Source organism: Thermobia domestica, chromosome 9, assembly GCF_964235325.1.
Source record: "Thermobia domestica chromosome 9, izTheDome1.hap1.1, whole genome shotgun sequence".
NCBI lineage: Eukaryota > Metazoa > Arthropoda > Insecta > Zygentoma > Lepismatidae > Thermobia > Thermobia domestica.
Genome location: NC_137462.1, coordinates 167,079,093 through 167,151,181, shown reverse-complemented (window position 1 = coordinate 167,151,181; position 72,089 = coordinate 167,079,093). Strand labels below are relative to the sequence as shown.

At 35.7% G+C, this 72,089-nt stretch overlaps 2 protein-coding genes across 2 annotated transcripts in view; one reads left to right on the top strand and one right to left on the bottom strand.

Moving 5' to 3' along the window:
• Nucleotides 1–34,484, top strand: part of Hsl (hormone-sensitive lipase) — a 75,010-nt gene extending 40,526 nt beyond the window's left edge. The window contains exons 6-11 of the mRNA XM_081772149.1: nucleotides 9,788–10,064; nucleotides 11,084–11,272; nucleotides 16,926–17,580; nucleotides 20,897–21,059; nucleotides 22,942–23,067; nucleotides 27,450–34,484. Coding sequence (XP_081628275.1) covers nucleotides 9,788–10,064; nucleotides 11,084–11,272; nucleotides 16,926–17,580; nucleotides 20,897–21,059; nucleotides 22,942–23,067; nucleotides 27,450–27,527 — 1,488 coding nt within the window. The 3' untranslated portion in view covers nucleotides 27,528–34,484. The remainder of the gene's footprint in view (nucleotides 1–9,787; nucleotides 10,065–11,083; nucleotides 11,273–16,925; nucleotides 17,581–20,896; nucleotides 21,060–22,941; nucleotides 23,068–27,449) is intronic.
• Nucleotides 34,485–40,317: 5,833 nt separating this feature from the next.
• On the bottom strand, nucleotides 40,318–65,618 carry san (Probable N-acetyltransferase san). The gene is made up of 5 exons (XM_081772147.1): nucleotides 65,460–65,618; nucleotides 65,104–65,251; nucleotides 51,253–51,389; nucleotides 47,612–47,798; nucleotides 40,318–40,629 (listed from the first exon to the last, which is right to left on the bottom strand). Exons 2-5 carry the CDS (start codon nucleotides 65,109–65,111, stop codon nucleotides 40,440–40,442), a joined length of 522 nt encoding a protein of 173 aa, XP_081628273.1. The 5' UTR covers nucleotides 65,112–65,251; nucleotides 65,460–65,618; the 3' UTR covers nucleotides 40,318–40,439.
• Nucleotides 65,619–72,089: the final 6,471 nt, after the last annotated feature.

The window sequence follows — 72,089 nt, the reverse complement described above, 5'->3', positions numbered from 1 at the left end:
CTTCAGGACCAGCTACCATTCATCGCCTCAAAACGTCTGGGTTTTCTGTTAATCTCACTGCACCTCCATCCCCCTTAATGTAAGCATTGCACTGTTCATGCGCCTAGTCCAATGTCATTGCAGAAAATAATCTCCCACTAATGTTGGCAGTAAACTTCCCAGCTAAAAATTCCTCATGAATTCTCGGGTGTATCTCTGGCACATTTTCCATGTCACGCTAATGCACTGGAATCCATGTGGCATAGTTTTGATGGTTAAATAAAAAGAGCCAAAGAGCGCATCTTGTCAGAGAGTTCACAAAGTGTTCAAAGTTGGAGCTTCAGATTAATGTCAAAAATTTCAGAAGCGAATTCTCTAGTTCCATTACTGTACGCCCATATGCGAAACTTGGAATTCTTTCACAATTGTCTTTACACCATTACTTAAACGGAAGAGGCTCACAAGTACAATGTTTTTCTTCATGATCATTAATATATTGTTTTGACAAGATAAACAGGGCACATAATGTCACCTGATGTGCATACCTTGCCCTTGAAATATGATGCACTTTGATTTAAGACTGAGCTCTACCCGAAGATGATAACCCAACCTCAATGATGCATTCAACTCATCCACTGCCATCTAAAAGAACTCCGTGTACACTCATGATAGCTTTCTCCAAATGTAGGGCCCCGAAACTCTTCAGGACATGTCCACTGAATACGTTTTGCAATTGCATACAGGGGAACATGACAAGTAATACCGGGTGATTGTCCTTCATTGGGATAATTTACAGCATCTGCTACTATTGATATTGAATATCTAATCATAGCAGGTAGATGCGCAACGTCTGGAAACATAGGCAGTAATCCACAATGAGTTAAGTGTTTTTCTCTACTTAACGTCAGAATTAACTCTTATGAAGTACTTCTAAAAAGTGATATTTTGTTTTAGCAAACAATATTAGGAAATTATTTTCACAACATCACTATGAATGATATCGGTATGGCAGTTGGCAGAAACATTACTAATACTCCAATATATTTTTCAGGGTACATCAAGGAAACGTGACTTCACCCGGGATCATTCTAGGAGCAAGAAACGTTAAAAAAACGTTTCCTTATGTATTTCACGATTTTCTCCAAATTTCCCTTTTTTCATACCTCACAGGAGCATGGACAGTAATGCAATTGATAAATTGTATCATTTTAAAGAAAATGAAGTATTAGCCATAAAATTCGTTGGAATATTAATTTATCCAGAATTTTAGATCGCAATTTTCCCTCTTAGTGTAAATTTCCTACTTTCAAACAGGATTAGGGAATAATTTTTTCTCAGGTCATTATGTACGATGTCCCAATGTTATTTGACAAAGAGATATCGTAACCCCTTTATATTATTTCAGGGCACATTGGGTCGCGTACTCTCACCTGGGGTGGCTGTAGGAGGGCTCAAACTTCCAAAAGCGACATTTTTAAAGAAAATTTCCCGATTTCCCCCAAATTTCCCTTGTATGTCATACGGACATGTGCCATGTTGCATTTAAAAGCCTGTTTTATTCTGAAGAGAATGACGTATCAACCATGAAATTCGGATGAATAGTGTTGAAGCAGTAGCTACTTAAAATAGATATTCTGAAAAATAGCCCTATTTTTCAAGATGGTGGTCATTTTCCAATATGGAGGCCAAAAACTTTGGGCCATACCTCTAGATTTCTTCTGTCGAGTGTAAACAAGTATTCCTGGAAGTTTCACCTTTTTTCCAGAAGTGCACAATTCTTATAAAATTGCCCACTTAACCTCCGCACTAAAAAGAGGTCGATTTGCCTACTGACAGGTTAGAGTGAAGGACCACCTTGGAAGGTTCTTCCCCCTCCTTCGCAGTGCGAGGTTTTGCGCCATATTAGGTATTTCACTCTTTAAAACCCGTACTTTTTCTTGTATACCCCATTAATGAAATATATAATGCTTCGTTTCAAGGTTAGTAATTGGAATGTTTTACAAGTAAACATTATTATAGGATGTTCGTTATGAGAAACTTCACAAAATGGATGCCTCGTAGTAGTACATGTACAGAGAAAATTAATTTAAGTTATCGGAACGAACTTCTAAACTTAAATTCCACTTCATGGTTACATTCCTTGTAGAATATTTCAGTGGCGCTTGTTATCTTTTATAGTGGACTAAAGAAATCAACATGACAAACGCATCTCAGAAGTGTGGCATTTTCGGTAACAGGTTCCTTTTCTGACAATTGATCGGACAAAAACATTAGGAATTCTCTTCTGTGTTCACATCTACCAAGAAAATAGTGCCTGTTGTTCAAAAATAGCCATTCATTATCAAAAGTAGCCACAAAATATAAATAGAATCTCATTTTTTTCTTGTAAAAACATACCAACGTCCTATCTAAAAGAACCTTATCGACAACTTAGAAATGTATTAATTACTTGTCCTACTTGAACATTATCTCATGATACAAATAAAACATTTTAAATAAGGAGCTTTTAATACAGTCTACATTAACACTTAAATATTCTCGTGCTATTTTCCGAAGAGACGGAGAAGAAATATTGTCGTATTTGATTGATAGAGATAACTTTTAAAAAATTCCATTTTTATAAATGCTAATGCAATAAAATATATTACATAAATGAATAATTTTGGAAAAATAATATCAACGACACATTAAAGTCCGATAGTCTTTTTTTCCCTGAAATATTGTATATTAAGAAGCAAACGAATACAAAATGTTGGGAAGGCCATCGAAATGTATGATCATATCTTATAAACGGTGTTGAGTAATTACACCATCTTTATTTATCTTAGCATTCATTTGCCTGGAGAATTATTTGTCTGTTTTCTTTGAAATGAGCTGGAATTTTAATTATGTGCTTTTACTCATTTCTTTAAATCTAGTTAAATATCTACTTAATAGAAGCTGTAGGACACATATTCATAAGAAAAATAGCATATCTTGTGTCTCTGTGTTTGTTACTTTGAGTATTTCCTTCCTCCCTGGGGGAAGGGGTGCGTAGTGGCTCAGTGGTAGAGCGTTCACTTTTGGTGCATGGGCTCTTTGGTTCAATTCCAGCTCGCGCCAAGTGAGCTTTGTAGTGGACAGACACCATGTGCATGGGTTTCCTCAGGGTTCTTCTGTTTCCCTCACTTTCTTCATTCCACCATTTCATTCATTTCTCATAATCACCGTCTCCTTTAGACTAGCCGGCAAAACTGTAGGACGTAAAATTTAAAGATTACATGTCATTTCCTTCCTCTCCGGGAACGTCATCAGTACCATTTTTATTACTGTATCATCAGATTCTTACTTTCATATCTCCTATTGTAAGTTTTGTTTTCTTTATAAAGAACAGTAGGGGGCTGCGGTGACTCAGTAATAGAGTTTTCACCTCTGGTACGTGGGGTTCCTGATTCGATTCCAGTTTGCACCAAGTGGGCTTTGTGGTGGGCAAATACCGTGTGCGTGGGTTCTCTTGGTTATCCCATTTCATTTACTTTCTTCGTTCCACCATGTCATTCTTCTCTCATCATCATCGTTCCTTTTCGCCTAGCCGGTATAACTGTGGGACGTAAAACTAAAAGATTTTCAAAGAACAATGAGATTAGATGATACAATAAAAAAATGGTGCTGATGACGTTCCGAGACGAAGCAAAATTCAATTAAAGTAGAAAACACGGAGGCGGCACAAGTAAGGCCACTTTCCTAGTTAAATATTCTTTGCCTGTTTCCAAACAAGTTTGTGTTATTTAAAGTAAATGCGATTGTTAAATATTAGAATTATATATAACAAAATTTAATTTTTATAACACAAGGAGCTAAAATAAATTTGAAAAAAAAAAATATATCAGTAAAATCAACCATTAAGCTTCCAGTTGATTGGCAAAACAACACAAAAAAATCTCCATACAAATCAGTGGGCTTATAGAAGAACGATGGTACAGGTGCGCACCATTAAACACATCGCTTATTTGCATTATATACATTTATTTTTACGACATCAAATTGAATGTCATTTCTCACATCTTTGCTCACATACTTTAAAACTTCGTCCTTACTTTGTAAACAAGGTTCTTAAGGTCAGCCGAAATATCGGAGAAATATTTTTTACAAATAAAAGGATCATTGCTATTATTTTATATTCTTGTGCAACTAAGGAATTACTTCGTTTCATTTATTTAAATAATAAGACAAATTAAAATTTGTTGAGTGTAGTGGATGATACGAATTTCGAAGCAAATCATTCTATAGGAGTTCGTTTCTATTACTGTTTCCATGTACCTGAAGTTGATGAAAGCTTGAGTGAATGTTTATTATTGTTAAAAAGTATTGGGAGAGACTGCAATTGTTTCAATTTATCCTATAAAATAATTCTTGTATACGGTGGTTGTATAATTTCTGTATTTTCGGGTAAAATTTTAATACGATAGTTTTGGGGAGATATTTAATTCATAATGTTTCGACCATTATTTTCAACCATTTGTCTCCGTCTATTAGGAAGCTTGTTAACCCCTGATGCAAAAATGTTTTACATTTTGATGCAAAACATTAGACACTGCACTGTCCATGTGATGTCTGTTTCCAGATTCATTCCCATTTGAAAAGTTATGTAGGGAGGGCGCCACTTCATACTCTATTTCTTCAATATTTGTTTCTTCTGAAGTGCACTGTGTGACCTGAGCATTGTCATGTTGTGGAAAGATAGTCCTTTTTGGGTTATGTAGTGCAAGTTCGTTCGTTCTTTCTTTCTTTCTTTCGTGTTTTCTTTCTTTCTTGCTTTCTTGCTTTCTTTTTTTTTCTTACTTTCATTCTTCCTTGCTTGCTTTCATTCTTCCTTGTTTTCTTTCTTTCTTGTTATCTTTCTTTTCTTTCTTTTTCTTTCTTTCTTTCTTTCTTTCTTGCTTTCTTTCTTTCTTTCTGCGGCCAACCGCAACAATTGCTCACAATACACACCAGCTCTGATGGTCTTACCACTTGACAGTAGTTCATAATTTAGACGCTCTTGCCAATCTCACCAGAAACACAGTTGATGCACACTGGGCTTAGGGATAGCTGGAGTCTTTTCAATAGGCAAATATTTTTCTCTATTGCGCATTGCATTTAATATGAAATCCATTTTCCGTGGCCTGTTAATAAACTGTGAAATATGGCTCAAAATTTTACCTTGCCAACAAAGAAGAAAATATGAAGACTTGATTAATCAAGTTCGCTTCGATGGGCTTACGGGTAGACACCTTTCTAACTTTTGAACGTACTCTTATGTATTGATATGCCAGGATGCAGTTATGTAATCGAAACTCATTCTTCACTAAATCTCTCTACTTGCTGAAAAAGGATCTTCGGTCACTAGGACTTTAAGAGTATCATCATTAAAATCATAAAGATATCCTGAATATGACTTACCTTTCATATTGAAATCTCCTGTACGGAATTCAGCGAACTCGATGAACTGTTGGAGGGTCAACATTTTATCTCAGTGTTTCTCATAAAGATTTCGTAGCAACATTTGCATTATTGCTACTGTGAAATTCGTATAATATCGAGTGTCTCTAATAATGTTTCAACGCCCGTCGTCTTACGCGCAATTGTCCGCCTGGATTATGTAGTGCAAATCTTTTCCTTTATTTGTGCATCTGATAAGAAATAACAGCAGAAATTTTAAAATAAAGTAAGATTATGGTACAATATCTTACAATAAACAAACAGTTGAACAGAAATTCTGTTTGAGTTATTCATCGACTTTCACAAAATGATAAAAATGTTAATAAGAAATACGATAAAAATGATACAACGATAATATAATAAAACATTTTGTCAGTATTCTTTCTACCGCTTAATTTTTACATTTCACAGAAGATTTGAATAAACTTTTATTTTTTTAATTATTTTTTTTAAATGGCGAAAGTCATTATAGTTTTGACCCTTTATAGAGAAAAAATCAAAATTGGTCGTATTAATACGTTAAATTTTTGGTTCTTGATATTTTTAACTAGCTTGTAACGTTGAGAAAGGCAAAGAATATTTTGTTGAACATTATGCGAGAATGATAGTGAAAATTAAAGGTAGCAATATAATAATAATAATAATAATAATAATAATAATAATAATAATAATAATAATAATAATAATTCCGTTAAATTGCCTCCGTTGTGTTATAATTAGTTTGTCTGGTCTCCAGCTTCAGATTTATTACTAAGGAACTTGCGTGCGGAAAGACGAAAAGCAACTTGAAATATAACTAGTTACTCGAGATCTGGAACGGAATTGTCACAATTCCTCAGAATGGTATAGGAATATGATCTTCCACAGGATACCATATGTCTATACTATTTCATAGAAAATGTATCATCATTTGTGTTCGCACTAGGAGCGGCTCGACTGTGCTAATGGAATAAATTAGGCTTGCTAGCGACCTGGAGACCCTGAAAAACCTGGAAATGTCAAGGAAATTGATTTGTGTCAGAGAAATCCTAGAATACCTGGAAATGTCAGGGAATTTTGTATACTGATGATTTTAATTTTTGTTAGAGAACTTATTACCTCTTTGAGTGGGTGTGTGTTATCTGTTTTAAATTGGATTGAAAGCAGTTTCCAGTGATGACTTTTGTGGATAACTGGTCTCTAGGTACCCAACATAAGCTGAAGAAATTTGGTACTCTGAAGTTATTTTTGCGAATTGTGTGAACCTTATATTGTAATATAGTTTTCTTTTCAAGTTCGGTGCCGATTTATTGTACCTAAAACAAACCAAAAAGAAAAATGTCAAGGGAAGCAGTTTTTAACGTTGACTAGATTTATGTAAATATTCATCTTGAGTGGGTATCTTGGCTCAGGAGTGTTAATAAAAATCCCTGTAAGGCTAATTGTGTACTCTACAGGAAAACGTTTGCACTTTGTAATGTAGGATAGTAAGCAGTCATGTCATTCTAAGAGTATCGCTCCTATGAATATAAAGGTTTGAAGAAGCATGCAATTCAGACACAGTACTTAAAAAGGACAGACTGTAGTGAAGCTTCGGCAAGCATTCAATATGTAGTGCGTACGATACTTCGGGAGCAGGTGGTGAAAGTTCAAGTGAGAAAATGCACAGTACTTCTGATAACCAGTGTAATTTAAATGCCTATGTAGTGAGAGGTAATGTTACCAAAGGAGAAGTGACATGAACTATGAAGGTTGTAAGTGGACACTCCTCATTTAATCCATGTAGTGGATTACCTTCAATGTTCAAAATATGTTTCCCGACAGCAGCATTGCTAAACAATTTTCGTTGGAAAAAAACCAAAGTATCATATGTTATTGTATTTTTTAGCACCTTACATGAAAGCAAAATTGCTGGACCATATTTTGTAGACTGATTTGATGAATCTTTAAGTAACATTATGCACAAAATCAGATGGATTTGACAGTCAGGTTCTGAGATGAAAACTTAAGTATCAACCAGATATATTAAATCAGTGTTTCTTGGACACTCAACAGCAAAAGATTTACTCACGAAATTTAAGGAGGGTTTGTGTGGGTTGTCATTATCAAAAATCATTCAGATATCAATGGACGATCCCAACGTGAATTGGAAAATTTTAGTGGATCTGATTTGTGAGCTGAAAGGAGATGAACAGTGCCCTGAACCATTGAACTTACGATCTTGTAGACTTCATGTCGTTCATGGAGTATTTCATACTGGTCATAAGAGACTAAGTGGAATTTAAGTGGGCTTTTGAAAGATTTATACAAACTCTTCACGTCGAGTAGAGTTTTCGTCATGTACTGGAAAACAATTTTTTCCTAAGAAGTTTTGTCAAACTAGATGGACTGAAAATGCTATTGTTGCAAAGTGTACAATAGATTTGTTTCCTGATATTAAGAAATGTATGCAGCAGTACAAAGAGAATCTTCCTAAACATCTTGAGATTGGTTCTACTCAAAAGGCAATCGATGATCCCTTAACACTAGCTAAGTTAGAATTTTTTTGTTTCCCTTGTAGAAGATCTAGAACCTTTTTTGAGATTCCAATCAGATTAACCTTTAGCATCACTTTGGTGATCCGAGTGTGAAGAATTAATCCGAAGAATCATGAACAGATTTGTTAAGAAAGAGACTTAGCAGAAAGCATGCTCTGTTTTGAAATTGCTCCGAGTGGATGTTAATAATGTGGATCAGTTAGTTGTTTGTTCCAAGGTCGAGCAAGGTTTGGTTTCACTGCGAAGAAAATTTTAGAGTACAGTGAAGTTAATGAGCGTTGTAAACTAGAGTTTCTGTCAGGCTTAATTTTAAAAAAATATTAAAAAATGCCTATTAAAATACAAAATAGTGCGAAATCTTTCATGTCTCATTCCAAATAAAATTGTACTAACCAAAGTGTAAGCGAAGGGAAAATGTATAATGTTCTTGAGGAACTTCATAACAAGAATATAGTTGTAGCTGCAAAAGCTGAAAAACTAAAACATCAATTTTCCAATTATTATGTTTCAGGGGGAAAAAAGTGAAGGAATTAGAATCATTTAATGCATACATAGATAGGTTAGATGTCTTTTACTGCAATCTACTTGATAATAGTAAATTCGTTGATTTGTGATACATAATTAAAATGTTACTTGTCCTTTCCCATGGAAATGGTTCCGTTGAGAAGGGAGTCGACGGGAATCAACTAAGTTAACAGTTAACTAAGACATGTTGGTGGAAAATATGCATAAAGAATCTTTGGTGTTCATGATACTATCCAATGTGGTGGAGGACCCCTTGGTATTGATATGGACTCAAAAATACTTCAGTACGTACGCGGATCATATGCACGTTATAAAGTAGCCATGCAAAAGGAAAGGACGTTCTGAAGTATTCGTGAACCATTGCAGACGGATTAAAGGAAAAGGAAAACAAGCACAAAGCTGATCAGATTACCATTTTAGTAAAGAAAGAAAGCAAAACTTTCATTAGAGACTTCCATCGAATGAAAAATTTGGAACGTGAAATTGAGACCTTGAAAGCATCTCTAAGGTAGAAACTGCCGTAATAATTTGTTTAGTTTTAAGTTCCATAAACAGAAATTATTTATGTAGACTGCAATCATAAGTATGGTACTGTAATTTTATTGTAATGAAAGAGATGTATGATAGATTTAAATCTTGTGAATTGTGTATTTAGAAAAAGAAAAAAAGAATAAATGGAAGGCAGTGGGTGAATGTTGTGGAGGGTTTTCCATTCATTGTTCTTTAGAGGAAGGAATTATGTCTGGAAAATAATAGATCTTGTCTGAAAAACCTTGAATTGTCAGGGAAAATGGATTTGAAAAATACCTGGCAACCCTGATAATAATATTAATATCCAATGTTTTGCTCTATTAATTATCAGTTACCAAGTGTATAATTTAACCACACAAATTTTAGTGTTTTAAAATTAAGTGATGCTCCACATTATGTTTTTGTTTGTTTGTTTGTTTGCTTGTTGAAGTTTAACATCCCTTTTCAGTACCAAGGCTATGTGAGTTGTTGACCTATAGTTCAATGTTCTTCTATCGGGAATCGAACCCGGAATCCCGTGCATCAATGCACCAAAGGCGCACGCTGTAAGTCGGATATAGAGACGAGTAGTATTTGATACTTTTTCAATGCCTTCTAAATTACAGGAGATGTTTTAAATGTCTATAAGGAAATTAGAGCAAAATTATTAACCTGAGTAATATTTTGTAACAGTTGATAAACATTTTTTCTTTAATTTTGTACTATATTTATTGTTTACCAGTACTTATGATTATAATTTAATTTATTATAATTTTAATAAACTGTTTTGGTTTCAGGTAGGTGATGAAAACGCAACGTCCCTGGCACCTTCCTCGCCAAGTCTTATTGTACACTGCCATGGGGGAGGTTTTGTAGCTCAGAGTTCAAAATCTCATGAAATGTATTTAAGAGACTGGGCTTGTCATTTAGGCGTACCAGTATTTTCTGTTGATTATTCCTTGGCTCCTCAAGCACCCTTTCCAAGGGCACTAGAGGAAGTGTTTTATGCCTACTGCTGGGCTTTGAAAAATGCTCATATATTGGGATCAACTGCAGAACGTGTTGTTCTGGCCGGTAAGTACGAAGCTAAATCTTTTTAAAACATTAGTTTAATGAGCGTTTTTAGTATCTGGAGTCGAGTCTCTCTCTCTTATGTAGGTTGTAGGATTAGAATTAATTTAGTAAGTGGAAAGTGTGCTAAATTATGACTAAACCGTGGAAATAAAGAGATAGAAGCTGTTATACAAATAACGGACAATTAAGCTGTTGTTAATGCCAGAATTAAAAAGATGAATATGTGGAAATGTAGTTGAGTGCGATTCGATTATAATTACGTAATAAGATGATATAGATGTTCGTTTAAAGGTATAATTTAAAGTATACGAGTTGTATCTTTGTGGTAAACATTCTACGTATGCTATACGAATTATGTGGAACAAATAGTGTCACTGACAAGAATGGTCATTGATATTGTAATTAATGATATCGGTTCGTAGTATTGACTTTTAGTAAGTAATATGTGTTTGTAAAATACGGGAATCGAACAATAGGTGATGAAAAAATCCTAAATGAACTCATAAAGGAAAGAAATACTCGGTACTAAGGTTGGTTTAGTTTTATATTGAAATGTATCCTATAGCATCTGTTTTAGTCCTTAATAGAAGACGAACTCGAATAGGTGGTTAGTGAACTGACACATATAACTACTGTTTTGATGATGCTTCAACTTGTATATTTCTTTATCCAACCTGAGGCATGGGTCTTGTTTGTATTTAGTATTTGTAATAATCACTTGTGGCATCTGGTGTAACTGAAACGGATGTAATCGTTGAGGGCATGCATTGCAGTTAAATCTTAAACTTCCTGCATGTAAGTCAAAATCTTGCTATGTCGTAGTAAACATAACATTTTCTTTTAGAACACTGTTTCTCATACTTTTCCCATGGCGGGCGTTTAAGAATTTTATATCTTAATTAAATTTATCTTCTGTCGTTTTCAGGTAATTTTTGTGTATTAATTGACAGTATTATGTTACTACCTAACAGTATGTTGGAGCAATGTGAGGTTTTGTAATATCTCCTTTCTCTTTGCAGGAGACTCTGCTGGTGCTAACTTGTGCCTTGGAGTAGCAATGAAATGCATTGAGTTAGGAGTCACGCCACCATCTGGCCTTTTTCTTGCGTATGTCCCTGTTTTAGTAGCATTTATTCCATCTCCTGCGCGTCTTTTATGTTTAATGGATCCTTTATTGCCATTTGGATTTATGATGAGATGTTTAAAAGGTACATTATAAATCATAGTATACGGTATAGATACCGTATTTACTTTTGTATATTATACACTTCTTGTTTCTTCCGTTTCTTTCTTTCTTCAAAAAAATAGTTGTAAAATAGAGATAAGCCTACCTAATACATGCGAGAAATGTACTTTCTTAGAATAAGCAGACTAGTTATATAAGCTTACTTGTAATTGACATTCTGAAAGTGTAAACACTGTGGTTATGACTTATTTTATTGCAGATACGGAACTGGTGTTTTCACCCTTTCGTACCGGTAATTTCATTAATGCCGATATCGTTAAATTTATGTCTGCCGGTACGAGTGTTTCCAATTTGAAACTGTTGGAAATACAGTACAACACGTTGAATACAAACTCAAATAGGGATTTACATCCTACTTCAATACTAGGTTCCATCCTTTATAACTTCGCTATTCTATAAACACATTTCAGATCCAGGAGACATTCTTCCAATGTCAACTACGAAATGCTCTTTTTCTAAGATCTGTACTGTGCAACTAAATAGTTATATTTTTAGGAATACATTTAAAACATATTGCATTTGTTAGAAAAACAAGAGTAACAAGAGTTATTCAAACGATATAAACAATTTCTTGTTTGTTACTGATAGTTGTCGTTGTCTAAACCTGAAAGAATATCAATAAATATATTCGACTTTAGAAAAACATGGTTTACAAGTTTCGTGTAAAGTACTCGTTGTGAGTACAATTAGACTCTAGTACCTCCATCATGTAGCGGATCAATATCGTCGGAAAAGGGAGCTTCATTTATCATGCATATATTACGCTTTCATCTGTACATTCTCGCATACCCTCTCAGCTACGAATACCGCTACCGGACTCGTAGATGGTTGGTGGATGACCTGATCGAGATTGAACAGTGAACATCTTTCTCTGACAGAGGTGGATGTGCACCATTCATCCTTTCGTATGAGTTTGTGTATATTTTGTGAGAGTGTTTTGTGTATATTTTGTATTAAAGTTTAAAGAAAAAAGTATATAAAGTTAAAAATCCACCCATTTTAATTGTTATGATCCTGTATTGTGATTTATTAACTCAGGTTTTTATTATTTTTGTGTTATTATTATCATTACTATTCCGGGGCCGGATGGGAATGATGGCTTGATGGTCCACCTCACTCTCCTTGACCATGTTGGCTGCACGCTGATCTTTTAGTGAGGGTGTGCCTAGGATTGCCAGGGGAGTAGCGTTAGTTCTCCATATAAACGACTTGGTGTAATGTTTGGGCGACCACACACAGTTTTCATTTATAAAGTTAAAAGTGAAATACTTATATGGGTAAAATTTCATTTATTTCGGGTCTGGACTCATCTCTAGAAATATGTCAGTCTGACATGAGCGACACAGAAAATCACTCCAGTGTACAGAATGTGGAAAAGACAAGTGTCGCGATTCCTGTAGTTCGATACCTTGTGATACAAGAAAACAATGCTAACAATGCGAGTGTTGAATCCGACTATTATTAATAGAGATCCTTTTTTCATAAACAAAGTTATCAGTTACACAGATGGACAAACTAAAGACATCCGAAAATTGCGAAATGGCACTTTGATAGTAGAAACGATCATTAATGGCAAACTGCAAAGCTACGTACATTGTATATCAATGGACCGGTTTCTGTATCAGTAAAACCTCATCGTCTACTGAATGTCATTCGGGGAGTGATTTCATGTTGGGATTTCTTGGGCACTGGGCACTGTTGAAGAGGAAATCAAATACGAGTTAGCTGACCAACATGGTGTAGAAGTAGCTTGAATTAAAAGTAAGAAGTCAATTGAACTGCTTCCAACTCAGTTACTTATTCATACTTTCAGTTTGCTTACACTTCCTGAATTTGTAAAAGCTGAATTTTATAGACTGATAATTCGACCCTATATTCGCAGTCCTCGTCGTTGTTTTAAATGTTTTAAATTAAGAAAAAGTTCGTCTTAAACGTTAATCTTTCCAACTATGGCGCTTCTGCAGTGGTATCTTAACGGTTTCATCGGTAGTCATCTGCAGGAATTGAAGTAGTTGGTATCTGACAACTCACTATCTGTTATTTGCTTAGTCATCTGTTCTATTTCATTACACAATTTATAGATGTGATAAATATACTAATGGTCGCGCTATTGGCGGCGTACCCATTGCTGTACTCTCTGACTTTCATTCTCCGTCTGTTAACTTAAACTCCCTTTTGTAAACAGTTGCGGTTCATGCGTTCTTCCCTTGCCCGATCGCCACCTGTTCGTTGTAGATTCATCGCTTATTCAAACTGAGGATTGTGGCCGCCAAGTGACGGAATTCCTCGATGAGAATGTTGGTGGTCGTCCTTAATGATGGTAGTCCTACTCACTTTTCTCCTGGATCCGGTACATACTCATGTATTGACCTCTCCCTGTGTAGTATTTCCTTCCTTACGTGGAGAGTACAGCCTGATCTCTGTAGTAGTGATCACTTTCCAGTGATCACAGAGTGTCTTCCTAGTACTAATTTATGCCATCTTCGACGCTTCAACATCAAGCGTGCTGATTGGCCAACATTTTGCGAGCTCAGTGAGTTTCACTCCATGAAGACTCCATGAGCAGACATGTGATTAAACCTTCGAAGCGCCAAAGTTGGGAAGATTATGTAATGGCTGTTAGTTAGTGAACCCGTATGACTGCTGTTTGGCATCGAGTTCTCTCCATAAATGGCCACTGTTCGTATTCTAGTGTGTCCGCTTGATCAATAAACGAAGTTCTGGAGATTAACCCTACAGAGATGGCCAACATATTAGACCGACACTTTCGTCTATTTCTGACTGTGGACACTATTCGGTTGAGTTTAATCACTTCCGTACTCATATCGAGAGAAACTTTTTAAATTTCCGTAGCACTAATTCGTAGAATTGCAACGTGCCCTTCGTACCTCTCGAATTCAACTCTACCTTAAGTGAGTCATCAAATACTGCTCCAGGGATATTCGTGTATCTTACGGTACGTCACTCAGTATCTCCCGCGATACTCAGTTCGTATTATTGCAGCTGTTCAATCGTGTCTGGGAAGAGAAGGCTTTCCCACGTCAGTGTCATAAGGCTCTAGTTCTTTCGATCTTAAAACTAGGCAAAGACGCAACGACTGCCACCAGCTACAGATCTGTTGCTCTGAAGAGTTGTGTCTCTAAGATGTTGGAACGTATGGTGAACAAGCAACTGGTGTGATACTTGGAATCAAACTTTGTTTTAAGCAAATTTCCGTATGGCTTTCGCTCTTTTCGTTCCACTACTGACAATCTTGCTAATCTTGAAATCCAGATTCATGAAGCCTTCTTTCGTCTTGAGCACCTTGTTGCCAATTTTTCAATTTGAAAAAGGCTAATGACAAAACATGGCGTTACGGAATTTTAAAACAACTTCGTGACAGGGGTCTTCGTGGCCGTACATCTATATTTTTAAGTAGTTTCATTGACGAACGTTATTTTAGAGTTCTTATCGGTTCGAATCTCAAGTTATTTATTGCCTTTCCAGATATCTTCGCAATATTGCTCGACAGTTTCAGCTTACATTAAATCTTGCACTTGCACTGGTCGAACAAGACAAGACATTTAGTTTTCTGGTCAAAAACTCAGTGTGTATACTTCTATAGCCAGTGAACATGCTTTGTTGATCCGGACTTGTACCTCAGTCATGTCATTTGTTGAAACAGGCCGAGGGTTTGAGTTCCGAGCACCGCTAACTATGCAGTGCATGTGCGTAGTACTTCTGATCACCCCTGTAGCTTTCATTTGCATGGTGTCCAAATATACGACTGATATGCAGCACATTCTTGCATCATATAGTATATTCCGAGAGTACAGTACTTACGAGTGTCTCAGCACAATCGAATTTGTGTGGCCATCTCTTTGTTTGCAGCATGTTTATGTTTTTCCACCATGGTTGACTTTGTCAAGGCTTGATCTTCAGTTGTCGTCACATAAAAAACACCGCACAAGTACTCAGGAGTTCCAACAAGAGTTTTGAGCGATGCGTAAACAGCACTCCGATTTTTATGAGGTATCAAGGGGTGTTCAAAAGGAGATTATTTTGTTGGTTCTGCCTTCGTCTCGGACAAGGATAGTTCAAAATTTAGTCTACCGCGTGTGTTCAGTATTTACCGCTGAACTAATATCAGTTAAGCTTGCCCTCGACCATGCCTTTAATCTTTCGCTACATCATATGCTTATCTGCACGGACTCACAAAGTAATATTTGAACATTCAGAATGTCTTTAACAAACACGCTCTCGTGCAGGATATTCTTCTGAGATACCATCTATAGCAACAGGGCTATGTCAGCGTTTTCTACTGAGTACCTGGACATATCGGAATTCGGGGAAATGGGCATGCCAACGCAGCAGCCAAGAACGCCGCATTGTCAGGTGTTGCACTGGAATATCTTCCTCGTTCACAGATATCTTAGATTTTCCTCAATCGGATACACTCTCACTGGCAAGCAGTTTGGAATCAGGCAGATGACAATAAGCTTCACCCAGTAAAACATCTTTGGAGCAATTGGCAAACGTCGTCGCTTACTAGGGCCGCTGTGATGAAGTGATCCTAACTCACTTGCGTATCAGACACTTTTCTTATTTAGTGTGTAGCGTTAACTGTATGTATTGCGAAGAGATCGTCCCACCGAGTATTCGGCTCATCCTTGTAGAATGTCCATAATAAACAGACCTCAGAGAACACTTAGGAATGCCTGAAAGCCTTAAGTCATTTTTTGGGTGATAATATGGTCTTTAATGACCGTATTCTTAGTTTTTCCGTTTTACATGTTATTGTTATTACTATTTTACTATTTTAAATAATTGTTTTTGTTATATATGTTATATTTTGTTCTTTCAATCCATTCATAACATCCGTTTTAATTTTTATATTTTCTGAGGGTTTTAATGTCTTAGTTTGTAGTACTTTGATTTGAAATACACATTCTAAAGAAGTTTTATTATGAATATATAATATACAATATGTGTCGGCCATTGACCTTATCGTGACAGGGACAAGTAGCCTTGCTGCTGACACATACACATTAAATAATATTCATTCATTCAATTAGACTCAAGTATTCTACAAAAATGCGATATTCGAAAAATTATTTAATGTAGAAAACTTAATTTCATCTCTTTCAAAATTATTTATTTTATTTTATTTTGTTCATTCAACGCGTTATATCAATAAGGTCAAAATGATGAAAATGAGTGAAGTTTGCTGATGAAAATATAGTTCCCTGAAATGAAGATGAAAATTAAATTTTGAACTAAATTTCCCTTGATTATTTCTTTTTAGGCTGGAAAAAACAATGATCAATTCATAATAAAATAATTTATAACACGATAAACTTACAAGAAACGAGAATACCCTGGGAAAACCAGCAGTGTTTGTTCACCAACGTGAGGCCAATAGGTTCGAACAATCGAACCTGGACATCAAAATGTGCTATCGTTAACCTCAAATACTACTTTGTTACCATCATGGAAATAAGTGATGTTCAGCTTACGTAAATTTTAAAATAATAGTTATTTATGGCAAAGCATGTTTCAAGTTACGGTAGAAGATGGATGTAGATAGGTAAACCGAAGGTGAGATCTCATTTCTAATAATTTTGTTTATTTTACAGCTTATGCGGGATTGCCAGATGACGATGCATATAGGAAGGAAGGATTTAAAGAAACTCAAGAGAAAACTATCGAGGAGTCGGTGGCTGAAGGAAGCAGTCTAGTCCAGAAAGGAGCATCTTTGGAAAGAAGCGATAGTGCGCAAGCGGTCAGCGACACCGAATCATTTGAAGATATCACGGAGAGTGATATGACAGAAGTTGCGCATAAAAGTCCGTCAAAATTGTCTGATGTTGGGTCAGATACATTGACGACTATATCACTTACTTCACAGCAGTCAAAGCCAGAAGTTGATCAGGCTTTTCAAGTGGGAAGGGAAGAAAATAGCGCGAAAGACGAACAAGAACAATATGTTGCAGAATTTATTGAGAAATATGTGTTAGACTCGGATACCGATTCTGAAGGGCACAAAGTGCCTGTGTTGCAAAAAATACCAGTCCTAAGAACAGAATCTTCTGGAAGTGAGAATGACGAACAAGTTCTCTTTGAAGTTCCTCAAGATATAAGTTTGGGAATATCAGGAAAATTAACGCGAGCCGCAAGCAATGTTGCGAGTAGAATTACGAACACTTTCTCAGGCTTTAGTTCTAAAAAATCGGTTGATAGTGAATCACCACCACCACCACCAGAAGATGTTGTTATTGAAGAAAATAAAAGGTAATTTTTTACAATGTATGAAATTATTTTGTAAATAATGTAATCATAAGCATGGATTTTAGTTGTTAAGCTGAGAAATCTTCTTTGACACGCCATTCAGATATAAAAGTTTACTAACGTAAGTTTTAGAACACATCGGATAATAATTTTAGGTGGAAAGATTAAGTTGATGGTTAAAATCATTGGGAAAAACATAAAGGATATTAAAGGAACGATAATTTTAATTTGTGCATTTGAAGATAGGGCCCGAAGTATGTTGAAACGTCGTGTAGTAGAGCCTATGAATTTGAATGGTGAATCATATTTCTTAATTTGATATTTTGTAAAAATTATATTCATTTGAATAGAACATATAAACAATAGGTATAGTGTTCAGTAAAATGAAGATATGCATCTCAAATAAGAATATAAAAAGACGGTTATTTTTGTTTTACTAAATTGAATTGTTTCAACTGGAAATTCTGCTTTAATTTGCCACTTCTTTCACATAGTAGCTGTACAATAAACAACATGCGTACATTGATGATTGTGGTGTTGAAAACAAATTTATATCAGAAGTTTTGTGTCTTCAGGTGACAACTACTGGTGCGAGAAAGGCACTAATTTAGAAGAGCCAAACGTGTAAAAGAACGATAAACCATTCAGAAAAGTGGAATATACTTTAAAAAGAAACTGAATCAGAAAATCGTAAATTTTCAAGTACATGATTGACTTTTGTGACCTACTAATTTATTGGCTAACGTTTGGTTTTACAATATTTAGAAAAGAGAAATAATCAACAGTCTGTCCATCTGTACATTATGTAACCTCATATACACAAAAGATTTGTGACTCAATGAATGACTATCTATTGAAAAGATAACAAATCATTTTAATTACTGGACAGCTCATTATATTCAGGTGTTGTACATTTATTTCTTGGGATAATGTAAAATATTCAGGGTTTGTCTAGAAGTAATAAAAATTGTTTTGGCGCGCTGGTCAGAGAGATCAGGAGGTGGTAGTACGGACCGCGACGGTTGGTGATGAACTTTAAATATACAGTCATATCCAATTTAGTTGCTTCCAAGACGTGCTAGAATGTGGATCGTTAGCAAAGTGTAAAGTACTGTAAGTAATGCATAACAAACAAACAAAAGTACAGCGTAAGTTGGAACAGTGGTACACGATAAAATTTTGCGTTAAACTGTGCAGATTGGGTACCGAAATGCTGGCAGCGTTACGGAAAGTCTATAGCAGTTAGGCTTTGTCGTCATCGCAGGTATTTAACTAGCATAAGACGTTGAAGGAAGGAAGGGAAGTCGTAGAAAAAGAACATCGCTCAAGACATCCATCAACTTCCAGAACCGATAGCATTACGGCTCGAATGAATTTGTTTTGAACAGGGACCAATGTTTGAGTGACAGATTGATCGCAGAGGATATGAGAAATGAGGTGTTCCTGAATCATTTCCGAGGATTTGTTAAAAATAAATACATAAATAAAAAAGTGCGAAACTGATCCCCAAGATTTTATCGGATGCAAGGGCCGTGTTTGGCGATTTCTCGTAAACATGACAGACTGTTCACAGCATATTATAACCGAGGATGAACACCAAAAACCAAGTTCAAAGTGGCACACACCCCAGCCACCTCGACTAAAGACTGAGCAGATCACAAGTAAAATCCATGGTCATATTCTTTTCTGAACTCATAGGGAGTTGTTCACAAAGAAGTTTGTATCGCCCAGACAGACATTCAACATAGCATTTTACCAACAAGGACTCGACCGCTTAAGAAAGAGTGCAGCGCCTCCGTCTGTCCTTATATTTCGCACACACGGATCCTTCACCACGATAACACGCCGTGTCATATAGCGTTGATAGTAAAAGAATTCCTGGTCTCCCCCACTCCAAATAACATTCTAATGTTTTGCCATCCAACGTGCTACCCTGATGTAGCTCCATGTGACTGCCTTTTTATTTCACAATGTCAGGAAAGCTCAGAAAAGACACCATGCGACTGCGACGAGGATCACAGTTCAAGACATCATCCGCTAGAATCAGTATGTTGACTCACAAGGAGCTTACGTCGAAGAATATCGTTTGTGGTGGACAATATTATGTCCTTGGGTTTTCTTGTAATTTACCTGTTTCCTCCAACATTCTAATTCCACGAGTTGTTTCATAATCATTTTCTTTCATTAATCATCTGTCTTTTGAGTCTTAAAGTGCATAAGAGTGGGACGTTAAAGATTTTTTTAAATAATAAGTGTATGTAATGGTATTTTGAATGAATTCTGTTCACAATCATTTTCATTACTTTTGGGATAAATCTTATACATGAAAAAAGAGTTAGATATTCAATAAATTGTAAATTGTTTTTATCATGAAAATAGTACTATTTTCTTAAGTGAAAATAGTGCTTTTGTGCGTATACTACAGGTTCTTGGCGGTCGACCGGATGCGAAAATTCTGTGAGAATCGCCAAATTTAAAGGCAATATATGAGTTTTTGTTTGTGAATGCGATTCTAAAAGTTTTTTCTCCTCCCTCATTCGTAACTTATTGTGCTACTTCATGCATATTGTCCTATTTCATATTTTTGAAGCACTTTTGCACTTTTGAAGTTGAACTTTTTTATTATTTCATTCATGTACACAGGGTGGTAGACTTATAGACAAAATACAAAGGGCACGGTACGGCACAAACTCAGTAGAGGAACGTAATAGAAAGTTGTACGACTGAGGCACTAGTGTGATGTTCTGCTGGCAAAGTAGTTATGTTGTACGAAATATAATGTCTCCGAAAGTAAATCGATTCTAAAAATATTACATTGAAGCAATGTCCGATGCATACTGCATTTTTTTCAGCATAGTTAAATAGTTAAACATTGCCACGAACACGGATTTACTGTTGGATGCTTCACTGTCAGTGTTTCACACCTTGATGCGCTCTCATTGGCAAGCAGATTGGGACGAGACAAATGAAAATAAACTTCACGCAGTTCAGCTACCCCTTGAAGAATGGCAGACATCCTCTCGACCCAGACACCGAAATGAAGTGCTCGTTGCGCGTTTGCATGTTGGACACTGTTATCTGACGCATAGTTATTTGCAGAATGCTTTGGATCGTTCGTATTGTGCCACTGAGTATTCGGCACATTCTTGTCGAATGTTCTGAATTTTCAAATCTGAGAAAACTTTACGGATTACCTCGTACACTTGATCGTAGACGTATGGAGACGTCAGTCCGAAGACGTATGGAAAGGGATAGCAAAAGTTAGTGCATTTAGTGTCATATGCTCTCTCATGTACAAAATTACATTTTTAAATTTCAGACCCAGTCTCAGTCCCATACCAGTACAGACTTCCGATCTTGATACATTGTTACAACGAAGTCCTACGGAGGAATTTAAGTTTACAGTTCCAAGAGATCCATATTTATCACCATATTGGGCGTCAGATGATGTTCTTAAACAATTACCTCCTGTTAGTATATTGGTAAGTTTACTTTTATAGTGTTTGGTTTTCCAAATATTTGTATTTATCTATCTTTCTATCTATCTCCGTATTTCCATTCATGGTATTTTTTTAAGCAACTTTCTCATTGGAGGTACTTGCCTTCGATACAAGAGCAAGTAGTTTGGATCCTACTTTGAACGATAGGTCCCGACTCATGTAATCTCTGCGCTGAAAAGGGATGTTAAACTTTCCAACTAACAATCAACTTGACAAACTTTCAGAACGAACAAACAAATTTGAAAACGGTTTTCAGCCGCACCACACAAGGGTTAATTATTTATATAGAGTGAGTATGTTATGGTAATTGAACATGTGTAGAAGAAAGTCAGCGAGAGATACATGGTGTGTACTTTTACTTTACATTTTATTAATTAGTTATTTTTTCGTATGTTTGTTTCTTTTTATATGTATCTGTGAATGCACGTAAACATTACTAGTTGATGGCAAACAAAAAAAGTGTGAATAAGTAGGAAGTGTTGCGCTCGTAATTGTGTGTAAAGTAATTTAAGAAGGGCATATTCATGGGACGTAAAACTACAAAATTCATTTAATTTCTTTTACTTTCGTGACTCAACCTAAAATCTTGTACCGAGACCAGATAGTTTCACACTGTTATTATGAGAAGTGACCCCATGAAATTTCGTACACCTTCACCAAAGATATATATTAGAAGCTATCATGTAAAACTTGCCCTGTATTCGACTCCCGATTTACATTCCTAAATGCACGCACTGTTCAGACCCCTATGTTGAAAATTTCTTCAACGCCTTTTTCGACCTCTTCACCAATATTCCTGCAGCTCTTAAATTCCTGATCTACCTGGGGCCTCGGTGGCTCAGTAGCAGAGCGTTCACCTCTGGTGTATGGGGTCCTTGGTTCGATCCCAGCTCGCGTCAAATGAGCTTTGTAGTGGACAAACACCGTGTGCGTGGATTTTCGTGGGGATCTCAGTTTCCTCCCACTGTCTTCATTCCACCATTTCATTCATTTCTCACCATCACTGTTCCCTTTAGCCTAGCCGGCATAATCGTGGGACGAAAAAATTACATTTCATGTTTCCTGATCTGCCTGTCCTAAAACATACAACCGTCACAGTAATACATTTGACAACACCTTTTGTCACGTATTTTCAAAATTCTTCTCCCAGGCTTTTCCACGTCTTCCAGGAGAGAAGTCTCATTACGATCTTATCCACGACCTCTTCCTGGTCCTAACCATCAATTAATATTATTCCATTTCGGAGACACTAACTTCTCTTTGGTTTTCTTTCCTGTTATATTATGTACTTGTATGTATAAATTTCTCTCTTCGTGTTTTTTTCTTTTTCTTCTTCACTCTTAACGTCTTATCCTCTTTCCCCGCTTTCAGCCATACTGTCATGTCACTCTGATTCCAATATGGTGCCCAATGGACGCTTCGCAATTACTTTTATGTTTTTAATTTTTCTTCTTTCCTCTTGCCCTCGCTATCTGATGATGATCTACTTCTTTCAGTTGTATGTAACGAAAGTGTTTAGGACAAAACTTCAGTTACAGTTAGTTGAAACTGTCTTAACTTGAAGAAATGTTTTCTAAATTTGACAATCCTAAATATTTAATTCAGTTCTAAGTGAGGCATGCGTGCATTTCTGAAACGTTATATAAATGTTATAAAAGTTAGAAATAGGTTGAAATGATGTAAACATATTGTTTTACGTTAGAGTAGACATGACATTACTAGCTTATTCTACATAAGAGATGCTCTGTTCAGTGGTTTTGATGCAGCTAGGAGCATTTTAAAAATATAATAAAAAGAACTTTTATTTTGACATTTACAGCGTTTTAAAAGAACACTTCATAATTCGGTATCTCTTCGATTTCAGAGTGTTCAACTAGATCCGTGTCTTGATGATTGTGTAATGTTTGCAAAGAAGCTTAAGAGACTAGGCAACTCAGTTCAGTTGGACGTATTGGATGCCCTTCCTCATGGATTTCTTAATTTTTCTCTTGTATGTATATTGAATTATTAGGTATATAAGATAGATGCTCTAGATTGAATAGAAAACATTGTACTTTATGTATACTTTTTGTCTGTCTGCAATACACAAATCTAAAGTTAATTTGGTAATTTCTAATAATCTGAATTCATCGTAGTTATTGAGTATTTTTAGGTTAATTCTGAAATATTCTAGATTTTTTTTCGGATCTTAGTATTACAGTAAGTCATAACTAAGTGTTGTTGCATTTTTTTCCTTCTTATATCACTTTTTTTTTCTCTCTTAGAAGTACCTATCAATGGTAGACATTGCGAAGTCAAAATTTAAGAAATGTTCTATAGTGTGTTCATTGTCAGTGGAATTCTATTATTCAATGATTATTTTTATTCTATGCACTTAACTAGCTGAAATATCCATTTTCCGTACGGGGAGAGTATGTTTATGTAATATATTTGAACTCCCTTTACCACCATAGAATATACATTTTAATGTAAGTATAATGATAAAAGCTCATAAGTTATTATATTTTTGTCATAAAGTATCCTCTTAAAAATGCACCTTTTAATGAAAATGACAGGATAGAAACCTAGCTCGATGTAGGTATTAACTAGGGATGACCGATTCCGGAATTTTTCGGAATGTAAGATCAAAAAAATCTGAATTTCGGAAACATCCGGAATTTTTCCGAAATCCAGAAAGTGAAATTATTCCCGATACCCAGATTCCGGAAAATTTTGGCCATCCCTAGTATTAAGTATGATCCAAAATTCACTTCAAACTTTTCAGTTATTTCCTCGTGATGCGATCACAAATAACATACTTATGACCGTGTGCACCAACGAAGTTCAACTGTTGAACGAGAATCATAACCCCCAACGGCCGAACTTTGGGGTTTAAACTTCGTTGATCCAAGTCAGTCTGTTTACATTCAATAATGTCTTTGTATTTTTCTACTAATGAAATTACAATACATTTCTCGTGTTCGGAAAAATTTTTTGCTCGTGGTTTCATTATTTTTCCATCACAGCTACGATCACTGAAATTAGACTACTCACCTACTCACAACTCTATGCACCTAATCTCGAAAGTCGAAAAGACCGGCACGCGATATGATTTCCTCATTTGTTACTTTGTTAAATGAAAATTAGAGACAAAAGACGACAGCCAATCAGAGTCGATTTTACAAATTGACCGAAGTTTACTGAAATGAGATGTACTGAACTTCGACTTTCAGTGGTGCAACAAATGTCCTGGAATCACGTTTAAACTTGAAAGTTTAATGTTGAACGCGTTTGAGTGAACGCTCGTTTAAACTTCGTTTAACGGCTAAAAGTCACATTCAATGTGACGAAAAAAATATGCTATTGAAAATGCCCCCCTCCTTCTCTTGAAACGAGAATTTTCACAAACTCCTTGACACGTGTCCGCTTATTTTTAATGAGTTCATATACCATTTCATCTTCCTAACTTGATAGCCTCCTGAGGTACTAAATTTTTCGCATAAATTATGACTCCTGCTCTCCCTTTAAGGATATACATTTCAGTAAAAGTAACATGATAAAACCCATTTCGTAACGTTATGGGGACATTTCATGTCAAATCAACAAGTCATCAGACTTGACCATCTCAGATTTTTGTAAAAATTGGTGCACAGCTTTAGTACAATGAGAGATGAAAAAATCCCAAATATTACCCCTCTCCTCCTGAAAGTGTCCCCATACAGGGTGTTCAAAAATTTCAAAAAAGGCCATTTTTTTTTTCAGTTACGGTGATTATTAAAAATTCTCATAAAATAGTTAATATGTATACTAGAGACATGGAACAAACACCATTGGAAAGCTCAAAGATTGATCTACAAGTTATATTATATTGAAAAAACCTGTACAATAAAAATTAACACTTCAAAAATTCAAATTCAAATTTGAATTTTGAATTTCGCACAGATATGTTCCTCTGAATTTGTTCAAAATAGTCCAGATTGTAGTCTCATGTGTACTAAAACACCACAAAGTTACATTTTGGACACTCAATGGGGTCCGATTCAAAATTCAACATAAAACAAACATTGCAAAGTATTGACCACGTGAATATCTGGGTTCAGATTGATAACAGTTCGTACGTAAGCCATACGTAACACGTCATAGTACATACGTCTGTTTCACTTTTCACTGCCCCTACCATGTCTGCTTTGCGCAATCCCCTTCTTGCTGTATGGACTCCCATTACGCAGTTCCATCTGCTCCATTCAGTTTGCACCATCAGTTCCCTTGAGTATGATTTTCTTTCTCATTTTGTGGACTGACGTCTATCTCAATTCGTTCGGGAGATATTCTACTTTACCCACGGTGTGTGAGCGATCTTTTGCTCGGTTCCTGCTGGAACACGCCGCCTCTTTCGACTTCTGTTCATGACTTGTTTCCTTGTTTCCAGTAGTGGAGTCACCTCCCGAAGTGTATTCACCCACACTTCACATCCACAACTTCATTGTTGGTCACCATCAGTACCTGGTTATGCAGCCACACATACCTAATATGACGCGTCCATCAATTCGTCTCTGTTTGAGATCTTGACATGGTTACAACTAACTGTGGTTACAAGGTGGGAAACCTATCCATTCACGCCTATTTTGACGTATCTTTACCTGACAGTTTATTAGGGAATCCCTACGCTCCTTTGGGGAATCCCTTGTGCACTGATTTCACGATTGCGACATACCCATCTTTGAATAGAGCAGGTTTTGTTCCTTTGAGGTGACCATCCCGACTTGCCTCTATCATTCGAAATAGAGAAGATATAGCGCTCTAAAGCGATCCATACTGACTAACAAGAATAATGACTAGTATTGAGTACTGTTCGGAAACGTAATACCTCTCTAAATAACTGGAAAGATGGATAATGGTGTAAATTGAAATGAATACATCAAGAAACAAATGAAATTGAATATGAATTCCTTTGATGCTGCAGGTAAATAGCTCCAGGCAAATGGTTATCGATCTGAACCCAGATATTTACATGGTCAATATCGTGCAATGTTTGGTTTATGTTGAATTTTGAATCGGATCCCATTGAGTGCCCAAAATGCAACTTTGTGATGTTTTAGTACACATATGAGACTACACCCTGAACAATTTTCAACAAATTCAGAGGGATATTTCTATGCCAAATTCAAAATTCAAATCTTAATTTGAATTTTTGAAATGTTATTTTTTTTATTTTACAGGTTTTCTTAATATAGTACAACTTGTAGAGCAATCTTTAAGCTTTCCAGTGGTGTTTGTTCCACGTCTCTAGTGTACATATTAACAATTTTATAACAATTTTTAATAATCACTGTAACTGAAAAAAATGCATTTTTTAAATATTTTTGAACACCCTGTATGGAGACACTTTCAGGGGGGGAGGTAATATTTGGGATTTTTTCATCTTCCACTGTAATAAAGCTGTACACCAATTTTTACACAAATCTGAGATGCTCAAGTCTGATGACTTGTTGATTTGACATGGAATGTCCCCTTATTCTTTCGCACTGTGCTCTGCTCGTGCGTATTTTAGTATCCTTCATGTTATATTTATTCATTCTGTAGTATGTATTCTTTTATCTACGCCTTTTTCCTCTCAACCATTATTACCCTTGTTACCTTACCACTGAAGACGGAACTAGCTTGCTGTTCTGAAACGTATGAAGAGTTTCTAGTTTCCCCACGGAAGGATTTATTGGAAGTAATCAATTCTTTGTTAAATAATTTGGAAGTTAGTAAGTATATTAGAAGTTACGCTTATATATGCAGTTTGAGCGAATAATTTTAAGTAATGTTAGAGTCAATTAAAATAATATTCCAAAATCGTTATTACACATTCTATGCCATATTCAGTTTATCTTTGTAAAGTGCTACTTCCCTTAATAAGCTTATTGGATTTATTTTCATTGTTGGAAATGCATAATGCTTAAAAGTAATATCTTTGTTATCTGAAAAGATTCCGTTTGCATGTATAACTGAGGCGTTCTGAGTTGTTTCATGCGTAGCTGAAATGAATAGTAAATAAATAAACATAATGATGGAAACATTGCGTTTGCATACCTTACCACCTCCTTCAAACGAAGTTCTGAAAAATAATGAAAATTCTGTGTTGTTGGTACCCTTCCTTGTCGCTAGAGGACTAGGAGTAGGGTGTAATAACAGTGACGAGCATACTACGTGTAATGGCTATTTATTTGACAGGGTCTAATTGCTAACGTCGCCACTGTGCAAGTTATCATTGTATAGATAATAAGAAGCAGAATACGGAAACTGTATTGGCGGTATTTTGAAATTCATCTATGTTTTAATTTTGTGTAGGATTGATATTCATCTCCTGTTCAGCATTTTACTTAATGATTTTAAATTTCTCTTTAGGTTAGTAAGGAAGCATACGAGGGTTCCAAATTGTGTGTTCAGAGGATTGAAGAGTTGCTGAGAGGAAACGATCAATAAAAGTTATTGTAAGCGATTAAGTAAATATGGCAGCAATATTTTTATTGTGTATTATATAACGAGCAGTTATTCACTAATTCTGTTTTTCGTTTTTTCCCTTTTTGTTCATTATGTTTAATATCCGAATTATTTATATATGAAAGCAGTTGCAATAGGGAGTTAGTTATGCGAAACTTCCCTATAACAAGAAAAATGTAATTCGCAAAGTCCAAATATGAGCATAGGGCAGTTTGTTGTGAGATATTATAATTATATAGTATACATAATTCAATACTAGTCATGTTCATTCCAGATTAATTTTTCCTAACTTTGTAAATACATGTTTATGCATTTATATGTGTACTGAATAAATATAATATATACATGAACAAAGAAACTTCAATAATAACTTAAAATAATTTCTCATTTGACGATGGGAGTTGGTTTGTATCTGAAATTTAAAAGACTGGAAACTAAGCCGCTCTCTGTTTCTTTCACTCAATCTGTCCTTTTCTTCATAAATATTTTATTACATGTTTATATTTTCTATATATCTTTGGAATTTTCGATATAACTTATTACGAAGTACATTATTACAAGGAATTTTTTAAAACTCATTTGTTATAATTGTTATGGAAGGTTGCAAGATGAAAATGTTGCTAACAGTGTTAAATTCTTTAGTCAGTTAGTGAAGGTTAATGATATATCATAAAACAGCATGTGAAAGATTCAATATATGTTACGGGTGGTTTAATGTAATATCTGAGAAGTAAGTTAATTACTTCTCTTTTTTTTAAAATTATATTTAGTCAAGTATTTAGTCATTTTAACGTATACATAAAAAAGATAAGCCACATTAATAGGAAACGAGAATGTTCCTTATACCAAGTTCGTTATACGATGAGTGCCATACTTTTGTACATATATTTGCAATTATTGTTTGTAAATCTCCGTAAAATACACATAAAGAAAACAAAAACTGAAGGAACATAGAGGTTCTGGCGTGTTGTTATAACCGTAAAAGTGTAATTCGTATTTGATCAGCGTAAACATTGACTTTCTTTTCTATGATTCTCTTATTTATATAAACACTCTGGCCAAATGACTTGTCTCATAGCACTGGGTGCAGTGAACGTGTTAAGGTAAGTCATTCGGCAAGTTGTTGGGTAGCGATAGATGGCACTAGTGGTATCGCGCTGTGACTCCACTCGGTACATACACTTGAACCACATTGAGCCATAGCAGGCTAGCATCCACGAAAGCAATAGATGACTTCAAAAGAGGCCAGATTGTCTCTATGAAGCAATATGGAAGGAAAGTGTAGGACATAGATCGCGATTAAAACTTACCAACCAGATGTCAAAACTGTATAAAGCCTACACGATAGAGGGGAAACAAAGTGCTTCAACATCCCGTGGCCATCGACCCAATATTATCGAATCGAGATAGTCATCATCTAAAGAAATTGGTGGAGGCAAATTGTGAAAGCAGACGCATAACAATGTTCCAGATCACGAAGGCATTTAATGAGAACTGAGGTACAGCAATTTCCAAACTTATAGAACTAAATTCTATGGGGCTTGCAAATCGCTCAAACCGTATTTGACCACGACAAATGAAAACCGACGCCATGTCTGGGCGAAAGACTATCGTCAATGGAAATGTGGAAACAGATGGTGTGGAGCGATGAGATTTATACTATTTACAACCGATGGAACACGACAATTGCAACAGAAAAGCTCTTCATTTAGATTGCTTTGGTCTGCAAGCTGGTGAAGACGGTGTGGATGGAAAGGTGGTTATTACTTACCATAAAACGTAACAGAACTGGAAAAGAGTATCTGGAACATCTGGAGGATGTTATCAAACTCTTAATGGAAGACTGGTTTCCGGATGGTGATGGGATAGCAAGTATCGACATATGAGACAAGTCGTTTGGCCAGGATATTTACTCACAGGAGGAAAAAAAAAAAACTGTAAGAATTGAAAGGTCTTGCACTTATATTACAAGTATTATAATATAAAATCAAAGGGATAGATGGAGTTGGCAGTACGGACATATTGCTGTCCCATGTCAGTAGAGGATAGCACCACCTCGGGCCTGAATATACGCATTGATTCGGTTCGGAAGAAAAGCGTACAACCGCTGGATACTTTCCGTATGCAAGTTTGTCTGCATCTATTGTTATTGGTGCAGATGGGCATTGGTCAGAATTGATGTGCAAGTTTATCCTACACATGTTCTATCGGGGGTCCTTACTGGCTATGGGAGTTCATCAGCCGGACGCAAGTATTTCATAGACATGCGTGCTCACTATCAAGAGTGACTTGAATTTATGCCTTATTGCTCTGCACACAATGATACCAGAAATATATGCCGATGTATGTGCAGTACTTTGGCAAAATATATCCTTTCCACATACTCCCATTTTCAGCTGTAACACTAAACCAAGATCGTTAAATATTGATGGGACACCACTCATAATTATTTCGTGCCTCGAATATAGTGAATCCATTTTGCAGGATTACTTGGTATATTCGTGCTGCACTAGTGCAATTTATTATGTATCATGTTGGTTGTTTAAAGGCTATTTCAATTCACAGCATTCCAGACTGGAAAACCCATTTAAGATATTTTTATCACCTTATGGAAATTCTGAAGAGCACAAAATTGCGAGTTGGCAATTTTCATAAAACATATATCTGTTGGGACTGGGAAACTATTTTCATTCACGTCTTACTGGGTCAAGGTATGCACAAGATCAGTTTTCTTTCTCTACACAATGTGAAATACAGATGTCTCTAGATCTTGTTTCCGAGTTCAATCCACTTCTTGCAGAACGCATTAAACAATACGGAAATCCAGGGGAAAGTTATACAGGCTACTTGTCTTTTTCAATTGTGATCAAGTTACTTGCTTGCTGACAGAGTGAGGAAATAATCATTAATGAAATGAGAAAAAGCAAATGTTCCTCGTGGAACTCCATAATCGATGAATTAACTTCTGATATTTCGCATACTAACCAATTAGCTATGTGAATGAAAAAAAAAAAAATAAAAAATAAAAATAAAAAAAAGAAAGAAAGAAAAAAAACTTCTGAACGTTTCCTTTCGTTTGTCAAGTCCGGGTTACAAGTCAAAGCCGAAGCAGTAGTGAATATGTATGTTGATCTTACTAATTGTAGAGGTGAGTCTTACGACAACGCTAGCAAGATGTCAGGGGCGTACGCAGCCTCGAATTAAAGAAATGAATTCTAAATCGTATTGTGTGTCCTACGCAGCTCAATCTTTTGATTTAGTTGGAAGTAGTGCAGCAAGCTGTTATCAGGAAGTGTGTTCGTTTTTCACTATACTTTAATATATTTACATTTTTTTCATTCTTCAAAACGCTGGAACCTCCTTGTTCTTTTCATGAATCCAGGAAACGAAACAGTAGAATATTTATCACAGACAAGTTGGTCAGTAAGAGAAGAGGCTTGTAAATATATATATATATATATATATATATATGAAAATTGGGATAATATAATACAAACTGTCATTCATGTGAGCGATAATCCTTTTGAGACTGCGAAATGAAGTCTTATGTCTCTTAATTTAACTAAACGGGCTGGAGACAGCTTTAGGGATCAATATATGAAAGGATATACTACAGAGATTCCACAGCATCACTATGAAATTGCAAAATGTTCACATAAATTTACAATACTGCAATAAAATGCTTGACTTATTTGAATTACTTGTGAACTTCATAACTTCTCATTGGGAAATGTTCGACTCTTATGAGCAATAATCCATGGAGAAAACTGATATAGTTTACGAGTGTAATGATAAAGGCATAAAAAAACGTAATATTTAAGCAATAAAGTAAGAGACAATAAGGTTGTTCTAACAGAAAGAGAAAAAATTGAAGTTGACACGATTTTCACTATTACATGCTGGATGAGAAGAAAGGGAAAGCTATAAATTAATATCTTACAATTTCATGCTTTTCAGTAATTTTTTCTGTTGTTACTGCTGAAGGCGCAGCTAACTTTCAGGATGCGTATGGAACTGGTCTAAAATCAAGCTTCGTAAATTAATGTGTACATTTGAGTATAATTCTGAAGGTCAGAGGAATCAGTAATTTGCCAGCAGAAAAGTTAATATTCCTTCGAAAAAGAAAAACGAAATCTGCAACCTGAGTTTCCAAGTGTGGACACTGTTACTGAGAATATTTTATTCACTGCTATAATACTGTTCGGCAGAACGCTCGTTTTGGCTCTCAAAAGGCATGTCTTACCACTCTTTAGCCACGTGTAATAAGAGACGGAATGATTTGTCTCTTCAAATAGAAGCAGTCCTCTTGACATGGACATATTAACTTCCAATTTATACACAAGTTTACAGCAACCAAAATAAGACAGAAGCATTTATGATTGGTGACTTCGTCAATATATTACATTTTAGATATAACACCTGAATTGAATAAAAAGAAAATTATTTGTACTCTAAGTTTTCATTAGTGGTTTTTAATCTTCACTTTTTATTTCAATGTGTTCACAAGTTTTATAAATTATTCTGTAAAAGTACTGCAAATACTATTTCCTTTTGAGAAGGGCTCATTAAGTTTATGCCTAGGATCGTCGAAGAAGCTTAATCCGCCACTGTATATATACGCATAGGTACAAAATATATTACAGGCATATCATCTTTAATATTTTGTTAGAGAGAAAGGGCATCTTTTTATAGAAATGTTCTTGTGATAGTGATAAATCTTGCAGCATACATATAAAGTGCAGAACATTATCAAAATTATTTTTTAAAAAAAGTTAAGGAAAGCGTTTTCATTTCACAATACTCAGTAATTTCTCAAATTTTTAAATTCACATTTGTAAAATACAAACTCAGTTGCACCGTAACCTAAGATTGATAGATGAATCTGGGGACGCTTTTCAACTTCAGTCACAGAGTATATGGATTTTGTTCCGAGGAAAGTTTGTGAATATGCCCATGGGAAACAGGGATGTTCGGTAACCTTATTTAAACTCCATTAACGTATTATAAAATAACTAACCAATTTTAAGTTATTATTAGACTATCTCAAAAATGTCAAGAGAAATATACGAAGTTACATGCAAGTGCAGATATATAATACTCCTTTCTATTTGTGAAAAAGTTGTTGATGTATACAACTTTTCACGAAGAGAAAGAAGCATTATTTCATTAAACTTAGGCCACTACAGAAGTCCACATGAGCGATCTATTTTTTTTTGCTATTGGTACACAAAGGACCTTGTAGATTTCGTGAAGTTGTAGAAAATAGACTTAAGGCAAAATATGGAGAGTAATACTAACGGATCGTCTTTTTTTTTCCTTTCTTAAAAAAAGTAATTTCCATAATGAAAAATTGAGAAAAATACCTAATTTCGGCTATAAAGCAACTTGGGAAGCATTTTGAAATCGCGTATGACTGTTTAATTTAGCCGCTCATCAGTTGTCACACAGCGCGAAATCAAATTACGCATAATAAACGAAACCTAGACACCAAACAATACAAAGCCTCTCTTAAGCAACAATATTGAAGACTATATTAAGTCCGATAGAATTAAGGTATGAACTTCAAGGTGACCAAAGAATCAAAACAAGTGTTATACAATCTCTCTCCTTCCAGGAAACGTTGTTTCATACCAAGTAGTTTCTATGTAAGTTCTACATCACTACGGAGCCCAAAATGTAATTATAATCTGTGTTTTTCCGTTATAACGAATATTGGAAGAAAAAGCAGTGAATCCACAAAGGCTGGCTTGATGCCCAGTGATTCTTCTTTGTGGTTAAGTGTGTAATGTTTTCTGTGCGTAATCCTAGATACGATCTTCAGCGAGAGCAATAAGAACCTTGAGTGGTGGTTCGGGCTCCATTTGAAACAGTAGGTTCCGTCTAGAACTTTGCTGCTGAAAGGAGACGTTAACATAAGATTTATTTACCAAATAAGATGAAAGATGATCAAATTGTTACTGTATAATTTCTGAATTTTTCTTGAATACAGAACTCAATAATTGAAATAGCTTTCGATGTTCCATTCAAGCTTCAGTTGTATTTATTCTGTTGACATTTCAATAACCTGAAACAGTTTTCATTGTTAGAAACCAATTAAAATACCTAAATCGCGTAATTGTAACACCAACAAAAAGTAAAGCTACTTGATTTCAGTGTTACGGTAGGGTGGAAATTGTGGTTCTTTTGTGGGAATATAGTATGCGTTTTGTTCCTTGTGTTCTACCTCCGATATGATCTCTTACTGATTATTTCACATGCAATGTATGTTAAATATTAGAAATAAAATATAATTCCATACAACGTAGATTACGTGTTATTGAAAATATTTTGAGAGATTATGAATACTTTATTATGTGCAGGTAGTTTCTAAGACTCGGTAGCTGTTAGTACGTGTTTCTGCCTTTGTTTTTATTTATTTGTTAAAGAAGTGTATTATTGTGACCTCAAGTGATATTAATTGTAGAGTTAAATACGAAACCAGCAATATTTCTGCGTTTTGTTAATTCGGTGCTTATATACTAAAGATGAATAAAAGTAAAATATTGTAACCAAAATGCATATCTAAAGGGTATTAAGCAAGTAAAAAGAATTTTACGTATATCTATGTCCTGTATAATTCCAACTTAAGCAATAGTTCAAGATAATTGTTCATATATTTTTTGTATAGAAAGGAGTTGGTAATTTGCCTATAGTTATACAGTCGGCAGAAAAAGTTGTATATTTCGAATACAATTTTTGAGTCAATGCCTTCTGAATGAATAGACGCATTTACAAGCATTTCTGTGTAATTTCAAGAGAATGTGTCTTCAACAAATATATTAAAATAGATCGACACACACAGTTGGTACTAAGCAAAAAGAAAAAAAAAAAAAGTCGAATGTCTTTTGCTATCCGTACGTGTACTGTACTAAGAACAGTAATAAATAAGAAAATTTTAAAGTGTCATGTCTTTTGAGTCTTTATTTAACTATCCTAATATATACCATCATCCTAATTATTTCGAGCCAGTGAGTGAGTAAAGTGATTTCGTCACTTTCGTTCTCTCTAAATGCAAAGTTCTAAAATGCACATTTTCGGTTCCAAACCATTCGTTTCCTAAATAAAGAAAATATAGAATGGTGTAAATTTCACTTTATTTGCATGAAAATATGTCTCTTGATCTATTTGCTCTTTAAAGTTTTCTCTTTCAGGAACTTAAACAAAATTTACAATTCTCTCTTTCATTATAATATTTATAAGTCCATATAAAACATGACCATTGTAAGTTCCTATGTATGGCATGTTCTTGGAATCCATCGGAAACAAACGAACATAAACTAGTGGCGGAAATACGTCATACCTAACCTATCCATTTCAGTAATAAGCGTTTAAATTTAGGCTATGACTAAGCACATTGTATGGACGCTCTTGCATTTCACTGAATGGTTATTATTTATTTAAACACTTGAGTTTAGATAATTGTTCCGCAGCCCATCTTAGAATCATGCTCTCGTTCACAGAAACGAGAATTTCGTACTTCAGCTTTCTTCGAAATTGTACTTCCCTTGGATTTCCGTTTGTTACTCAAGGAGCACGGTGGCTCAGTGGTAGAGCGCTTACGTCTTGCGCGCGGGGTTCCTGGTTTGATTCCCGGCCAATTTGTGGTGGACAGCATCGTGTCCGTGGTTTTCTCCGGGTACTCTCTTATTTCCTCCCATATTCTCATTCCACCAATTCTTTCATCATCATTCACTTGCATTGACTATCTCTCTCTCTCTCTCTCAGCCTAACTGGTATAATCGTGAGATTTAAATTGAAAGATTTGGATTCCACGTCGTTATGTATGAATCGGATATCAAAAGTGTAAAATTCAAAATGGTGGATCCAAGATGGCGGACAAAATGCAAAACACTGCTATGAAACTGAGTTTTGATTTTAACGTCTCTTTCAGCAGTGAGGCTAAATGAGACGGAACCTACTGATTAACGTGGAATCCGAACCACATGAGCTCCCGCCGGTAATCCAACCCGGGTCTCCCACGTCAAAGGCGCGTACACTTACCGCTTAGCCACAAAGAAGCTCTGCTATGAAACTGAAAGCGGGTAGGCAAAGATTTTCGTGGTCGCAGAGAACGAGTCCGATGTTAAAAGTGCAAAATGCAATATGACGGATCCAATATAGCGGACAAACACTGCAGAAGTACAGAATGGACATGTGTACCGAAACAAGCTTGGGCTCCGTCTCGACTTGGAAAATCTCATCTCGGTTTCGCATTAGAGAAGAGATCGAGACTAGTCTCAGAGTCGGTATTATCCATACTCATAAGAGTGGACATTTGTAATACATATTGCTCACAAGTGTACACGGTATAATGTGAAACCGGAAAGACAGTTATGGAAGCATTATAATATTTTAAACTCCAACGCACACTTTTCATTGTCATTGTTCGGATCTTCAGATGGTATCTGCAAATAATCGCAATGTACCCTACAGGCGCCATTCAAGTGAGATGTTACAGATGTAAAGTGCATTCGATGCGAACTTTTCAACGATATATAATAAATGCCGATCCCCGCGTCTCTCTTCGGGGGCGGAAGAGGGAGTTGGTAATAAAATAATTATTGTGTATGATTGCAGTCTGTTCGTATCAGAAAATTTCATGTGCGCTACGAAACCTGCCCTGCATTCCGTGCCTCAATTTTGGCATGATATAGCAAATCACGCTCCCTGATTATTATAAAACATTACTTGCCCCGTAAAGTATGTTTCTACTACATGTGTAAAAATCACATATATCCGTTCTGCACATATTTTTTGCACTTTTCGTCGGTCATATTGGATCCATCATATTGCATTTTGCACTTTTAACATTGAGTTCGTAGTCAGCGACCACGAAAACCTCTACCTAACCGCTTTCAGTTCCAGAGTAGTTTTGCACTTTGTCCGCCATCTTAGATCCGTCATTTTGAATTTTACACTTTTGGTATCTGATTCCTACATAGCGACGTCGAACATCTCTATATACTTAATTTCAGATCCTTTTTTGTAATTTGTGTTCGCCACGTTGGATCCGCCATTTTGATTTGTGAACATTTGATGTTAAATTCGTATTCAGCTACCTTTTAAACCTATATATACACACCACATCTCAAAACAACTACATCATAGCTTCCTAATTTGTTCACGTTTTCTGGTATTGCGGAGCGTGCCTTGTTCTGATCTTCAAATGGTCGTCACGCCCCCTACAGGCCCCATTGAAGCAAGATATTTTACATGTACAGCGTACTCCGTGTTACCTTTCCAATGATATATAACACATGCATGATCTCCGCCTACCACTTCGACAGTGGCTTTTTTCTTGGTGTTACCGCGTTTACCGACGGTAAACAAATAATCGGAGCAAAATTTATTATTTTAATTTTGGCTCACTCCAAGCACAAATAAAAATGTCTCGTGGCTTTAACTATGTATCTTCACTGCGCTTCAGTACAAGATTGAAACACCAGCACCATCTAGCGGATACAAGAATCGGTTGAATTTACCGGAGGAAGGAGCGAGCAACCAACATCTACTTGTCAACATACATCTGAATAAGCAACATGGAAAGCAACACCCAGACGCACGGGGCTGCGCCTGGGATACATGGTGAAGTTTACCGTCGAAACTTGCGAGAAACTAAGGCTTCTACCACAATCCCTGCGGAGGGGGAATCGGTTTTAGTAGTTGTCACGACATCTCATGAACACATTTGTACTCAACACCAGACAGCAGAAATCTGCTCTTTCCCTCTACACAATGTCAATAATTATACGAATATTTAGCACATTTTATTGTATGAATTAAAATTTTTCTATTATTTTCAATACTGCAAAATTCAAAATTAAAACGTAAAATACATAAAGCAATAAGAAAAGTACGACGATCAAATTGTATTTCATACGAGACGTCACTCATGTTTTGTTTCTGGGCTCCTCCTTAGACATTGGCCTCCTCCAAAAAAGAACAACTGGGAGCGGAACTGCCAAGTTATGAAACAAAAACTACAGTAGAGTAATACTTGTGACTGTAAGCTTGTGTTGGTTGCGCGGTGGGGTAGTGAGCGTGGAGTAGTGTGTTCACTGTGTGAAAGCAATAATGTTGAATTTAAATAGACCTGTTTGTCCTGAAGATAAGTGTGGATCTTCGAAGTACATCGTAGATTGTGATTGTGATCCACGATAGCCTCGGTAAGAGCATTCCTTCTCCTCCCTAAAAAAAATCAAGACTTATTGTCAATCCACAAGGGCAGGAAAGACTTACCTCTTTAGCTTTGATTTCCATCTAAAAACAAATACTGTGTGAAATGAGACGAAACGTACGCTTCGAATTTTATGATACAGCTTTACAATAGAACTTTACAATAGGATACCCGGGTTCGATTCCTGACGGGAGTTCATTGGTTCGGATTCCAGGTAAGCTGTATGTCCACGTCTCATATAGCCTCGCTGCTGAAAGGGACACTAAACTCAAAATCAAATAAAATCAAACGTACTTTACGTAAAAGACCAGGTGATTGGAGTTTGAATTCAAATAATTACAAATGATTACAGGAAAGTAAGAGAAAACCGACTTGATAATTTATTAACTATTTTACTGTGTCTACCAGTAAAAACGCAGTTTTCCATTTTATTCATTTATTTTTGTGTTTAATGTTCAACGACTAAGATATTATACAGTTAAGATATTATCCCATATAACTTGCGGTAAACATTAATAAATTTTCAGGATACGCCACTGCACTTCGAGTACTTCCCTAGTAAATGAAAAGAACACAATTCATTAGCTTATGTATAAAGTTATTTTACGCTACTGAATATTGAACCTGAGAACCTACTAGGCAAAAACAGTTTCTTTGGTACAGCCATGTGAGATCTCTAATTATAATCTCGTAATGAGTTGCGTCTTGTTGGAAAGCTTATTATCCGTAATTCGAAAATTGCGTGGAATATATATTCACCATTGGCCATATGTAAAAAGACAGAGGGAAGTTTAACAAAATATAATCATGATTTCCTGTGTTAATAGTTGGAACATTGGCTTCAAATCCATGAATCTTGGTAAGATATTAAAATTCATAAGCTTATAAACAGACACTTTAATTACTCTGGCTTGACAAATATTGATTTACCTGTAGGCTCTATCACTAGCTCTGCAATATTCTCAAACAACTGATGTTTCCTTTCGTAACGATTCTTCTCCAAGCGAGATTTTGTGACCTTCAAGAAGGTTATTCGACAGAACAAGTTCTTACGTTTCAGCTTTTTTCTACGAGGAAAAGTCGGAAAGTAAGTTTCCCCGCATTTTGTTTCGAAAAATGATAAAGCAATGGTGCACTACCACATCGGTTTAATGCGAGATATCCATATAATTTGGTGACGTATGACCAAGATCTTGCATATGCCGTGATCGTGGTACTACCACGAAGTTTGGATGAGCGATTCATTCTATGCCCGGCAAGTATGAAAGTTGGAACAATCAATGTTTAGCGGTATTATCAGACACTAACAAGACTGAAATGTGCTATTCGCAGACAGTGGCTTGACCTTCTGACATCTGGCGTTCCCCTTTTGGACAAGGCGAGACCAGACTTGGTAACACCAATCTTGTCATCCTCGGTTAGAAGCGTCTTGCCCATCCGCCGTACAGTCCCGACCTCGGCCCCAGTGACTTCTATTTTTTCTGCCATTTAAAAAAGGCTTCTTCAGAAGACATTCTGGAACCAATGAAGATAGCCATGAAGGAAATTTTCCCTATGCAGATACGCTTTTTAAGGAAGGTTTTTTTTTTTTTAAACGTTGTAAAGCGGTATGACAAATGCATCAGTGTCCTTGGTTATGTGAAAAATAAAGTAAGCTTTCCCAGTATATTATTTGTCTTGTGTTAATCCTTTGTCCACAGCCGTCAGGAAATCTATTTTTCGACTTACCCTCGTAAATGTCCGGGCTCATGTCTAATTGCACTGAACTGAAGGCTTCAATCCAAATTAAGTTATGAGAACTTTCTGGAAACTTCCATGCACTATAGTTCTTAGCTAACCTCTACATTTTCACTACGTACAAGTCAACGGATAGCAATCATTAATATGTAGCCTATGTCGAGTTATCAACAATTTATTCATTACAGTTTATATATACAAAAAAAAAAAAAAAAAAAAGTTTGATTACAAACCGAGATGGTCAGCAATAACGCCAATACATGCGTACTCATATTTCTCCCCAGTTAACCAGCTTGTACTTAGTAATTCAAATGTAAAGTATAACAATGATGTGAACAGTAGTCAATCTTAAGCCTGAATAATTGTTTTTAATGGTTATACTTTTCACGGATTCTGATGAGAAAAATCTGTTCTTTACATCTGAATGTTTCTGAGTTCAAACTGCGAAGAAAGAACTCTAACAAGAACTTGAGATTATTGACTTTTTGAAGAATTAATAACAATGGGCATAACAACGTCGTAATTACTAAAACATGAAGTATAATGCACAGATCTTAATTTAGCGATGTTTGAGTATTGCATATCTATAACTACTACAACAAACAAAGCAACAAATTCTATATGGCATTTTACTCTTTTCTTTAAAAACAGAAATTCAAATCTATGTATCAAAAAGGCTATTTGCATGTGGACATACATACATAAACTGATCAATAAATAAAGCGCATGTTTTGACAACATATATAAAAAAATGTAATTTTATGGTGCATAGCACGGCGACATAAACTGGTAAGGAATCACACGTTTTTATTTAAAAAAAAAAAAAAAAAAAATACCGGAGTTCATTTATAATAATAATATTCACATTCGTTTTTCATCTGTTTCTTTCGTTCTTACACTAATGTTCTGCATCACAGCTCACTTAAAAAAAGAAAAAAAAATCACTTTTCATTGTCGTGCTTCTCTTCTTCCTTTAACACACCATTTGTTGCTTTCGGGCGGAGAGTCTTTTGTAACACATGCGCATCCGCTGGTTCAATTCTTTTGTAGTAGTGTTCCTTCGTTTCTACAATTTCAAAACCAAATTTTTTATAAAAGTCAATGGCTCCTTCATTATTGACCTGAACATGCCTGCAAAAAGAATATTTAAATACAAAAAGCTTGTCCTCTACTTCAATTAACGTTAGGAAACAATTAACTTCTTTTGGAAGAGGAGGGAACGAGGCATGACCTAAATATTTTTATTTAATTAGCAAGTGTAAATTACTAAAAGGAAAGAAAATATACCATACTTGAACACCAACGTATTTCGATTTATTAGAATATTCGCCAAATTAGAATATTTAAGACTTCTACAGCGCAAAATACTACTTTCTGGTACTTAGCCTTTAGCACTAATATAACTTTTTAAAAATTATCTTATAATTAGTGAAATAATTACATGATCTTTACAGCCTTTTCTCTGTGTTGTGCTGTTTCTTATAACAATATACAAATTTTCATTCTTCAAAATTTCCTATCTTCGCATATAAAACGATCATAAATAAAGTTTTGCTGTCAGATGTATGATCAGTATAGAGCTAAAATATTTAATAAAGCAACGAGGGAAAAAAAATATCCTATTTAAGCATTTTACAAAAATAATAATAAATAAGTAACTAAATGTAAAATGTAGATATAAAATGTAGTGTGGGATTAATCGTGTATGATGATCATTTTCCTTAGGACTATAAATCGTGTAAATGTATCACTGACTGTTGGTCGCGAACCTACTGGGCCCCGTGTGGGTTTGCCACCAACAATCACTGATCCATTCATCAAGTAAATCATCCCCGGAAAATAGAACACAAATTTGCCCAAAGGAGATAATTCCAGAGCTTCTTCCATCACAATTCACAACTCGGCATCCAGGCCTGCAGTCCGTCATCCGTAACCCTTCGTGAAAAAAGTTGCGAACCACAAACTACCGACACAGGATGTCGACCTCCCAGTTGTGTTGGCAATGAGGACTACGGAAATCTGAAGTTACGTCTGTAATGGCCCTAACATAGAAAAAAAAAATCCACAATAACTTCCCAAACAAAATTTAGCGCAATGGAAATTTAAAAAAAAAAAAAATCCAAACTGAAAATTTTGAGAGAACTGAAAGAATGAATTTCACCTCAGAATTCGGTTGTTCCCATTCCCGGTCATACTCAGAAAAGCTTTTGCATCCTTCACAGCTGTAATCTTTCTTTTACGCAAGTGAGAACATTTTCATGTACTGCTTTAAACCTCATCAGTATACTATATACATTATAAACATGACTATATTCTTAATGACTTAAAACTAAAGTAGGATTTCCCATTTTTCTGCTTTGAAAGGAAACATTCAATTCACGGCTTGTACACTTTATTTACAGAACTTAAAATTTGACATACTTTGCTGAAGAAAATAATGAAAGAAAGAAAAAAAAAAAACTTCGCAAAATAGTATACTCCTTGGAATCCAATGTCACAAGAGTTTTCAGTAAAATTTCTTTAGCTTGAACAATCTTGTCAAACATATAAATTGTTTGCATCTTTCAAATTTTTTTAAAAAAATGTTACTTAACACACTGTATTTTACATATTTTCAATATCTATTAGGTTCACAAAGTAAAATTAAAACTGGTTGTACAACATTCTAATAACACTCGGATTACATTTTTTTTTTTAATTCTGTGGTAAGCTAGTTTCGTTTTTACCCCTTTTATTTTTCCCGCTGTGCGTCGATGTCAGTTTAACATGAAGATGACCGGCTGGAGGGTTTACACATTCTTAGCTACCTCACACATGTAGCACGGTCCTCTCATTTTACCATGTTTATCTTACTGACTCCTTTCATATCAGACACAGCAAAACATACAAGAAAATCACATGAACTAATCCTAACCTAAAAGACCTACCTTACCCTAACCTAACTAACTAAACTAACTTAACCTAAGGAAACAACAAATACATTGACATTTTCACTTTAAAATAAAAATAATATTTTCTAGCTACCACACTTTCTCAAGAACGTGGTGTTATCAAACCACCTGTCTTCTTGTCTTAAAAGATTTCCGAATTTAAATAATCCAAATTATTTAACTGATATGAATTACTATTGTTCTTATCAGAATACGATAGTCGAGACACGTCGTCAATGAAAATCTCAACTTACAGGTACATTAAAAAAAAAAATGCACCCATGTACTTGATTTAAGCCGTGGTATAGCCAACTAATGCAATGGGAATCCAATTTAATCTGTTTTCTAATTGTTTCAAAACATTTACTTAAGGAGCATTTTCCAGAATTTCAGCAAAGAAAAGACGACAATGAGCAGTACTCTTTGTCACCCAAAACAACGATTTCTACAAATACTGAAAATTTAAAGACAAGGTTGAAATTGTGGGTAAATGTATGTACGTGTAGTACATACATTTGCAATTATTATGACAACTAATATTACTAACATATCCCCCCCCCCCCCCCCATTGAGTGGTTCTTACATTCACATAATGAATATGCATATATGTAATTTGTGGGGAAAACTTTGAAATCTTTAGCACTGCATCTCGAAGCTATATATCCACAATAGATTCCACTATTATAACCGAATGTAAATCTAATTTCGAGGGTTTTAGTTGCCAATAAAGTCGGTTCACTTCCTAACTTGAGACATAGCACTAGATCATATTCAAAACAGGTTTACTTACTTGAAAATGTGAAGAGGATTTTATTTCTCTTTACCCAATTAGTTGTAGATTAGTTGTGCAGGAACATTGAAAAGATTACATCACTGCACTCTCAAAATACCATTATCTACGGCTGGCGTCCACATCCGAAGATGGCTGAAAGCCCAGTCCACAACTATTAGATGATAATTTCAGCATTCAACTTTTTCTGTCCGCTGAACAGCACATTGCATGATTCAACTTCCTCATTCACAGAAAGGAGTGACCATTCCTCACTAATTTCCAGTTTAGTTGACTGGAAAATTACACTGGTTTCTACAATTTTCCAAAATTGTGTAACACAAGATTTTTCTGTGGTCCACTATGCTAATTTCTGCTAAAAGACAATGAATAATAGGAAGAAGAGTACTAATTGGCTATTTTTGATGACGTAACGATAAGGCGAGATTTTATCTATTTAACATCAAAGACGCCCCAAATCTCAAACGCAGCTGTGATTTCTGATGATCCAATAGGAGATAATTTTCACCAAAACAAAGAGATATGCCAAGAAGACATTATGGCTGAATTTTTAAACTTAAATATTTTGAGGAAATTATGAAATAAAATTTTGAAGCTTTCTTAAGAAGACTCCCCACATCAAAATTCCATTGGAAATAAACTAAAACCCACTAAAAACTACAAAATATACTCTTATTTCCTAAAATAATTCAATATTCTGATTAAATAAGCAAAATTCTGAAAATAATAATATTACATACATCTTTATGGAATCTATACTTAAATATTATTCTTTTGACGAAATTATGAAAATTTTGCGACTTACTCCTACAGTACCACAATAAATTTCTACATATTTCCAAAGTTTCTACTAAACAAACATTTGTGAATATATATATACAGGATGTCCAAAAATCTTGGACCATGTTACATTATACCCAATGTATAAGGTAACAAGCATGTATAATGCGCACCCAAGTTTTGATCGAAAAATTTCATCAATATATAGTATATAGAACGCACCACAATTTAAACTTATGTAATATCGTAAGCTGTTATGTGAATTAAGACGGAAAAGTTAAATAGATAATCCGATCAATCCGCGTGCGTATTTTGTACTTTCTTCTGTTGACATTTACATTTTATACACAGTGACTTCGTAACAGCAGAAGTGGTTTCATGTAGAGATCGGAATTAATCAGTCTATATAAAGTATATTTTTCGTTGGTTTGAAGAGGTACGCCTAACTTTTTAGAAGAAAAAGAAATTTTAAAAAAATGCGCGTTGTACACAAGTTCTGGTTGGTAAACAGAAAATCGGAATAAAACAGACAGTACAAAGAATAAATATGGCAATAAAGCATATCTTAATATTTGTCGGTGGTGCTCCGATGTCAGAGTTAAGGCAAACATTAAAATGGGAAGTAAGGACCAACCGATTTAGGAGCTCGGAATACAAGGTTGAAGAAACAAATGCTGTACGCATCCTTAAAAGCATTTTACTACCTTCTTTTATCTTTAACTTACACTTAGATGAAGATTGTAGGAAGCAACTGAAATTTTGGTATTCGGTTATGTGGTGCGAATGTGACAAAAGTGAAAAGTATGTTGAATATGTTAGGGCAAATATCAGTACTACTTGAGGACCAGTAGAACAGCAATGGCAGTAAACTAAGCAGGCAGTGGTAGTTTAAAATGGGTAGTTTAAAGAGGAAAACTGTTGGTGTTCGGTTATGTGGTGCGAATGTGACGAAAGTGAAAAGTATGGTGGGTATGTTGCAAGGGACAGTACCAAGATGGTGATGGTGTACAAGACTCATCACGGAAGACCCACATTGCTGAAAAGGAACAATGATAAGAAGAAAACTCTCAATATTACGTCACACCTAGTATTAAACTGGATTGTCAATCATCGAGCAGCACTTCCCACTGCCTATTATCATTATCACAGTCCGACACGAGTTACATTACATGGACAATAGACATGTCAGTAGTGCCGCGAAGATGCAACAAGGAACACTAACGATTGTAAAAGTGATATGGTCGAGTGAGTCATGCTGACTTTATTTTAAACCATATGTTATGTTTATCTGCGGCAGACAGCCAAGGTCACGAATGATCGTGAAACATAGGGACGGCTTTCTAAAGCTGTGGGCCGTAATATCTTGTTTTTTAGTGAGTCTTCTGTTGACTTATCTGCCGCATCACTGTCCGTGATTATGTCGCTAACTTAGAGGACCTATGGTCCAGATGTTGCTTCCGCGCAATAACGCGATGGTGACCATTCACACAGTTACAGCTATTGTGGTGTGGTTTGAAGATCACCGGGATGAAGCTGAATATCTCTGCTGGCTCCCCCACTTTCCAGACCTGAACATTATTGAACTTCTGTGGTCTGCTTTGAAGGCATATATCCGGCGCAAATTTCCGCCTCCATCCTTTTCCACGAACTGAGTCATGCACTGCAAGCAGAATGGTATAATATTCCACTTACAAGCATTCATGACCCTATGTATGCATTGGCGACCCATCGAAGAGTATTTTGAGAGATTTCTCTTAAAATAAATCTTCGATCGGCGTTTAAAGTGTTCGATCTCGAATGCGCTCGACGTCATAGAAGACAATGGTCTGTGCAAAAACCATGACAACAAAATAAATGATTACGAATCTGGATCATCTTATGGTGATAATGGAGTAAACAAATGTCTGAAAATTTATTCCTTATGCTTTATTAAAAAAAATCATTTCGTTTTTGATTGCTGGAAGTTCGGCGTACAAGCGAATAAGTACGTACTCGAAACATATACAGGAAAAACCATGGTTTATAAATTAGGAATAAGCAGAAATACGGCCAGTGATTTACTTTCTGACTGGTTCTTCTGCACCCAAACCACGAAGATAGTTCCTTAATGATTCCTTCACTGAAATGACCGGATTTAATCTCTGGAAAGAACCGGGTTAACTAAGTTAACTAGAACGGAGAGAATTCAAACAGCGTAACTGACGGATCAATTTGGTTCACGAAACACCAAACGACAGATCTATAGATACCGACGGATCTGTCAACTGACGGAATAAGCTGGATAAAACTGATCAAAACAGCGAAATCTGTGCTAGATTCGGCATGACATGTGGAAGAAAAGAAATCTTCAGCGCATGTATACAAAAAAAGACTGGTTTGAGTAAGCGCAATTGCACATATATAAAAATCTAATTCCACAACGACTATAGCAAAATCAATTTTTCCTTAGCTTAGACTTCTTCCAGAAAGAAGGATATCACATTGGAGATAAAATGGGACTATAAGCAGCACCACCAAGCAGAGAAAAAACATTCGATTCAATGGGATGAATTTTCATTTGGAACGAACTGAAAAGAATCAGTTCCAAAGATGAAACCAGATTTGCTCTGAACTTTCACGAAACAGAATTATAAATGAAAACATATAGACAGTATTTGCAACTAACTGATTCAGTCATGTTTCTTGAATGCATATTATGGAATTACAACAAATTCCTCGCACATTTATGTCTTCTGTTGCACGGCAGTTCTAGCGTTGAGTCTGGCTTTAACATTGCTTATTTTGAAAATCTACATTCAGAGGACGCTGGGTTTTCTCCGTGTCTCAGTGAATTTCATTTTAATTTTAGAAACGTATTTAATCAACACTTTTCAAATACCCTTTACTTTGTCCTTTGATTCCTTACTGATTCCAGAATATTAGGTATATTTTGGATCATTTGGTGTTGCTTGGTGCCTTAATAACCACCGCATTTTTATGATCCTATAGTCAGTTTCTTACCAGAGATCATTTTGGTAGAAAAAGAGAATGTTTTAGTTTAACGGAGAACCCTGAGAAGACCTACAGACAGATACTCTCCACAGCAAACTCATATGATCTGAGATCAACCTAGGAACTCCTCGCACTACAAGTGAGTATTTTACCGCAGAACTATCGTGACCCCTCGTCTTGGGAGAGTCTTCTATTATAATAGTGTAAGAGATTCTTTACATGTGAAAAATCGTCCCTCAGACAACCTGTCTCCAAGCCACAGTCAGCGATGCACGAAATACTAATCAAAAGACTGAGTAGTATGGATGCATGTTTTCCCTTCTGTGTTCACTCTTCAAGAGGTATGTGTGGACCAGCTACTACATATATAGGAAATTACGTCTTAGCTAAAAATCTGCTGTAAAGATCTATAATTAAAAATTATTATGCTGCAATCTATACTTCTTACATCTTTTGAATAAAAACATCTTGATTCAGATTACTCATGATTATGCTGTAATATATACCTCTTAAATCTCTTGAGTAAAAACATTTTAATCCAGATTACTCATACTTATGCTGCCACATATACTTCTTGAATCTTTTGAATAATAAATCAGATGTAATGAAGAAAATTACTTACAAAAATATGCTATCGAAGTTGCCGTCTTTCTGTACGTAATTCAAAACATGCTGCACCATTTTCGTACCAATTCCTAGTCTGCGATACGGATATAAACATCCTAAGGTCATAATATACAAGCGTCTTGAATTTTCTGATGTGTCTACTCTACAGCAAACGGCACCAACAACGATATCATTATAATATGCTGAAAAATAAAGAACACCATAAGTTGACTTACACTTTTATTATAAATAAGAAAAGTTGTCAAACATCTTTAGCAGTAACAATGGAACAATTTTTATCTTACTGAGAGCAAAATTAGATTAAAAACGAAACTACGTAATTTTAAGAAAATGTAAAAATCTATGGATGTTATAATTATTAAAAACCTCGGAAACTTTTTGTTGACAAATTGGCATTTTTCTTTCTTAAATATGGCGAAATTTATTGAAATTCGCAAAGGTAAAGATAAATTTCTTTACGTGGAATATTATGTGCTTTTTAAGAATTGCTGTTTACTTCTGTTAAATTTGGTGTATATACAGGTACTTAACTTAATAGAAATACCTGTAAAAACGACAATTCACCAGATTATATGGCACTGGCTTACCTATTACCCTCAGAACAGATCTGAAGCGACTTAAAATCCAGTCGCAGAGGTGGTGAATTGTAGCACGTGGAACGTAACACCATCCTGCGTACAATACATCAATCTTCCGTGAAAGAGAATAGAGGTGGAAATCTGCACCGAATTCTTGTCTCAAAAACAGACTGCAGAAGTTCCACTTCATCCCGATTTTCATCAAACTACGCAGCAACAGCTCCAGCTGTGTGAATGGGGGTATTATCATCCTGCAATAATATCTGGACTATTACGCGGCAACAGTATCTGGATTATAGGACGCAAATGGTCCCGTAAATAGACATAATCACTGACACGGTAAGCATCAGCACGGACTCACTGGAAACACGATTTCTATTGCTCACAGTATCACAAAGCCCTCGCTGTTTTATCGTTGGGTGGAGACAATGCAGATCTTCCACTTCTTTAAACCCCGTCATACAAAAACGGTCCGTGGTTTCAAATAAGGTGAAGATGACTCATCCGACAATATCACATGTTTACAGTCATCAGCGATCTATGTTGCATGTTCGCGGCACTACTGTGTGTCGTGCTAAAGCGTCATAGTCCTTTATCCGCAGTTTCACTTGTACAATCTGATTCCATATGTCAATGTAACTAGCGGCAGACTGTGATAGTTCATACGAGCTGTGGTAGGTAATCCTTCCTTCGCCAACTGCACCACAGCTGTACGACGGTTCTGATTGACAATCCGTTTTAACCCTAGATGAGACCTGTTATTGAGGGTTTTCTTCTGGCCATTGTTCCTCATCGCTGATATGGTTCTGCCTAGAGCTTTGTAGGCCATTATCATCTTGCACACTATTCCTCGCAATATACCTTACATACTTGCCATTTCCGTTATGCTTGCACAACATAACCGAGCGCCAAAAATTTGCCCTCTTTGAAAATCAGAGAAGTCATCCATTTTACACTATCACAGTCTGTTCTGTCCATTGCACACTGCCATTCTACTAGTCCTCATGAAGTACGGAATTTTGCACTAACAAGTTTCCAACTCCAGATGTTTCCATTAAATTGCTAAGTATCTGTATACACATCTTAAGACAATCGTGACACGTACAGATATTAAAAATTTTAAGCAACGAACAACACAGGAAAAAAACAAGTAACACTCGTGTGAAGTTTCATTTCTAAGTGAGATTAGTTTCACAGTTGTGAAAGTGCGATCGACTTCCAAATCACGTAAATTCAACATCCAAACAGTTCTATAACTTCCAGCTGCAGCAAAGGAACAGTGAGATGAAACCTGGTAAGTAGTACATTTCAACCACTTCCGGTATTCGCAGAGGGACTCCAAGATGCTGAATCGATTGCAAAAAATAAGTTTTTCGCTATCTATTGCCGCTTCTGTTCTATGGCGATAAACTGGAAGTGGAAAATTTCTACCACTTCCAGTTTGAATAGAGGATTAATCTGTGTAAATCAATATTGTACTAGTAAATTTCTACAACTTACGATTTTAGGTGCTGTGGGTGGAGATAGTACGTTTTCTTAAAAAGCTGAATAGATTCGGGGAAACCTCCTGTTTGTATCTATTTACGGTTTTGCTGTATGGCCATTAACTTCAATCGAGAAATGCTGGAATTTTCTCTCTTCCGGTTTGAGCATAGTAATACAGGTGGTTATACTATCTTTTCTTAGGACGTTGAATCGATTCTGAAAAACCGATTGTCCCTATCTATTATCGGTTCTGTTCTATTGCTACTGAAGTTGAAGCTGAAACGGATGATTTCTACCACACGTGGTTTGACTTTAGATTTAACGAAGATGTTGTAATCAACACCCGGGACGTTGAATCGACTTAGGTATTCGAAAAATAAAACGCTTCTCAATATCTGCTACCGTTTTTGGTTTTGGAAGAGTCTTGTGGGTGGAGGTGGTATGTTTTCTTCAGAGGCTGAATCGATTCCAAGAAACCACTTGACGTTCTCTGTTATCGTTTTTGTTCTATGGCGATCAACGTTAAAACCTGAAACGGCTGAAATTTCTATCACTTTCGGTTTTAATAAAGGGCTAACAGACGAGATGAAACCTATTCTTGGGACGATGAATAGATTTCAAAAAACCTTTTCTCGATAATATCTTACCAGTTTTGCTCTCTAAAGATCAATACTAGAAACGGAAAGATTAGGAAATTTCAACCACTTTGGCTTTAGTAGTATAAAAATGAAATCTTTCAGTTTAACGTCCCACAATCATGCCCTTTAGGCTACAAGAGACGAATGATTAAGGTTAAGTAAGTGAATGACGATGGAAGAATCGGTGGAATGAGAATGTGGAAGGAAAGTGAATATCTAGAGAAAACCTACGGACGTGTACCACAAACTTACTTAGCCGAGGATCGAACCAGGAACCCCATGTACCAGAGGTAAGTGCTCTAGTCACGGTGCCCCCTTTTAGAAGATTGCATAGGTGGAGATGGTATCTTTTCTTGAGCTCTGAATCTATTTCGGAAAACTGATTGTCAATATCTGTTATATGTTTCAGTTCTGTGGCTATTAACGTTGAAACCGGTAATGGTTTACTCTATGCTTATTAGTCTGAAATCGGAAATGGTTGACTTCTACCATTTAAGGTTTGAACAGAGAGTTAATGAAGAAGATAGAACATACTGCTGAGAGACAGAATCGATTGTAAAACCGTTTCTCGATATCTCTTACCGCTATTTTTCTGATACCTGTTCACAGATGGACGGACGCACATAGCCGTTCTATAAGACTTCTATATATAGCATAGGTTGCAAGTCTAATAAAGCATTGCAATGTAATAACACACAAAACCCTTTTCAACCATTTGTTATATGAACAGAAGGAACTAGATATGAATACCAAAATAACATTTTTTAAATTAAATATTATATTAACTTGTTACGAACTAGAACCAAATGGAAGATATACAATATACTTAACTCCGTACAATTTTTCAAGAAAGGTATTCTACATACTCTACATACATAAGTCGTACTACTGATGTTATATTTCTAGAATTTCTCTTCAGATAAAATATAACATACCTAATTTTGCAAGTTCACCAGCTTCTAAAACATCCTTGTAGAATTTGTCATTGTAAGATACCGGGAACACGACTTGATTTAAACGCTTCAATTGTTTGATGTTATGGGGAGTTACATCTCCCAGTTCTATCTTTGACCTGAAAGCAGCAGATTTTAATGATTACAAAAAATCATACTCACTGAAGTTAGGTAAGACGAATCTACATTTGAATATGGTACCTAATACCATGCTTATGTTGAATATTGAATCCTAGGCTGAAAACAAATAATGAATGTACAGTATGTTCGGGTACTATGAAGTTCTATCTCTGTACAATCTTATATCTAGAAAATAGGTACAGCTATATGCAGCTCTACAGTAACTAGTGGCGGAGTGTCAGATTGACAGAACTGGGGAGATGAAGTTGCTGGTTTAAAATCTGCATTTTTGCAAGAAATAAGAGAACAAAATATATATTTAGCACTTGCGAAGTTCTTTAGAAAATCCATATATATGAAATTGGAATTTAACATTCTTAATAATTTCGCTTTAAATAAACAGTGTAGGTTAAACTCTGTCTATATATAAGATTACTTCCTTTAAGTGGAATAATGTGACTATTGAAAAAAAACTATATCGATATTTTGGATTGCTTAAGCGAGTACAATGATTAGAGAATTAAAGCATATTATGAAGTAGGATTTTACGGTTTGAGTTTTAACAACGTGTTTAAAAGTTTAAATAAAGAGTGGCTGAAGGCCTCAGTAAATAAAAAAAAAAGAAGAAAAAATAAATAAAAATAAAAAAGTACAACAATAACTATATATATATATGTCTGTTAAAAGAATTTAAACTTTTTTACAACAATGACTATATATATGACGGTTAAAGAATTTAAACTTTGTTATAACAACATTTATATATATGTCTGTATTTTCATTAATTTCGATAGTGTCTGAAGAAGGATATGCTAGATATCCGAAACAGTTACAAATTATAATTTAAAATAAAGTGGGTTTTAAGCTTTGGTCAGTGTCTCTTTTGTTAAAACAATCAATCCAAAGCCATGAATAGTCTTACTATGGTCCCATTTGTTCATTTCACGGATATTTGTGCATTCTAATAATTTCTCTCCCAGTTATCACACGGGTTTCTTTAAAATTCGTTAATAATAATCTTTTATGTTACTAATTGGCACAGATCCTACAAAATAGTTTAACCTCATTACTATGCTACTGATTCATTTAATTAGTTTTTCTCCAAATCTATGCGGTAAAAAATACTTAGTCTAGATGATAACACATCAATATCTACCAGCGATTACTGTTGGTATCTTCTACCGGTAAGTTTCTACGTCACTTTGAGAAACAAACAATTATTGAGTAAATTTGTTTTTACTGTCCATAAGTTTCATTCTTGCTTGCATGTGAAATGCATGGATGCTTTGAAAGGGAAAAATTAACGTAAATTGGTTGAAAACATTACAAAAGTATTGAGAATGCAATGAAAATATACCATTAACGAGAATAAACTTGATGGTAAAATCAATATTAAGTGTCAGGAAGCAAAAAACAACGCTTTATACTCACGGCTATAAATTACAAAATAATAGCATTTTCGAAAGGCACGGCACTCATGATCGGCTGACTTAAAAGTTTGAAAAATGTTAAAAAGATAAAAACATGTGGGAACGTGAAATAATAAAAATGGTTATTAGAAGTAACAAATCACTTCACTGTTGTTGTGTCTGTTTCACTGTAACTGGCGGAAGTATGTACCGGTATTTAACCCTCTCGGACCCAGGTCATTTTTGGCGTTTTCCTACATTTTCAGTTAGTGACTTATTGCTCAAATACTATTTACCCGATTGACATGGTTAAGGGCCTGTCTTTTAGAAGAGGGATGTGGCTATTTTTTGGGATAAGTTACATTGCAGTGTTGCCATCGGGAGGGAAATTAAGGGAAATATTGGGGTGAAAATTTTCAAAAAATCCCTAATCGAATTTCAAGATTTTTGTAGCTGGCACCACTGTTGCCACATGGGTCCAAATTATCTAAAAGAAAAAAAAAATTCTTTGGTGTGTTGACAAGGTACAGTGAAAACCTGAATTCGCTGGCTGCCATACAGAGAGAGAGAGAGAGAGAGAGAGAGAGAGAGAGAGAGAGAGAGAGAGAGAGAGAGAGAGAGAGAAATTCTCTGTCATCTTACACATGAAAGTTTGACACTTTTTACGTCTTAGAAGCAAAAATCAACAAGTATGTCGGGGCTACAGCTTCCCTAATTATCCTACTGAAACTTTATATGGTGCGTTCTGTAGGACAAAGAGAAGCCTTTCAGACAGTGGTATGCTTGTTCCAATGTAGCCAGCAAGAGGGAAATAACAGGGGAAAAAGAGAGATTTTCCGAATTTTTCACCTAAAATCGGGAATTAATCTTTTGGTTGGAAACACTGTCACCAGATAAACGCATACTATCTGAAAATAAACCTTGGAACCCCACTAATATATCCTGCAAGTATCGTGACGATATCTAAGAAAGTAAGCATGAAATTTAAAAAATATTTCATTCTACCTGAGAAAGTCACCATTTTCTTACCATTTACAGAACACTGTTTATTATAAACCTCAACTGTACTTCACTTCCTCTAAGTATCCTACTGCAACTTTTTATGGTGTTGTGTAGGCTAAGGATGAGGCTTTCAGATACTGGTACATTTTTCCCAATGTAGCCAACAAGAGGGGAAAAAGAAGTTTCTCCGAATTTTCGTCCTAAATAGGGAATTAAAATTTTCCATCGCTGGAAACACTGCTACCAGACTATCTTAAACTTTCGTACCCCACTAATATATCCTAGAAGTATCATGTCAATATCTGAAACAAAGCTTGTAGTTCAAAAAAAGAGACCATGATTAGAGACACGATTTTTTGGTGACACGAAAACGCGAATTGTATCATTTTTGTGCAAAAACGTTGTGTACCTAAAATATACTTTTTCACCATTTGTTAGGCCATATAACGGTTGCGATTAAACGCGAAATTCTGTCGAATTAGCGAAATTTGCAACAAGTCCCGATATTCCACGAAGTTTACTCAAAAGTGACAATACTTCAACGCAATGTGATGAAAATGCTCATTTTTGAGAAAACAGGCCACCATGAATTTTTGAAATTTTACATACGAGCTTCAAATGGTATCTACAGGTGAAGTGGATAGTGTGGAAAGAGTGTTGCGCGATATGATAAATGAGAATTAAGAAATCGCTGGAAAGTGTTTTCCAACTAATGTACACTCCTGTCCAAAATTATTGTCGCATGTCTATAAATATGTTGTTGTTGTTAATTTGATAACGAATTTGCCCCGTATTTCTTACATTTTTAGTATGTGTAAAATCGGCAAAGACATGTATGTGACACATTTCATGTCAAAAGAGCAGTAAATAAGTATAAAACGAAAATAAAACTTTGTTGTCCATTTAGCAACATTTTGTTTCACTCATACTAATTGTCGTATTTATAATTCTTTTTCTATGAAATTTACCACAAATATTCATTTCCCGACTATACACATAGTATCAGTATTAAAAGTATCCTATAAAAGCATTATCAAATTATGTCTTACAAGAAGCAAGATATAGATACGCGACAATCATTTTGGACATGAGTGTACATATCAGTTTCGAATGTTGATGTGAAAAGGGCTCTCTCTTCTTACAATGACATACTTACCGACAAAATAACGAATTTAACACCAGAAAACATTGAAACAATGCTTAAGTGTTATTTGCATAAGTAAACTGTGAACACTAAAGTTATTTTTTTCTATTAATGTTCTCTCTGTGTGTGTCTTTTCTTTAAATGATACTTTTATTCAGTGAGGATGCTTAGTGTTATTTTTTAAAAACTCAAATATTGTTTGATGTAGTCATGCACAAGCTCATATCATGGTGATTGATGAGTGGAAATCAAGGTGACTAATTGTAATTGCCAAGGAAAATAGTGTTCTTATATTGAATTTTTATTCACGATTTTATCCGGCTTTACGCGTATTTTTATAACGAAATTGTGAATTTTTATTTACCACAAAATCGTGTCTCTAATCATGATAAAAAAAAAAAAAAAAATCAAGGTTTAGAACCTAAATTCGAATTTTTCGTGCGGCTCTAATTACCCCATTGTAGCGATCTGTACCCGCTTTTGTTCAGTAAGGACCGACGATCGACTGGCATATGTAAACTTCCGCTTCGGACGTATAAGTACGGATTTATAAACTAAAAGTTCGAAAATTTCGATTTTTTTTTTGCTAATTTAGGGAAATTTTAATTTCCCTAGTTGGCAACACTGCGTGCGGGCTGGTCCCGTTGTCAACAATTAGGTATCCATGGTATCTACCTGACAAGTAATAAGAAGATCTCTCTACAACGAAGGAAGCTACAGGGGAAAAAAGAAAATTCTAAATTCGAAAATTCTAGAATTTTTGGGGCTGAAACTTGAGAAGGAAATTCGACAGCCAGAAGAAAAAGAAACTAATATGGTAAACTATGGTGCAACCATATTTGGCCAAAAAGAATATTATCCCATTATCTTAGTGTCCACACTAGAGCGGATTAAAAAAAAGTGACACACATGTGTGCCACTAAGCCACATGGGTCGAAAGGGTTAAAGTCACTCCACATTGAATTAATTTTCCCTTCGTCCAGATTGAGTTCAGGGTTAAATATATGAATATACACGGATTCCTTATTTTACATTCAGTCATAGTTTTTGCAGTTCTCACTACGCATGCATTAGCAATATCGTGCTAATTTTTTCGTAAGATGCAATGACAGTCCAGATAATTATTGCAGGTTGACAGTCCTAGTAGCGCGAACACACATTCAGCTATTCTCGTAAAAATGTTCCTTTTGGTTCAACCTATTCACAGTATTGTACTGGAAGTGTCATTGTAAACCCTATTAGATATTTAAGTATCTGTGAAGATTTGAAATTAGGTATTCTGCAATTAATTTGGGGGGAATTTCTTGAAGTATTAATACCGCAATATCTTCTTTCTTTGCAGAACCATGCGGAATTAAAGGATGCCAATCCATTTTTATTGATATTCCTAATTGGTTGCTAAGTGCAAGGCTTATTTAATCCTGAATGCAATTTGAACAGAAAGCAATTAATCTAATATGGAGTGAAGTAAGTAGCGAGTTTTTAATACGTGGAAAGAAAGAGGAACTATAACATTGACTATCTTCATAGTGTTTAATGTAGGTTCATATGCGTCAGTATTCGTGGTCGTCAATTGGTTTATTTATTTCGGAAAGACATTTTTAATCCTTTCACCTCTCACATGGTTTTAGCTTCATAACATTTTTCTAAACATAAAGCCATTGACGATAAGGGCATGTTCCTGTCCGTTGAAAGTGCTTAAGTTTTATGATTTATGAGTATATACCGTTATCTTCTGCTTGCTATTGTGACCATTATCACTGCTAACAATCTACACTACTACAGATATGTCATAATTGAGAATGGTGTTTGGCTTGTTGCAAACTATTTACAATCGGATCTCTGTTTTGATCTGCTCAGGAAGTCTTTACTTTCGGCATTTCATTCATTATAGATTCGGTCATTCAGTTCAGCGATTTGGTTCCGGTTTTGGGAACGAAATCTGTTGCAATAAAAACGTCACTGTTATCACTTTGAATCACAGGTATTGTCTGCAGTTGCGTGGTGTCAGACAGGTGGATGTCCTCTATTTTATGGGTTACTCGAAGTAAGTATTGTGTATGTTACTGCGAGTTGTGTGTTAACGTTGCCTCATGTGTTGGTTACTGAAATAAATGATCTGTGTGTTTTTTGAAGAAGATATATGGATTTGAATTTTCTTTTTCGCTTATTAAGTGTAATGTGCGATACTGAAAGTTCTACCTTCATGTCAAAATATGTACTACTCGTTTGTGTCTGGAATTGTTAGGTACGAGAATATCATTTTACATCAAGTGTCATCCGGTGTATTTAATGTTGATATATAGTAACTATAATATGGGGATTAAAGAGTTTTTTATTATTTTTTTTTCTCCCTTCAAGTGTATAGCTTAATATGCAGTTTCTACTTTAAACCTCCTTTGTGTATTTTGTAGTTTGGCTTCAGTGTTTCCTACTGCCCTTCCCACTGGTCTAGTGACTAGCACGTGCATCTTTGGTGGATGTGGTCCTGATTGGAGAGCATAAAAATTTAACTTCATAATTACACATATTCATTAATTACCCTTCTTTAGGGTAATGGGCGTAATCGTGGGATAGTTCTTCGTTTGTTGTTTACTTTTCAGGAATCGAGAAAAGTGATCGCCTCCGGTGCAGTTCCTTTTCTTCTTATTTTAAATATTGCATATTTTAAGTTTTGATTAATTTAGGATTAATAAAACAAAGTTAGCCTGATATTAAATATATCAGCATTTCAAGCAAGTGATAGTGAAAGTAAGCATATAAAGAATTAAAGCTGGAAGAACCATTTGATTTTTAACTGATTTGATTATAACAGGTTTAAGGGAACATTTAAGGAATTGTTCCAATAAATCAGTCCCTTGGGAGTGATTCATTGAACGATCCCTTGAATAACGTAAAGATATGCCACGTGTTCTATTTAAAAAAAACAACAATATTATGATGTCAGAGTATAATTTGAATACTTACATATCGACATTCGTAAAAGCCGTATTAATGAAAAAAAAAAAAAAAATGACGGTTGAATCAACAATTTACAAAGAATTACTTCGAGGATTATACTGAATGAAAGAGCTTTAGTATTAGCGTTCTAAATGATTATGTGTTAAATAATGAATTGTGTACATATACATTACATTTGGAACAACAGTCAATTGCAGATTCTATTTACATAATAAATAAGTCGAATTATATGATAAACGGAGGAAATAGCCCACAAAAATATGTGGATCCCAAGCTTACCGTGCAGAAACTCAGTCCGTTTCCTGAACAGCCACACATTCTACTTACAGAAGTTATAGGGCACATATATATAAAGAAAGTATGGCAACTCACATTGTGTCACTCTGAAGAAAATAAACTTACAATAGGAAATATAAAAGTCAGGGTTGGCTGGTTTAAACCAAAAAACTAAAAAAGTTCATAAACGTGTAAGTGTTTGTAAAATCTTGATGAACACACATTTGTGGGTTATCACGTTTCACTCCCGTATATTATTCGTATTATATTCAGACCTAAATTCCCCATTCATTACTCAAAAATATTATACTACAAAAGCAACTTTTGTTTTTTTTAATAAGTTGTGAATGTTTGTCTTGTGATTCTTTTATAGTTTGTTATTATTGTTATGTAATTGCAATCAAAGAAAAATTCTAAACACTGTTTCGTTTCAATAATGCTTACTATTGATAAAATACATCGAAATGCCGTACTTTATTTGTGTGTGTGTGGGGGGGGGGGCATACAAACCCCACGAGACGCATTTAGTGAAATGAGGAGTACCTTTGGTATCTATTTATGTATAAATGTGTGAGCCAAAGTGGACTCAAATAATTCGCAGCTTTATTCACTTTTCTTACTGATATGCAGATTAAGTCGTTGTATTTTTTTTTAACTTCCCACTAATAGAAGTCGTTGTTAACCACCTTGGACTAAATTAGTTCTTCTGTACTCTGTAGTACTTTGAAATTGTCCACATGTAATTCTGTATAATGGTTTCACTTCTGCAACTGTTTATCTTTTTGTTCTTCTGAAATGGGTCTTGACAATTATATTAAAAAGTAGGTCTACGTAAAGATCAGTACAACGTATTTTTATCAGGAGTCCTTCTTCAGGAGTCGGCAGACGTATCGCATTTGTGGCCAATTAGTTCTGGTTCGGAGTTCAAATGGAAGACAGTTTCTCTCAGATGTAAGTAGAGAAGCGGTTTTTATTCCGCTTTAAGCTAATGTGATCCCTTCCAACATAACCCGGTTATTGAATAATACATCAAGGCGAAAGAAACTTATTTCTGCCTATATATAATATGAATACATAGAGCAAATGATTTAAACCAAAAAAACCTGGTTTAAACCCCCAAAAAAATAATTTTTTGGTCTTTTCAATAAAAACCATGGTTTTTGCCAACCTTGATAAAAGTAAAGATCAGGTGATATAGTACAAATGTAATGACGTTCCAAGAGAGGCAAGAAATAGCCAATTAAAATGAAATGAAATCTTCAAGTTTTACGTCCCACGGTTATGCCGGTTAGGCTAAAGGAGACGGTGATGATGAGAGATGAGTGAAATGGTGGAATGAAGAAAGTGGGAGGAAACGGGAGAACCCCGAGAAAACCCACGAGCACGGTGTTTGTCCACCACAAAGTTCACTTGGCGGGGGCTGGGATCGAACCCGGGACCCCTAGCACCAGAGGTGAACGCTCTACCACTGAGCCACCGCGCCCCCTAAATAGCCAATTAAAAAATAAATACGGAGGCACAAGTTGAACCACACATTCTATCCAACGCACTTGCGGTTGTATAATTACTAAAAAGCAATAGTCAACGCATCGACATGCTAGCCCGGATTCGATTCTTGGTTCACTCGTGCATTTTTCATTCAATTTATACATTACTGAAGCAGGCCCGCAATCAAAGGGGGGCCCCCTAAACTTTTCGTGGCCCCTCCAGACAGGGTCCACTTATTCCTACATCGTTGTTTAGCCATGATGTGAGGTGAAAAATTTTCTTCTATATTTTTCCGGAAAATTTTCCGTTCTTAATAAATATCAGTGATCAAGTAACAGTTCCTCAGCATTCATAAAATTGATTGAAATCATGTATAGAAATGTTAAAAAGTGAAAGATCGTTTAAAGAATCTGAAAATTTTCATGGTTCAGACAATTTTCAGTACTATGTAGGGTCAAGTGAAACATTTTTTCATGAATCGAAGAATTGTGTCCTGTATAGCGATGAAAATTTTCTGGAAAATTTTGAAACGGAAAATTTTCCGATTCATAAAAACATACTCCACTTATTCCTACATCGTTGTTTAGCCGTGATGTGGTGAAAAATTTTCTTCTATATTTTTCCGGAAAATTTTCCGTTCTTAATAAATATCAGTGATCAAGTAACAGTTCCTCAGTATTCATAAAATTGATTGAAATCATGTATAGAAATGTTAAAAAGTGAAAGATCGTTTAAAGAATCTGAAAATTTTCATGGCTCACAATTTTCAGTACTATGTAGGAACAAGTGAAACAATGTTTCATAAATCGAAATATTTTGTGTCTTATATGGAAAAATTGAAGAACTTTTTTATGAGTCGGATAACTTTCATCATTTTGAAGCAAAAACTAAAACAACATTTTGTGAATCGGAATGTTTTATTGCTCTGTAGAAACAAATGTAAGGAATTTTCATGAATCGGAAAATTTTCATCACGATGTAGAAACAAGTGAAAACGCTTTTCATAATCCGGACAATTTTGGATATTATGTATAGTGATGTTTGGTGGAAAATTTTCCATTATATTTAACTGCACATTGAGATATACAATTCATATAAAGGAAATTAGACAGCAACAAATTATAATTTTTCAATTAGATTTCGGGAACCAGAAAATTTTCTAATATTTCAAGTTGGGAAGTAAACATTTACATAGTGTTTTCTCTCTCTCTCTCTCTCTCTATTATATCTACTAATATATAAATGTTGCAGAATGTAAATCTATAAAAGTAGTAAAGCTATGAGAAAACCGTCTTATACGTATTAAACTGACGAAATCTAATATTGTAAGATCAAAGGTGGATTCTGAGGGAAGAACACATTGAAGTTTTTGAAACATTCTTGAAATGAAGAATTGTTAGATTTTCACTTCATGAAACTTTTTAAGATAATATATATTACCAATAAATTTTACGGCTAAACAACGATGTAGGAATAGGTGGAGTATGTTTTTGTGAATCGGAAAACATTCATGACATTTAATAAATTGAAATTTTAAATAATAGAATGGGATATTTGTACTCCACGAACTCATGTTCTCTGCACTTTGCATATATATATATATATACAGAGAAAGAGGGGGGAGTTGAGTTGATTTTGAGTTTAACGTCCCTTTCAGCAGCGAGACTATATAAGACGGGACCAACTGATTAACGTGAAATCCGAACTACATGAGCTCCCGCTGGGAATCGAAGACAGGTCTTCCATGCCAAAGGCGCGTATGCTAACTGCTTAGGAACGAAGGAGCTCGCAGATGTAGAGAGAGAGAGAGAGAGAGAGAAACACTGTGTAAAATTTACTTTCCAACTTGAAATATTAGAAAATTTTCCGGTTCCCGAAAGCTAATTGGAAAATTATAATTTGTTGTTGACTAACTTTCCTCTACAGAAATTCAATTTTGTAGCTGAATGTGCAGTTAAATATAGTGAAAATTTTCCACCTAACATAACTATACATAATATCCAAAATTTTCCGGCTTATTAAAAGTTTTTCCACTTGTTTCTACATCGTGATGAAAATTTTCCGATCTATGAAAATTCCTTTCATTTGTTTCTACAGAGCAATAAAACTTCCCGATGCACAAAAAGTTGTTCTACTATTTTTGCTTCAAAATGATGAAAATTTTCCGACTCATGAAAAGTTCTTCAATTTTTCCATATAAGATGAAAAATGGTTTAACTTGTTCCTACATAGTACTGAAAATTGTGTGAGCGATGAAAATTTTCAGATTCTTTAAACGATCTTTCACAATTTTACATTTCTGTACACGAATTCAACCAATTTTATGATTGCTGAGGCATTGTTACTTGATTACTGATATTTTTTTAGAACGGAAAATTTTCCGAAAAAATATAGCGGAAAATTTTCCACCTCACATCACTACTGGTGAAGATGCATAACCTCTTTCAGTCCAGCAGTTAGGAAATGTCTAATTTAGATAATTTAGCATGTGAATCGCGAAGTGTGCTGGTGCTCCACCTTGCTGTATCACAACAGTGTCTTTTATACCATTTTCTTCCTGTTGAGGCACCAGCCACTCATTAAGCATCTCCAGGTAAGAATGTCTATTAACATCCTAAAACCGTCAGAAAACACCAATTAGGGGTACGCTCACTTCCGGACCACGCTGTGCAGTAAAGCTGCATTTTCGAGGGAAAAAAAAAAAACTGTCGTGAAAGAAGTACTCGGGAAATTCCCGCAATTGAACGCATAAAGCACCGGAAGTGAATACTTCAACAATAAAATAATTTATTTTAAGCTGGAAAATATTTAATTTCATTTAAGACATTTTGAAACGCTAACTTTATAATATATGAATTATATCTTTAATTGTTTTAAATTAATTTTCTGGCAAGAACCGTCTTGCAACAAGTGCTAGGGAAGTTCCGGTAATTGAACGCACAAAGTATGGGAAGTGAACTTCTAAAAAAACATTTCGCGAATTTCACTGAGGCTTCTGGGATGATTCGATCTACATTTGTTCATCCGTCCTTTAGATCATTAGACGAATATTTCACCTCCAATAGCTCTGACCCCCCCTCCCCCACACACACACAAACTTGGAGTCTATCCGCCCCTGGTGTACAACACATACTACAGGATACCACTTTCGGTCTTTCAAGTGTAAATTATCAGGGCACAAGCATGAGCCACTCTATATATCCTGTATAGATTTTGGCGGCATACCTACGTAAAATTTCAAAATGGAGACCTTTTTTTTCAAAATAGCTGTTATCAACGCTACAAAGCGCAATTTTCGGTTTTTCAAGTTGAAATTTTGAGAGTACCAGCACGAGATACTCTAAATTACCTGTACATATTTTGGCAGCGATCCAACGTAAAATTTCAAAATGGCGGCTATTTTTTTCAAAACAGCAGTGAATAGAAAATTATTGCAAGTTGTGACAATGATATTCTTGAAATATAAATCATATTTTAACCCTTTTACCCCAAAGGCATTGAAATAAATCGAAAAATCCAACTGAACCCGAAAAAACTCAATTAATCCGAAAAACCCATCTGGGCCTAGGTGGGTTGGGCTTTTTAAAAAAAAAAAAAAAAATTCAACCCTGCCTCCAGACTTCAATACAAAAACACAATTTAGATAGGTGTAAGAGAATTTTTAATGACTTGGCCCCCCTAACATATTCATGCCCCCCCTTAACGTCTGTGGCTGGTTTCGGGCCTGTACTGAAGTGAAATAACTTACTGCATTTAATTATTTCGTGTTTATTGCTTTGGTTTGTTTGTTATTGAGGTCTATACTCGTGCGTGGTACCCACAGTTGAGATTTCATACAATTTCGAGTTTGGCGTTCCGGTAAGTCTTTACTTTGACTCCAACTGTGACTTTAATCGGTTCTTATAGGTTCAGTTACTTCCTGGAACTGTATGTGCGTGAGTCACTTGTTGGAACTGTTCGTGCCTTTGGTGTGACGTCTTAGTTCATATTTTTCCCACTAGGTGTCTGTGTAGTCATATGGTAGTTTGTTAGTGTGATGTCACATGCTATGTGATCTGTGGTCACATGTTCTGTGTGCATGTATGTGTGTGCTGCATGCGGGAAGCGCGTAATTGAATTGGTTGAATTGAGTTAGAGAAAACCTATCATAGTTGTGGTCTAAAGCTGAAGATATTTTCGACCTATTGTAAAAGTGGACGTTTATTGGTTTCTTGTTTGTAATAATAGCAAGTGTGCTCGGTTTAATAAAACGACGTGTGTGCGGAAAGGAACATTTTTGAGTGTTCTTGGTATCTTATTTTTTCGTGTGTGGAATCAGCAGTTATGAGTTCATTATTCATGAGTGTTTTCCTATGGCGAAATGGTGAGTGTTTTCTTTTTTTAATTCATATTATTTTTATTCTTGATTTGTTTTGCATTTGAGTATTAGGCAAAGTATTTGGTTTGCTGCTGCTTGTCCTATTGTCTTGTTGAGATGTAATTTTTTTTTCTTTGTCATGCACTGATTTATGATTAGAGACGAGTGTTTTTTTTTTAATTTTTCCCTTCTTATCTTAGCTTTATAGTAGTGGTGTGATTATTTATTATTATTTTGGATGTTTTTATGGTACTTGAGCGGGGGGTTTGGGGGCCGGTGGCCCCCCATTTAGATCTGAAAATTCAAAGCCACCGCTTCACCTGAATTGATGTTTAGTAACATTATGGCCCTTGTACTTATAGTATAATTCTTAACATCGTATAGTAACATTGTGGCCCTTGTACTTATAGTATAATTCTTAACATTGTATAGTAACATTGTGGCCCTTGTACTTATAGTATAATTCTTAACATCGTACATTACTTTCACTGTGTTAGTAATCGTAATCGATTCATGTGATCCGGTTCCGGGAGCAGTTTAGGAATGATTCCTAAACTGCTCCCGGAATCGGATCACATGAATCGGTTGAAGTCACTGTTTGGCTCAAAGTAAAAATTTGCCGGCGTTCCTTCCAGCAGCAAGGTTTTATGTAACATGGACCTACAGCTTAACGTGAGATTCGAACCACATGCGCTCCCATCGGTAATCGAACCTGGGTCTCCTATGACTAAGGCGGGCACGCTAACCGATTAGCCATGTCGGAAAATACGAGAATAAACAAGAAAACCAACTGGTTTGTTGTTTTTCTACTAGAGAAGTAATCTTTGTTAGTTTACGATATTATTAAAATTAGCTTTTCGTGAAAACTCACGTGTTAGAATCACTTGTAGTGAGAACAGTGAACTAGGACCCCAACTATGCTTGCAATGAACTCTGATTTTTTTCCTTTTTTTAAACATTCGTACAATCGTGCGCGTCTGTGCAAATTCCTTGCACTTTATTCTTGATTTCACCTGTACATTAACTGTTATATATATATATATATATATATATATCGATATAAAATCGAATCTTACCTCGTCATCTCGTGCGCTTCAATGAAATGTACGCTAAATCAGGATTTGTACTTGTTTTTATATGGAATACAAGCGTCCATTCACTTGGCAGCAGGGAAAGCTGCAACCCACAGTTTGCCAGAATGTTTCACAAATTACGCCTATTACACTGAAACGATAATTTAAACAAATTATAAATCGAAAAAACAGCACCTTATGGTGCCACTATCACTTCCATGTTCACAATTACACGTGACATTTAACACTAAAAAAGACACCAATTATACAATATAACAATAAAAAAAGACTAGCGATATAAACATATAGTTCACTACGCAACAGAGTGTACTTCTTATGTTGAATACAAAAACAGATACCTGAAACTACCAACTCTCGTTTCAGATTTGTACTGCACCACAAACTTCTGCAACGGAGCCCTTGCTGGTTGCTGCACAGGCTCAATAGCCAAGCGCATAAACGAGAAGTACCAAGTACAGTGAGAAAGTAGTTTGCAAATCCATATTTCATCCCTTCGTATGAACTCATTTCCGTTTCGCTCCGTCAGTGACACCAGAAACCTAGATCCTTACAAGCTTCAGTAAAATTGCGCAGAGCAATGCAACGCAAAACTATGTTTTCCAAATTATCGCGGACTACGTCGCAAATTTTGAACTGTGTTCCCGCTCATTCTCTAAGCACAATTCTACGTTCGCAAAAATATATTATAATTCATAAACTGATTATCACAAAATAAAACACAAACTTTATGTTGCATTCACGTAAACCAATGCGAAATTTCACGGTTTAATAAGCATTAGCAAACACACCCAATTTTCAAAAATATTTCAGATTGAAAACAAAAAAAGACAGTCCTCTATTTCTATTCAGTAGTGGTTTGCGTCACAAATAACACCTTCCGCAACTGTTTGTGTTACCTTTACGCAGAATTTGAGATTTAATTTGTCATAATCAGCATAGGAGTTATAATGAAGTTTAGAGATCCTTAAGTTGCGTTCTGTTTGCAATAGACTATATTGGAATAAGGTCCAAAGAAACACAAGCTTTTCATTTAGTTTTACAAGATTCGACATAACGGTTATAATTATTTGTTGTATTTTGTGTTGTGATTCGCAAATTATGCCAAGACCTATATGGAATAATATAGACGGATCTCTCGAACTACATAAAATAGATCGGTGCAGGACGCCGAATTTTTAAAATAACATCTCAAAAACGTATGATAAAATACAAAAAAAAGTCGAGGAAATACTGTTAATAATACTGGAATAGAAATATAAAAAATTTTCAACAAAAATATTAACTGACTTTAAGACAGTGTCCGTTCAGGTTCCTCATGGTCTAGCTCCAAAGATAACCTCCAGATCCTAAAGAAATTTATATGTAGATTTCAGGAAAGTATGCTCATCAAACCAACAAAAAGTCATAAAAAATCTGTGTACGTATAGTATATCGAACTGATGCGTGAACATATCCAGAACATATGTGTAATTCGTGGGAATACAAAAGTATGTCACGTTTTCAAACTTTTGCGTAAACTGGCTTTCTTTTAGGACTAATTTATGAGGAAGGAATTGAAGAAAATTAACAGGTTTGGTTAATATCTACTTAATGGAGGTAATATGTAAATATTCCGATCCATTAATTTTTCCAACGAATAACAGCATACGCTATTATGAATATTTAATAAATTTATTAAATTACTAACTTTGATGTTTTTTTGAAGTCAGCATGGAATACGGAGCCAGCACTGCAACCTTTCCTTGTAAGACATTAAAGGTGTAAGATTTTAAATTTCATGTGGGCGCGAAGCCAAACCTGTGTGCTACCGCTGCCATTCGGCGAACGGGAGACTGGAGCATGTGACGCGAATACGAACTCTGAATGTGAGCGGAAATAGACGCGGGGTTGCTAGATAGTATAACGTGATCGTTATACATTTTTTAGACAATCCTCGTATACACAACAGGATTTCTTAGGCTAGTTTTAGACGGAAGCATTTATCGTAACATTTCTCGTAGCAAAAATCGTATCATCGATATCCTACCGTGTAAAGTAGCAAATGCTATAGCATTTCCCATGCCATGGCGTATTCTATGGTATTTCTTGTCAATGGAACCTGCTCTATTTCGTAGCATTTTGCCCAGCATTTCTGCTCCGATTGCAGCGCCGTGGTGTGTTAAAAGGAAGCGAAAAATTTTGTGTCAAATATCCATGCTCTTTGTTTTGTGTGGGAAATTGAATTGTAGTAAACAAAAATGAGTTGGAGTAGGGATACTATTATTATGTGATTAAAAAATATGAGGAACATCTTTGTTTGTACAAAGTTAAAAGCGTACAGTTTCACTATACGAACCCACAAAGAAATTCCTTTTTAAAAAGAATAGTTTTCGTTTTATTTATTGTACCTTCAGCAATCATTTTTGAGGTGTGCTCTTGCATTCTCCGGTGCAGGTTCACTTTAACAGGTGGCAAAGTGTAGTTTTACTATACGGATCCATAGTATAAGTAGTAGTAGTAGGAGGAGGAGGATTAAGTAGCAATACGTGTAGTAGTAGTAGTAGTAGTAGTAGTAAGAGTAATAGTAGTAGAAGTTAGTAGTAGTTGTAGGAGGAGGAGTGGGAAGAGTAAGTAGAAGTAAGAGTAGAAGTAGGAGTACTTAGTAATAGTATGAGTGTGTAGCCCCCCTCACTCCCATTCCATTTTAAATTTTCCCAGTTTCTCTTGGCTGAATTGGAATAAGGCTGCATGGATTATACGTCGACGCAAACTTTGTGTTAGTTTTATCCTTTTCTATGAGTTGGCAGTCCTGTGAGTGGTGACTTGTGCTTTCTGTTCACCGAACAAAAGGGATGTGATGTGGCCGCGATGCTACAAAGAAATAGTACCACAGAATCGGAAACAATCTAGAAATACTTTTATTATTTTTAGTATTTTAATTAGTTTATTTTAATAAAGAACACATTTAATCCTTTCTAATATATATATTCGTTGTAAAAAAACACTCACAGATTTTTTTTTAAATATTTTCTCTGGCATGACTGGCGCAATCTCACTGACGCCAGAAGGACAGCGCGGGAAACAGTGGGTGTGTGCAAATGGACGTCGTAGTGAAGAGAAGAGGTATACGACACAGCACAAAAATCCAATATTAATTTAACAATCTTTTGCGAAATTGTATTAATATAAGTAAGAGTGAACTGCACAAGTTATGTTATTTTGTTATTCACGCAATCTACAGTGAAGTTCTACGAAAATGATACAAAACGCTTTAACTTAGCTCGAACTAAGTACGAGCACACCGTTTCAGTTTCGTGCTAACGTTGTTCAGACCTAAATAATAAGTCTAATGTTGAATTTCACTCGTGTTTATGATAAAGAAATGTAGGTAAAACGAGAGATCAATTTATTTTATAGATTGTTAACCAGTGGAACCATAAGTAAGTACATGGCCAACTATACAGCTGGATAATGAAAATTGAAACTGACCTGGAAAACAGGACATCCCTTCGAAGAAAAATGGGAAGAAGATTCCAAAGAACTGCCCTCCAATACCTCTACTGACCCCTCCAATACCCTTTTCTGAAATCTCCAAAACCCAAGTGCGTGTGTGAATTGGTGTTTTGTTAAGTAATCTGCCGGCTTCGTCGTTACAGTATAAAATTCAAATTCAAGTTTTCAAAATCCTTTTTTTATTTTTTTTATTCTCCAATAAAATTCATGGGCTTGTATTTAATATGGTAAATGACAAAAGAAAATTCTAAAATATAAAACTTACAAAGGTATCGAATTAAAACATTGAAGTAAGTATGTATGCTGTATGTATAATACTTGTGTTTAAGTAAATCAATATCATACATGTATTATGTTTCAGTTGCTTCATACCAGTTTCTTACGCAAATCACTACTGGAACGGTTAGAATATTTATTTGGTGTAGAAATTGTACGGATGTGTATCGGGCGTGTCACTGAGCGTGGGTACGCGCATAGACTGACTTGGATCGAACCCATCTTAATCGATGATTATGTGCATTTCTTCCCACAATCTCTAACCACTACTGTACAGAAAAGAATCTTATAATCCGTTCCATCATTCAGACTCATTACAAATGGAAACACTCAGTGTCTGAATGAAATAACTATACTCAGTGAAATCACAATACAGGCGTACCGAACAAGACACGAACCCTACCGGTCATAATAGTAACAGTAGCAATAGGTGTAGTAATAGTAAGAGTAGTAGTAGTAGCAGTAGTTGGAATAGGAACGGGTTGTAGTAGTACTAGTTGGTATAGGTGTAATAGTGGTAGTAGTAGTAGCAGCAGCAGCAGTAGTGGGAACGGGTTAGAAGCCCCGAAGGGGTTGGTTGGGTTCTGCTCTCGATACAAAATGGGGAAATTACAGACTTGCCAAAATTTTATGGCTGCTTATTGAAGATTACGTGCGTTTCAGATTCGACTTTAATTTCTATATTTCCACGTAAATACGCATCTCAGATGTAAGTGCACACCATATTTCCAATACTTATACACTACTCTATTAAAATATCTGAAACTTCTTGTGTAAATTTTAAAATCTATGGATCTGTATAGTATAACTGCACCGTTAAAAGTCCTTTGTATCATAATAAGCATATGCGAAAAAGGGCTTTAGAAGAAAGTGTCTGAAATATCTGTTTTTAGTTTTGGAGCCATAATTGCACTCTTCTCCAGTGATTTGTTTTCTACGTCACGACAAAATGCTTATCAAAATGCTACCGTGTAAAAGCACAATATACTTTTAATGCCATAGAATAATATACGAGATTTTTGGCAGCACATCTGCTACGATAAATGCTTTCGTCTAGAACTGGCCTTAGAACCAGCGCGCAGTAGAGACCTGCACGGGCCGAATTTTTCCAATCCAGCCCGAACGTACCTAGGCCCGGCCCAGCCCGGGCCCGAAAAGTTTTGGAGATTTTCGGCCGGAGCCCGGCCCGGCTCGATAAGTTTTTCAAAATTCTTGGCCCAAGCCAGGCCCGGGCCCGATAAATTTTAAAAGTTCTTGTCCCGATCCCGGCCCGATATTTTTTTTAAAAAATTAGCTCGAGCCCGAATCTTTCTCAAAATTTAGTACTAAATTTGACCTAACCCTCAGACACATTTCATAAACCCTGGTTCACAACCTGACGCTTGGCTCCCGAATGGTACCATTGCCTCCTAGAACTTTGCCTGTCATCGAGAGAACAAAAACTCCATTCCCTGTAACAAAAATCTAACTTAATTGATTTTTAGCATAAAGTGAAGATGGCAATATTGTTTAGCGACAGGCAAAACATTACCACCCCTTCTTTTTATATTTGAGTTCAGTGAAGGTCAAGGTCAGAGCTCAATTTATCGCATAACGCCTGCAATCCTCTATAGTGAAAGTGGAGCCGCTAAGCAACACAAACTGTAAATAGCTATTGCATTCTTTGTAACATTTTTCACGGACACACTTCTTCAACGTTTAGCTTTATTCCAATTATCGTTTAACGAAAGTCAATAATTATTAAAGAATTGAATTGATCGGCCCCAGCCAGGCCCAACCTGAAGAGTAATCAATGTCGGACAGCCCAAGCCCGGCCCGGCCCAAAGAAATAACAGTGCCGGCCCGCCCAAGCCCGGCCCGTGCAGGTCTCTAGCGCGCAGCAGGACAAAATTCTTGGATATCTTCTTCTTCTTCTTCTGCGGATGCTTCTAGCCTAAGTGAAGATCGCTCTCCTGGCAATTATAGACGGTGTTATCAAAAGAAACAGATGGATGAGAGTGAGTTCAGACATGGTGAAAGGAAGATGGATAGGGGTGGGTGGTTCTGGGGAAAAAAGAGAAGAAACCCAGAGAGGAGGGAAGAGACATGTGGATGGGGTTAATTGGAAATGGAATTGATGGAGCAAGGGAGAGGAAATAGATTCACCAGAGGGAGGACGACACTTCTTGTTACGAAGGGAGCGGTAAAATTTCCAAAAGGAGGTTAAAGAGGAACCATAACGTAAGATTGAAAAAATTGTCGCCAGGCATTACGACGGGTTTGTTGAAGAATACGGGTCGTGGTGGCTTGGGTTCGTTGTTATACCAAGAAATTGGAATAGGAGCGAGTGGCAAGGTATGGTTTAAGGGCTTGACGCCTTCGGAAAATGCTGAGCTGACACTCCGTAGTCCACCATTTAGGATAATGAGAATGAACAATGGAGGAACGAATTGAGTGAGAGGCATCTGGGTGAGAGTGTGATACTGCCTGGGAAAGGCGTAAACATAAAGCAGTGTGAAGAGGTAAAGGATCGCGGGACGAGGGAGGGGAGAGAAATGGTCAAAGCAGGAAGAATAAATGGACCGATCGTTAGTAGAATATGGGGGACCTGTAGGGGATAAGGAAGGAAAGGGAGGAGAAGTATTGTTATGTAAAATGATGAGGAAGTGATCAATACCGTATGGATCGGAAGAAACAGTCCATGTAAGGTAGCTAGAGTAAGCAGGAGAACAAAAGGTAAGAGCAGGAGCGGTAGGAAGTTCGTGGGGACGGAGAAGACGTGTAGGAGTGCCAGTATACAGAAGAGTACAGGGTAAGGTGGGAAGTAGGCGATACAGGGCAGAGCCAGCTGGGTTGGAAAAGGGAGCCCCCAGAACGGGTGATTACAATTTACGTCGCCGCCTAGAATCCAGGGAGGGGAAAGTAAAGTAAAAAGATAATGCCAGAGAAGATCAGGAAGGTGAACGTGAGGGGAAATATAAAGGTTAACCAGGGTGAGAGAGTGGACAGTGACCATTTGGCATTGAACGTCAGGATATTGGATAGGAGGAGGGTGTAGAACATAAGGTAGAGTGTTATGAATGCCGAGAGAGAGTCCCTACCGACCACCTGGGCGAACACCATGAAGCCAATGATAGAAAGGAATGTTAAAGCGGTAGGAATCTGTAAGCCAGGTTTCTCGGAGTAGAAGAAAAGACGGATGGAACAAAAATATTAGGTGA

Coding starts and splice junctions, on each gene's coding strand:
- san (XM_081772147.1), bottom strand. Junction 47,799..51,252: donor TGGTGAACTTGCAAAATTAG/GTATGTTATATT, acceptor TTTATTTTTCAG/CATATTATAATGATATCGTT. Junction 40,630..47,611: donor AACTTCGATAGCATATTTTT/GTAAGTAATTTT, acceptor TTCTTTTTGCAG/GCATGTTCAGGTCAATAATG.